Here is a 72,089-nt window from a genome sequence, read left to right as displayed (position 1 = left end):
CGCGGTGATAGATCAAAAGATCCACCACCACCAACCGCAAGCCGACCCTCTCCGGCAAAGAAGAGGGCCACCTCCTCCGTCGAACCCAAGGCTGCTGCCCCGGGCGCCCTCGTGTCGCGGAAGAAGCCCGAGATCGCCTCCTCACACCGATGAGAGGCGGGGGGAGGGCATGGCGCAGACCGAGGGCCTGGCCGCCGCCCACCACCAGCCCCTACCGGTGTGCTGCGGGTGGAAGCCTTCGGGAGGGGAGGGGGACCGCAGCAAGAGTCGCCGCCGCCCATCACCATCCGCCGCCGCCGCCGTATGCGTCGAGGAGGGGAGAGCCCATCCGCCGTCCGCCGTGTGCAGGCGCTTATTGATGACGCGTAAAGCACACGCCCGTTGGGAACCCCAAGAGGAAGGTGTGATGCGTGCAGCGGCAAGTTTTCCCTCAGTAAGAAACCAAGGTTATCGAACCAGTAGGAGTCAAGGAGCACGTGAAGGTTGTTGGTGGCGGAGTGTAGTGCGGCGCAACACCAGGGATTCCGGAGCCAACGTGGAACCTGCACAACACAATCCAAATACTTTGCCCCAACTTAACAGTGAGGTTGTCAATCTCACCGGCTTGCTGTAACAAAGGATTAAATGTATAGTGTGGAAAATGATGTTTGCGAAGAACAGTAAGAACAAGTATTGCAGTAGATTGTATTCGATGTAAAAGAATGGACCGGGGTCCACAGTTCACTAGTGGTGTCTCTCCAGTAGTGTGAAATTCAATTGGGAATTACGACAAAGTACATAGACCGCTATCCAGCATGCATCTATGCCTAAAAAGTCCACCTTCAGGTTAGCATCCGCACCCCTTCCAGTATTAAGTTGCAAACAACAGACAATTACATTAAGTATGGTGCGTAATGTAATCAACACAAATATCTTTAGACAAAGCTGTAATATCCCAGGTTTAGAGGCTATAAAATGAGAGAACACCAAAGTGTGCATTGCATTCATGCATAGAAAATCCAGGGGATTTTCGCGCTTTCAAATAAAACTTACCACAGTAACTGAAGTTTCACTTGACTTGCTGGAACTGAAGTAGATCATCAAGTCAAGCGCTATAAACTTCACTGTGATCTTTGTTAAAACCTTGTTTTGGGTTGAGATGATTTGATCTATGGATTAGATCAAATAGAATTAGATTTACAACAACACATTCTTTAAGAATCGAACACTAACTTATTAACACTTAAAAGTTAGCAACTACCTTTGTGTGTAAATTAATTCACTTCTAAACTTATTACCAAATAAGGTAAACCACAGGGTCTAAAGTGCATAAAAGCCACACATTCTTATTTAAATCATAACTTATTAAGTATATGGAATATCATAAAACTAAATCCATTTACATTACGATTTATAGTTCAAACTATTTGAATCAAACTGACTATGAGTATTTTGAAACTCATATGATCATGCCTTGGTGAAATCAAACCCATCTATCCAAAAATTGAGGAATAACCTTCAACCTTGATCTTTTGATCAATATTATAATATAAATCCAATCCAATATGATATAGTGACTCATCCACAATAATAAAACCATCCACAAGATATTTAGTAACAAATGCCACTTGGCTAACCAAAAATAAATCATATGAGAGGATAATGATCTTGCCACATAGGATGAAAATATCTACATGACTTGCATCCCAAGCTTTGCCACCTCATGCTCAAAGGATTGCTATGGATGAGGGCATGACAACCAAGCACCTTACTCATCAACCCAACACAAGAGTCACCACCTATGTGTCATGATACTAGAGCTTGCCCAAGCCTATAAATAGAGCCACACCCTTCATCCATATGCATGATCACCTTGAAGCATGATACAAGGAAACCAAACACTAGAGACCTTCCATGTGAATTAGCTAGTATCAAGATGAAGAAGCTAGGAGGTGGAGGCATACCATAAGATGCAGGTTTATCAGATTTCCTGAAGAACAAGCTACAGAAGATACCAAGGTAGAATTCCTAGGCAAACCATATATTTTGAGGATCATATCATCATATCTTGAGTAGGACCTTAGGCTATTACAAGACATTTAGAAGTGAGAGAGATTATAGATGCTAACCATAGCCATGTCTATCCTAGAAAATTTTAGAGTAGTATTACATCTTACTTGTTTAAACCTACCTTTAATCTTGTAGATGAGAGCCATGTTCCATTAGTGAAACATAACCAAAGCTTATGCTCATATTCTAATCCTATTTGTGTATCACATTGGTGATCACTACTTAAACCCTAAACTACATTTGAATTCCAACCCATGGATTAACTTGGATTATAATTAGAACCCTGCCATACCTCATGCCTATTCAATACTTCAATTAGTGAAGTATTCCCAAAACCCTAAACCTTTTCATGTAGGATCCACTCCACATAAAATAATATGTCCTAACTTGTGTATCATGGATCACAAGTATAAACCAAGTTATAGATACTTAGTGTTCAATACCATTTGGTGAGTAGGATGAAACCAAGATCCTATTCTCCCTTGCAATCCAAATACTTGGCCTAAGTGAACCAAATGAATGGTATTTATAAAGTAGCATCACCTTAACAAGTGAATTAACCATGATGAGCTTAGGATCTATTTCAAGTAAGCCAAGCCAGCAAGATTATTAAAGATATAGTTTGTTCAACCATTTTCTTAAACTCTTTAAAATAAATTCCTCACATAAAATGATGAACCCAATTCCATCCTCAATTTCACCACTACATAAAATACTAGCCATAATTAATTTATATGTGAACCTCACTATTGTTAAGTAATAACAAAACTTAATGACATGTTTACTATGCACTGGTTATAAACTTCAAATCATTCAAGATAGGTTTGGTTCCCAAATTTAAAAGAATTGAGATAAACCATTAAACCATATCTACTTTATTTATACTTCACCAAAGCATCAACATAATCAAATATTAAATATTTGTTTGAACAAAACAAATATGCAGCAAGTAGTACTATCAAGTTCTATTAAGATTCAAATAATTTAGGACCTGCAAAATAAGAGAGAGTTAAAATTTGAAATCAAATAGTAAATGCAAACCAGAAAATAAAACAAAAAAGTTTAAAAAGGAAAAAGAGAGGGAAAACTTTACCTGTCCACCGAAGCAGGCCGCATGACAGCCCAAGCGACACAGAGCAGCCCAAAGATCGAAGCCCAAAGACCACCTCAGCCCAAGCGGATACCGATTCGGTATCTTTAAAAATCGTGCGAAGAAAGAAAACCCCTTTCTTCTTCTTCCCCGGCGTCGACAATGCGGCATCGCGATGACGTCGAGCTCATCGACGATAAGCTTGCCCGGACGCGCCAGAAGGTTCCAGAATTTCGCCCTAATCGTTTCACGTCCGAGTCTATCCGCGGGGAAGAAAAGATCCTCGCCAGACCACCTTCCAGAGACCGCCACCTCTTCATCGTCGCCGTCGTCGTGTCGAGTCCTCGAGGCTTTCCTTGGCCTATAAATAGGTGGAGGGCGTCACCGTGTAATCCTTGTTCTTCGCCGCCCATCCATTCTCTCTAAATCGCTCTCTATATCTCACTGGAAACACCGCCATGGCCGGCCAGTTCTCCGGCTAGCCGTCGATAGAAGCCACCCGGAGTCCACCGTTAGGTCGAGGAGATGCGCCTTGGTGTGTAGATCTTCTGGGAGCAAGCAGGCATCAAGGGGAGTTCGGAACCAGGAGGATTTCACCGTTCCCTTTCACTCGGGTTCGCCGGGAAACAGTCAATCGCCGCCGCCTCCGTCAACAATCATCGTCGCCGACCACACCAGCAGGTTCAGGGTGAGTTTGCGCGCCGTTAGGGCATACTCTCGCTTCCTAGCATCATCTGTAACGTCCGATTCGATTCTCGCCGAGTAAACCACCGCAAAGCATCCCTTTGTCGGCGATGCTCCGATGAGTCCACTGCGGAAACCACCACCACCATTCATCTCGCCTTGCAGTACTCGTTCGAATGCACCTATTCGCGCGTCCCGGGAGGCCTTAAATCGACGTCTCCGTCGTGCCCTGTCTCGCCGGCGTTGAGCCGCCGGTGGGGTGATGTGGCCGTGGGGACCCGGGAGCATTTTGACCTGGTCGTTGCCCCGTGGCAGCTGACCTAGTCAAAGGCCCCACTAGTCGATCATAGGGTTAGATCATGTAGGGTATCTTTAGTATTTTTAGGTTTATTTCAAATTCCAGAAAATAGCTGAAACTTTACAGAAATAGATTAAATTCATTTCAACTCAGAAAAATATGAATAATATATCAAAATGCTCACAAAAATAAACTCTATTCAAATAAAATATAAAACAAAAATGTGTGTCAAAATAAAATTTCATTTATTTTTAACTCCTTTAATTATGCCATTTCAATTATTTAAAATGCAATTTGAATTCAATAATTAGTAAAGTTTCAAAAATTAAATTTAACTATTCAGTTAACTAATTAAAATGTTAAGATTAATTTTCTTTATCATATTTGCATTAACTTAATTATTAGTGGTAATTCAGAAACCCTAATTTGCAATTTACCATTTACCATTTTCTTTAAATAGCAATAAAGCAAGAAAATATTAAAAGCCAATATCATTTTGGTAGTTCAACAATCATTTACTTAAACATTCTTTAGTTAACAAGTTAATTATTTTAAACCCTAATAACAATTATTAAACCCTGATTCTTAATTAAACCAAAATAGGAATTACCCTAATGATTAATTCTTGTGGAAAATTAATAAAATGTTAAACCATTACTAATTTTGATTCAAAGTAATTAGTAACCACAACTCTATTACCAATTATAATTTTAGGAGATGGATCTTAATTTAGAAACCCTAGTTTCAATTTAGTAAGACTTTGATTCCATTATTTCATGTGATCATCTCAAAATTGTTACACTTCCAAAACCCTAAAGATTTAAGCCATGTGATCATAGCCACTTCAACTTTACTTGTAGAACTTTGATAAGAAACCAATGAATGCATAATCATGATCCATCAACATAAAACCAATACACATGAGCTTAACATTTCATGTTCCTGTTCTTAATTAAAACCTATATGATTCACTAGTATCACCTAGGTATAAACCCAAACTTGTTAATTGGATTAGTACCATTGATCACCACTCATACATACAATACCATTAGAATCAACCTCAACCATCAAACCCTAGTAGAACTATAATGATAAACCCTAGTACCAACCTTGTGTAGCAATTCACATCACATGCTCCTATTCAATTAAACCCTACTTAGTAATTGATAAGCCACTTAGCTTAGAAGCAATTAGATACTACTTAGTAAAGCAATTGTGAAACCATAGTAAACCTTAATAGCTAATTTATAGAACCATCTTAAATAACCATCCTTTGATATGATGTATATGGGAAACCATAGTTATAACCTTACCAATACTTGGTGTATAGAAACCCATTCTATTTAAGGACCCAATTAGTTTCTATTAGTATAACTAAATGAACTCAATAGTAAACCCTAGAGTTACATAGCACCTATATATAGTAGTTCATGTTCTTATTTAACCTGTTCTTCAAAAGTTATTCTTTTGAAGTACAAATGTCAATCAAACCATAGAAGCCATAATTTTTATTTGAAATACTTATTAGTTCTTAAACAACATGTTCTTCAAAAGTTATTCTTTTGAAGTATGGCATAAGTAATCATCAACCATGACCCATAGAACTTAAAATTGACAACTGTTCTTTACATATTATTCCATCACTATTCTGTATGTGTATGATTGTTATGATGTCTAATATCACTTGGTTATGATGCTAATATAACCAAACCCTAATAAAAACCTAGTTTGAGAACCATTCTAAAAGTGCAATCAACCCTAAGAAAATCTTTACAACTCATACATCCTAAATCATCAAGGTTAGGTTACGCTCAGGACGATTGCATCTCATACTATGCATTATAGCATCTTTGCCAGTTCTTTAAACATTGTCCTTACCGGACGATGATGGTATTTCAGAATTTGGAGTTATCACGTATCGAAGCTTTTGCCTGCATAATCTTGCAGTCAAGAAAGGCAAGTTCATCGCTTGCTCATGTCATTTGATTATTTGTATCAAACTATATGCAAAGTACTATACTTATCACTCATGCATTGAAAAGCAAAGTATTATTTTACAATTATGAATATGACTATGTGGTGGGCAATGGAACCATGGTATGTGTTGATATGGTGGAGGTTCCATTGCATGGGTTATATCACCCTAGGATTAATTACCAATGCCGTCCAGTGATTCTAGCGCCGTACAAACCGCGTTGACCATGAGATCTATAATGGCTCTGGGGAAGCCAGCCGTATCTTTTCCCTTCTGCACGCCAACGGATCGGAGAGCCGGTGGGGTGCTGGAGGCACTGCCGTAATAGGTTGGGATAGCCTTTTAAATCCCCATCCATTAGTGATGATAAGCTCTACGATCTATGAGGGATTGTCCGGAGTACACCATGAGTAAAGCCGTATTATCGGGAGAAGTCTACTGGAGGTGTACGGTTGGACAAAAGGGTGGGTTTGCAGTCGCGGAGAAGGCGGTGTGGGCTTGGATCTTACACCTGGCCTCACACCAAAGGAAGTGTGGACGGGAAAGCTTGCACCTGGTTGGCAACAAGGATAAGGTCTCTTATGGGAAAAGTAACGCACCTCTGCAGAGGATACTGAATTGTGACTGTCACTCCCTGTTCCGGGAAGGGAACTGCGAACGCGGCAGGAAAGGAACTCCACGAAGTTCTGGTCAACCTGTGAAGACTGACGGGCATAGTTTTCAGAATAAAATAAACCTTTTGAAGAAATGTTTACAAAAACTTGCATTGACCTATGACTTTCTGGTCTATGGCTGTAGCTAGTGCATGATACACATATTTCCTAATATGAACTTGCTGAGTACGCTCGTACTCATTCTATCTCATTTGAACCCCCTTCTTAGAGCAATGCACGAAGGAGAAACTACCGTGGAACTCGAAGACAAAGGAGTCAACTGCAACAAGATGAGGAATCCAATCAAAGAAGTCAATGGAGTTAACTTCTGCATCAGTTATAATGGAAACCTAGACTAGTAATAGAAGGGAATCTTTCCCTAATCCTAGCACCTAAGTAGCTAGATTTCTATAGCAAGCCAAGTAGCTCTTGAACTTGAGTTAGTAATAAGATAGACTACGAGTCGTTCTTCTGGAGCTTTATTTGAAGTTTTACCTCACTGTAAAGTACGAGGATGTATGGATCTTATGTAAACAGTTCGTGTGTACTTCTATAGACATACCTTGGACTCGCATATGTTTCTGTTGTACCACTCTGAGAGATGTAATATGAGTGGAACGGTGTTTCACTTGTGTTATGTCAACGACTTGTGTACTACACCATGCAGTGGTACGCTGGGTCATCACAGCTGGTATCAGAGCAAATGCTTTGACCCTAGGATTAAAACCCTTTAAAGGAGACCTATAGGTTTGGTAGTGTCTATAGGAAGTGTTTTAGCTAAGTTAACTATGCTAAACCAAATATTCTTTTGACTTGAGATGGGTATTCACATGAGAATAATCCTGACACACTTGAGTCAATCTTTCTTATCTATCTATCTTTCTTAAGTAAAGTTAGTTAGTTATCTGGCTTCATTCCAAATAATTAGAACACCATTGAAGCTTAAGATAAAGGGTGGTAGTAGACCACAGTTGGTATACAACACATGGTAGTCCAAAGAGAGGATACAACCATAAGGAAGATATTCTATTGGAAGAAGTATACCAACGCAGGTTATGGTTAAGTAAGAGTCATTAAAAATGTCAAATGGCTGATGTTAAGTAAGGGAGATAAGTTATATAAGGTAGTATATGTCTATGATGAGTCAATCATAGGAGGTAAGGAAGAGTGATAGGAGTTACATGAGTCTACTTTCAATAATAAATTAGGTACTCATATATGATTCACTTGGGAATCATGGTATGATGGAGTAGAACATCATAAGTACGATAACAAAAGGATGATAAGGAGTAGGATTTAGGGAATAGTTCGAAAGCTTAGGCCTTAAAATCCTAATAACTGTATCAAGTATGTTAGAACCATAGTCCTTAATTTAAAAAAGGCTTATTTAGAGCATATCACATAGAGAAATCCTAGAGTTATAGGTGGTATATTCTAAACAATCATGTGTTTAGAGTAGACATGTTAGAACTAATTGTATTATAGGAAGTAGTCCTCAATAGCACATATATATGGTATACTATTTTGTTAGTACTTCCAAAGAAAACTAGGTTAACTCCAACTATCCCAGGCCATTTTGTTTCAAGTTTGTCTCATTGCAAATGTGCAATTTAGATAAATGTTGAGACCACTAGTAGAAATTCACGTATTGTGCTAAGTATCACAACCTAAACCTATCTTATGTGGTGTTATATACTACACATCTGAACCTGATGTTTATGGATGTCTTACCCAACTTTTATATTCAGGCATAGAAGGATGTGTATTATAAGCACAAAGCTGGATTTTCTTGGATTTTATTGGATTTTCATTGTTTGACTAGATCCATACATGAAGTTTGACTTTGATATGCAAATGCATGTTGCAATATCAAGCTCTTACTTGATGTTATAGGTCTAGAGGGTAAAGGTATTCGCGTGAGGAAGTGACGAATCCTGAAGATTTTGAAGATAAGATGAAGGTTCACTAGAAGAAGGAAGTAAAATTGTGGGAAGCAACCACAATACTCTAAAGGAAGGACCAATTAAAACTCATTTTTATCCTTAATCAAGGAGTACTTCAACATGGAAGTATCATGAAAGTGAGAAAATAGTGAATATGGAGCAGTAGAAGTGGAATCATATTCAATATGGAAGAAGGAAGTGCAAGTGAAGTCACTTACAATACTATTTTCATAGTATCAACAAGTGGTTATCTTGCAAAACAAACCCTAGAAGAAGGAAAATAGACAAGTGAAGTCGTAGCTGGTATAATAAGACCACAGCTGATATAGGATAATCATGAAGAGAAAGTATGTGAAGTGAGGTATATCTTAACTAAAACTATAAAAGTAGCCACAGCTGGTAAGTAGATATTGACTAGAACCATAACATAGCCACAGCTGGTACCAGATAGCCCACAGCCTGAACATTTCTTTACCCTAAAAGAATGGGGGACTCCGCAGCTAGTATTTCACAGCTGATATCTCGTAGTTGGTAAATATTTAGTCGGAGGATTCATAATGGATACCCACAACTGTGTGGATACACCACAAAGAATTCTTCATGAGACTTTAGAAAGGTACGAAATATAAACCAGACTTAAACCAACTACCTACCCTTGGAGTTTAATGATTAGAAGAAAGGAAGTTTGAAGATCATTAGTAAACTCTAAGGGGGAGAGGAAGGTTGAAGGAGAAGTATTAAAATATGATTTGGAGTATGATAGACGGAGAAAAAGGTCTGAACTGAGAGGAAGTCCGATCTTATTTTTATAAGGTTGTTGAGAAGTACCCATATAATAGTACTCTCAGGAGGTTGTCAGACCAGAAACCGAGGTCCATATCTCGAAGAAGTAAGAGTTAGATTCTAACTTGAGTGGGTAATTGTAATTACTCGAAACCAAGAGAATTCAAGTAAGTCTAAGATAATGAAGTTGGATGAAGAAGATGTCGGAGGACAATCCAAGCTTAAGAAGATACTATACGAAGGAGTTTGACCATACCAAAAGTAATGATTATTAGAAAGATTCCTTTCATGGAACCTAAAGAAACCAAAAGAAAGATAACTAGCATAAACTAGAAGCCATGATTGGATGGACTAAATGAGTCTAATCCATTCGTAGGACTAGAGAACCAGGACCATGCATATTGTAAATACCTTACTAAGTACCATCACTTTCGTTATGGTAGTAAGGGACAACAATACCTTACTTTAAATAAATCTTTAGACTTAAGGTTTGGACATCGCAGCTGGTACACCATAGTGCCATATTACACAGCAACTGGATTACCACAGCTGGTAGAACCAAGCTTTGAGTACCAAAATAGGGAGATGTCACTACAACCATTAGTAAAGTCCATTGACACAATAAGATGTCCTAATCCAAGAATCTTTCGAGAGAAAGCCTATAAGCTTAGAGTGTTGGAAGAAATCATAGAATTGAAGGAAATATCAGTACCAGACATCAGAAGACTCCAAGAAGGATCTGGACAAGAGATATATTCAATTATATCTAATGAGATCACTAGGGAGTTTGAAAGGATTGTGATCCGTTCAAGTACATTCCACATTAGGAACACGAGAGCGTTCGAACTTCGGGACGAAGTTCAGTTTAAGGGGGAGAGGCTGTAATATCCCAGGTTTAGAGGCTATAAAATGAGAGAACACCAAAGTGTGCATTGCATTCATGCATAGAAAATCCAGGGGATTTTCGCGCTTTCAAATAAAACTTACCACAGTAACTGAAGTTTCACTTGACTTGCTGGAACTGAAGTAGATCATCAAGTCAAGCGCTATAAACTTCACTGTGATCTTTGTTAAAACCTTGTTTTGGGTTGAGATGATTTGATCTATGGATTAGATCAAATAGAATTAGATTTACAACAACACATTCTTTAAGAATCGAACCCTAACTTATTAACACTTAAAAGTTAGCAACTACCTTTGTGTGTAAATTAATTCACTTCTAAACTTATTACCAAATAAGGTAAACCACAGGGTCTAAAGTGCATAAAAGCCACACATTCTTATTTAAATCATAACTTATTAAGTATATGGAATATCATAAAACTAAATCCATTTACATTACGATTTATAGTTCAAACTATTTGAATCAAACTGACTATGAGTATTTTGAAACTCATATGATCATGCCTTGGTGAAATCAAACCCATCTATCCAAAAATTGAGGAATAACCTTCAACCTTGATCTTTTGATCAATATTATAATATAAATCCAATCCAATATGATATAGTGACTCATCCACAATAATAAAACCATCCACAAGATATTTAGTAACAAATGCCACTTGGCTAACCAAAAATAAATCATATGAGAGGATAATGATCTTGCCACATAGGATGAAAATATCTACATGACTTGCATCCCAAGCTTTGCCACCTCATGCTCAAAGGATTGCTATGGATGAGGGCATGACAACCAAGCACCTTACTCATCAACCCAACACAAGAGTCACCACCTATGTGTCATGATACTAGAGCTTGCCCAAGCCTATAAATAGAGCCACACCCTTCATCCATATGCATGATCACCTTGAAGCATGATACAAGGAAACCAAACACTAAAGACCTTCCATGTGAATTAGCTAGGATCAAGATGAAGAAGCTAGGAGGTGGAGGCATACCATAAGATGCAGGTTTATCAGATTTCCTGAAGAACAAGCTACAGAAGATACCAAGGTAGAATTCCTAGGCAAACCATATATTTTGAGGATCATATCATCATATCTTGAGTAGGACCTTAGGCTATTACAAGACATTTAGAAGTGAGAGAGATTATAGATGCTAACCATAGCCATGTCTATCCTAGAAAATTTTAGAGTAGTATTACATCTTACTTGTTTAAACCTACCTTTAATCTTGTAGATGAGAGCCATGTTCCATTAGTGAAACATAACCAAAGCTTATGCTCATATTCTAATCCTAGTTGTGTATCACATTGGTGATCACTACTTAAACCCTAAACTACATTTGAATTCCAACCCATGGATTAACTTGGATTATAATTAGAACCCTGCCATACCTCATGCCTATTCAATACTTCAATTAGTGAAGTATTCCCAAAACCCTAAACCTTTTCATGTAGGATCCACTCCACATAAAATAATATGTCCTAACTTGTGTATCATGGATCACAAGTATAAACCAAGTTATAGATACTTAGTGTTCAATACCATTTGGTGAGTAGGATGAAACCAAGATCCTATTCTCCCTTGCAATCCAAATACTTGGCCTAAGTGAACCAAATGAATGGTATTTATAAAGTAGCATCACCCTAACAAGTGAATTAACCATGATGAGCTTAGGATCTATTTCAAGTAAGCCAAGCCAGCAAGATTATTAAAGATATAGTTTGTTCAACCATTTTCTTAAACTCTTTAAAATAAATTCCTCACATAAAATGATGAACCCAATTCCATCCTCAATTTCACCACTACATAAAATACTAGCCATAATTAATTTATATGTGAACCTCACTATTGTTAAGTAATAACAAAACTTAATGACATGTTTACTATGCACTGGTTATAAACTTCAAATCATTCAAGATAGGTTTGGTTCCCAAATTTAAAAGAATTGAGATAAACCATTAAACCATATCTACTTTATTTATACTTCACCAAAGCATCAACATAATCAAATATTAAATATTTGTTTGAACAAAACAAATATGCAGCAAGTAGTACTATCAAGTTCTATTAAGATTCAAATAATTTAGGACCTGCAAAATAAGAGAGAGTTCAAATTTGAAATCAAATAGTAAATGCAAACCAGAAAATAAAACAAAAAAGTTTAAAAAGGAAAAAGAGAGGGAAAACTTTACCTGTCCACCGAAGCAGGCCGCAGCAGCCCAAGCCAGCACCAGAGCAGCCCAGCATCGAAGCCCAGCCCCAGCCCAGCCCAAGCCAGATACCGATTCGGTATCTTTAAAAATCGTGCGAAGAAAGAAAACCCCTTTCTTCTTCTTCCCCGGCGTCGACAGTGCGGCATCGCCAGTAGACGTCGAGCTCGTCGACGATAAGCTTGCCCGGACGCGCCAGAAGGTTCCAGAATTTCGCCCTAATCGTTTCACGTCCGAGTCTATCCGCGAGGAAGAAAAGATCCTCGCCAGACCACCTTCCAGAGACCGCCACCTCTTCATCGTCGCCGTCATCGTGTCGAGTCCTCGAGGCTTTCCTTGGCCTATAAATAGGTGGAGGGCGTCACCGTGTAATCCTTGTTCTTCGCCACCCATCCATTCTCTCTAAATCGCTCTCTATATCTCACTGGAAACACCGCCATGGCCGGCCAGTTCTCCGGCTAGCCGTCGATAGAAGCCACCCCGGAGTCCACCGTTAGGTCGAGGAGATGCGCCTTGGTGTGTAGATCTTCTGGGAGCAAGCAGGCATCAAGGGGAGTTCGGAACCAGGAGGATTTCACCGTTCCCTTTCACTCGGGTTCGCCGGGAAACAGTCAATCGCCGCCGCCTCCGTCAACAATCGTCGTCGCCGACCACACCAGCATGTTCAGGGTGAGTTTGCGCGCCGTTAGGGCATACTCTCGCTTCCTAGCATCATCTGTAACGTCTGATTCGATTCTCGCCGGAGTAAACCGCCGCAGCATCCCTTTGTCGGTGATGCTCCGATGAGTCCCTGCGGAAACCACCACCACCATTCATCTCGCCTTGCAGTACTCGTTCGAATGCACCTATTCGCGCGTCCCGGGAGGCCTTAAATCGACGTCTCCGTCGTGCCCTGTCTCGCCGGCGTTGAGCCGCCGGTGGGGTGACGTGGCCGTGGGGACCCGGGAGCATTTTGACCTGGTCGTTGCCCCGTGGCAGCTGACCTAGTCAAAGGCCCCACTAGTCAGTCATAGGGTTAGATCTGTACCGGGTATCTTTAGTATTTTTAGGTTTATTTCAAATTCCAGAAAATAGCTGAAACTTTACAGAAATAGATTAAATTCATTTCAACTCAGAAAAATATGAATAATATATCAAAATGCTCACAAAAATAAACTCTATTCAAATAAAATATAAAACAAAAATGTGTGTCAAAATAAAATTTCATTTATTTTTAACTCCTTTAATTATGCCATTTCAATTATTTAAAATGCAATTTGAATTCAATAATTAGTAAAGTTTCAAAAATTAAATTTAACTATTCAGTTAACTAATTAAAATGTTAAGATTAATTTTCTTTATCATATTTGCATTAACTTAATTATTAGTGGTAATTCAGAAACCCTAATTTGCAATTTACCATTTACCATTTTCTTTAAATAGCAATAAAGCAAGAAAATATTAAAAGCCAATATCATTTTGGTAGTTCAACAATCATTTACTTAAACATTCTTTAGTTAACAAGTTAATTATTTTAAACCCTAATAACAATTATTAAACCCTGATTCTTAATTAAACCAAAATAGGAATTACCCTAATGATTAATTCTTGTGGAAAATTAATAAAATGTTAAACCATTACTAATTTTGATTCAAAGTAATTAGTAACCACAACTCTATTACCAATTATAATTTTAGGAGATGGATCTTAATTTAGAAACCCTAGTTTCAATTTAGTAAGACTTTGATTCCATTATTTCATGTGATCATCTCAAAATTGTTACACTTCCAAAACCCTAAAGATTTAAGCCATGTGATCATAGCCACTTCAACTTTACTTGTAGAACTTTGATAAGAAACCAATGAATGCATAATCATGATTGATACGTCTCCAACGTATCTATAATTTCCGATGTTCCATGCTTGTTTTATGACAATACCAACATGTTTTGTTCACACTTTATATCATTTTTATGCGTTTTCCGGAACTAACCTATTGACGAGATGCCGAGAGGCCAGTTGCTGTTTTCTGCTGTTTTTGGTTTCAGAAATCCTAGTAACGAAATATTCTCGGAATCGGACGAAATCAACGCCCAGGTTCCTATTTTTCCCGGAACCATCCAGAACACACGAGAAGGGCCAGAGAAGGGGGAGAGGGCCACCAGACCACACCCCGGCGCGGCCAGGGGGGGGCGCCCCCCTATGGTCTGGGCAGCCCAGGCCCCCTCCGACTCCGACTCTTCGCCTATTTAAGTCGTCGTGACCTAAAACCTCGACACCAATTGACGAAACTCCAGAAAGACTCCAGGGGCGCCGCCGCCATCGCGAAACTCCAATTCGGGGGACAGAACTCTCTGTTCCGGCACCCTGCCGGACGGGGAATTGCCCCCGGAGCCATCTCCACCGCCGTCTTCACCGCCATCTTCACCGCCATCGCTGCCCCCATGATGAGGAGGGAGTAATTCACCCCTGAGGCTGAGGGCTTCGCTGTAGCTATGTGGTTCATCTCTCTCCCATGTACCTCAATACAATAATCTCATGAGCTGCTTTACATGATTGAGATTCATATGAGTTTTGTATCACAATTTATCTATGTGCTACTCTAGTGATGTTATTAAAGTAGTTCTATTCCTCCTGCACGTGTGTAAAGGTGACTAGTGTGTGCACCGTGTGGTTCTTGTCGTAGGCTATGATCATGATCTCTTGTAGATTGTGGAGTTAATTATTACTATGATGGTATTGATGTGATCTATTCCTCCTACATATGCATGAAGGCGATAGTGTGCATGCTATGTTAGTACTTGGTTTAGTCTTTTGATCTATCTTACACTATAAGGTTACTAAATATGAACAAATTGTGGAGCTTGTTAACTCCGGCATTGAGGGTTCGTGTAATCCTACGCAATGCGTTCATCATCCAACAAAAGTGTAGAGTATGCATTTATCTATTCTGTTATGTGATCAATGTTGAGAGTGTCCACTAGTGAAAGTGTAATCCCTAGGCCTTGTTCCTAAATACTGCTGCGTTACTACTGCTTGTTTACTGTTTCACCGTGTTACTACTGCTGCAATACCACCACCATCAACTACACGCCCGCAAGCTATTTTCTGGCACCGTTGCTACTGCTCATACTTATTCATACCACCTGTATTTCACTATCTCTTCGCCGAACTAGTGCACCTATTTGGTGTGTTGGGGACACAAGAGACTTCTTGCTTTGTGGTTGCAGGGTTGCATGAGAGGGATATCTTTGACCTCTTCCTCCCTGAGTTCGATAAACCTTGGGTGATCCACTTAAGGGAAAACTTGCTGCTGTTCTACAAACCTCTGCTCTTGGAGGCCCAACACTGTCTACAGGAAAGGAGGGGGAACGTAGACATCAAGCTATTTTCTGGCGCCGTTGCCGGGGAGGAAAGGTAAAAGGTACTCACACTCCGGATCTCGGCTACTAAGCTATTTCCCGCCGTTGTAAGTACTCGAAGCTATTTCCTTTAGATTCTGCAATTGCATCTTTTTGTTTTTTGTTTACACTAGTTAGGCATAATGGAAAACAACAAAAAAATTGGTGAGCTTTTTAGTCTTTTTCCTGATTTAGAATTGTTTGATGCGAGAATTAAAAAACCTATGGAACCTTATTTGCATGCTAGTAGCGATGTTATTAGTATGAATGCAATTACTGCTAATGCTATGAAGAAGTCTAAGCTTGGGGAAGCTAGTTTTTGTGGTCTTTTTAGCTTCCCATCTTTAGGGGAGAAAATTTGTTCTGATAATGCTTTATCTCCCATATGCGATAACTCTAATAATGCTCCTGATATTTTGAATCCACCTGCTGAAAGTATTCCGTATAAAATACCTATGAAAATTATTGAACGTGTTATGGACAATCACTATAAAGGGGATGGAACTGTCCATCCTAGAGATCATTCTTGTTTTTGCACGAATTATGTGGGTTATTCAAGTGTGCAGGGTATCTCTATGGATGAAGTGAGGAAGAAGCTATTCTCTGTTTATTTGTCCGGTAAAGCGGCGCATTGGTATAAATTGTTGGAGAATAGACATTCTCTTGGTTGGGAGGAAATTGCATCTCTCTTTTATTCTAAATTTTATCCTCCGCATGAAGTGCATATTGATAGGAATTATATTTATAACTTTTATCCTCGTGATGGAGAGAGTATTTCTCAAGCGTGGGGGAGATTGAAATCTCTAATGCTCAAATGTCCCATTCATGAGCTCCCCCGTAATGTTATTGTTAACAATTTTTATGCGAGACTTTCAGGACAACACAAGGACTATCTGGATGCCTGTTCGGAGGGATCTTTCACAAGCAAGGAGATTGAAGCTAGGTGGGATCTTCTTGATCGGATTGAGGACAACGCTGAAGGATGGGAGAACGACAAAGGTAAAGAGTCAGGTATAAATTATGATTATGAATGCATTGAAGCTTTTATGGATACCGATAAATTTCGAAATATGAGTGCTACTTATGGTCTTGACTCTCAAGTTGCTGCAAATCTTTATAAAGCCTTTGCTTCTCATTTCTAATTGCCTAAAAATAATTTTGATAAGTATCATGAACCTTTTAAAGAGGCTTGCATGAAGAATGAAATTGTTGTTAATTATTGCAATAAGCATGCTCAAACTCCTAAGAATGCTATTTCCTATAAGCATGTTAATTTTTGTGGAATACATAGACCTTGTGGAATTAATCAAATCAAAGATGAATCTTGTATCCATCATGCTAATGAAAAAACTAGAAAGTGGTTTAGGGCTCTAGATGATCTTGGTAAAAAAGTTTGTGCCCTCTATCCTTTTATTTGTGAAGTTTGCCATGAAGTGGGTCATTTTAATTTTCAATGCTCCTCCAGTGATATATTGAACCCAATGAGTGCTGCAAATTTGTATTGTGATGATGAAATTACTCCTAATCAGCATGATGAACTTACTTTATTTTTGGGGTGTGAAGAATTGTCGAGAAAAATCTCTTTGTTACATATGAGTGATCTTGATATTGATGATGTCCTGCATGGGTGTTTTTCTTATTGCATTGATAATAGCCATACAAATACTTACATACAAAATATCTTAGAAGATGACACCTTGCCAAAATATGATAGGACTGCTGTGTGTTTTCAACTAATTAATGAAAAGGAGGGATTCTCCCAAGTTTCTTCTATTGTTTCTGAAAGTAAATCAGGTTATGCGGACAAGCCACCCTTCAAGCCTCTTCCACCTAAAGAAGGGAACGAGGAGAAGGAAGAGAAGAAGAAGAAGGGAACGAAGAAGAAGAAGAAGAAGAAGGGGAATAAAAAGAAAGAGGTAACATCATATCCCCGCGTATATGAGATAACAATAGGTAACCGTAAGTATGTTGCTCCTAATGATTATTGTGATAATGAATCTGAATATGATGATCTTCCTATGCCCTTTACATACATTAGCAATCATGATTTGAATGAGCACACCACTTTTGATATTGCAAATCTCTGGGAAATTGATTCTGAAAATGATGATGATAATAATTGCCATAGTGTCAGTGCTATCCATGCTTCCTCCCATAATGATATAGAAAGCTCTAAGCTTGGGGAAGAGGTGTTTGCAAATCCTTTAGCTACTGGTCATTATGTTCTTGATACATCTCCTTCTAATAACAATAATGGTGTGGACACAGATAAACCGATTGTGAAGGATAACTATTCTATTTCTTATGATGACACTATGCCTCCGATCTCTAATGATTATTATAAAGAATGCTATGATATAGGTTCTAACTATCCTTATGAAACTTGTCATAGTCATGATTGGATTACCAAAAACAATCCCCTTAATAGGCAACTTGTTTACCATGTTCAAATTCTTGATAATAATCTTGCTCCAATTACTATTAATAAGAATAACTCTTCTTATGCCAAATTTAATGATACTTCTATGCATATGAACCATGATAAGAATGTTTTAAGTGATGGGTATATTGTGGATTTCATCAATGATGCTACTGAAAGTTATTATGGGAGAGGGAAATATGGCTATATGCATCTTAATAATATTAAGTTTCCCCTCTTTATGTTGAGAATCTTGAAGTTGCTCGTGTTTTATCCTCTTATGCTTGTCACTTTGTTCTTCAGGAATTCATTTGTGTACAAGATTCCTCTTCATAGGAAGCATGTTAGACTTAAATTTGTTTTGAATTTGCCTCTTGAAGCTCTCTTTTGCTTCAAATACTATTTCCCGCGAATGGATTATTAAAACTGCTGAGCCCATCTTAATGGCTATAAAGAAAGAACTTCTTGGGAGATAACCCATGTGTTATTTTGCTACAGTACTTTGTTTTATATTTGTGTCTTGGAAGTTGTTTAATACTGTAGCAACCTCTCCTTATCTTAGTTTTGTGTTTTGTTGTGCCAAGTGAAGCCTCTAATCGAAGGTTGATACTAGATTTGGATTTCTGCGCAGAAACAGATTTCTATCTGTCACGAATCTGGGATTTTCTCTCTGTAGAAAAATCAGAAAAATATGCCAATTTACGTGCGTGTTCCTCAGATATGTACGCAACTTTCATTAGTTTTGAGTTTTCTGATCTGAGTAACGGAAGTATTTATTAGAAATTCGTCTTTACGGACTGTTCTGTTTTGACAGATTCTGTCTTTTATTTCGCATTGCTTCTTTCGCTGTGTTGGGTGGATTTCTTTGTTCCATTACCTTCCAGTAGCTTTGAGCAATGTCCAGAAGTGTTAAGAATGATTATGTCACCTCTGAACATGTGAGTTTTTGATTATGTACTAACCCCTCTAATAAAGATTATGAGAAGTTTGGTGTGAAGGAAGTTTTCAAGGGTCAAGAGAGGAGGATGATATACTATGATCAAGAAGAGTGAAAGCTCTAAGCTTGGGGATGCCCCGGTGGTTCACCCTTGCATATATCAAGAAGACTCAAGCGTCTAAGCTTGGGGATGCCCAAGGCATCCCCTTCTTCATCGACAAATTATCAGGTTCCTTCTCTTGAAACTATATTTTTATTCGGTCACATCTTATGTGCTTTACTTGGAGCGTCTGTATGTTTCTTGTTTTTGTTTTTGTTTGAATAAATGCTTGTGTGGGAGAGAGACACGCTCCGCTGGTTCGTATGAACACATGTGTTCTTAGCTCATAATATTCATTACGAAGGTTGAAACTGCTTCGTTAATTGTTATATGGTTGGAATTGGAAAATGCTACATGGAGTAATTGCTATAATGTCTTGGGTAATGTGATACTTGGCAATTGTTGTGCTCTTGTTTAAGCTCTTGCATCATATACTTTGCACCTATTAGTGAAGAAATACATAGAGCTTGTTAAAATTTGGTTTGCATGAGTGGTTTCTCTAGAGTCTAGATATTTTCTAGTGAGGTGTTTGAACAACAAGGAAGACGATGTATAGTCTTATAATGCTGGTAATATGTCTTTTATGTGAGTTTTGCTGTACCGGTTTATACTTGTGTTTGCTTCAAACAACCTTGCTAGCCTAAGCCTTGTATCGAGAGGGAATACTTCTCATGCATCCAAAATCCTTGAGCCAACCACTATGCCATTTGTGTCCACCATACCTACCTACTATGTGGTATTTCCTGCCATTCCAAAGTAAATTGCTTGAGTGCTACCTTTAAACAATTCAAAATTTATCACCTCTGATTTGTGTCAATGTTTTATAGCTCATGAGGAAGTATGTGGTGTTTAGCTTTCAACCTTGTCATTTACTTTTGACGGACTCTCACATGGACTAGTGGCACATCCGCTTATCCAATAATTTTGCAAAAAGAGCTGGCAATGGGATTCCCAGTCCCAAATTAATTAACAAAAATAGACACTCCTCCATGGTATGTGATTGTTGGACGGCACCCGAAGGATTCGGTTAGCCATGGCTTGTGTAAGCAAAGGTTGGGAGGAGTGTCATCATAATAAAACTAAAATAAAAAGGCACTCCTTCATGGTATGAGATTGTTGGCAGGCACCCGAGGATTCGGTTAGCCATGGTTTGTGAAAGAAAGGTTGGAAGGAGTGCCACCCAAAAATAAAATAATTCATGGGAGCCGCTCTTGGAAGTCCGGTTGGCGAGGTAGTTAGTGTACCCATTACCATTCGTTGAAAACAACAAACACCTCTCAAAACTTTACTTTTTATGCTCTCTATATGTTTTCAAAACCAAAGCTCTAGCACAAATATAGCAATCGATGCTTTCCTCTTTGAAGGACCATTCTTTTACTTTTATTGTTGAGTCAGTTCACCTATTTCTCTCCACCTCAAGAAGCAAACATTTGTGTGAACTGTGCATTGATTCTTACATACTTGCTTATTGCATTTGTTATATTGCTCTGCATTGACAACTATCTATGAGATATACATGTTACAAGTTGAAAGCAACCGCTGAAACTTAATCTTCCATTGTGTTGCTTCAATACCTTTACTAAGAATTTATTGCTTTATGAGTAACTCTTATGCAAGACTTGTTGATGCTTGTCTCGAAAGTACTATTCATGAAAAGTCTTTGCTATATGATTCAATTGTTTACTCATTGCATTTACATTGTTTCAAATCGCTGCATTCATCTCATATGCTTTACAATGGTATGATTAAGATTATGTTGGTAGCATGTCACCTCAGAAATTATCTTTTATCGTTTACCTACTCGAGGACGAGTAGGAACTAAGCTTGGGGATGCTGATACGTCTCCAACGTATCTATAATTTCCGATGTTCCATGCTTGTTTTATGACAATACCAACATGTTTTGTTCACACTTTATATCATTTTTATGCGTTTTCCGGAACTAACCTATTGACGAGATGCCGAGAGGCCGATTCTGTTTTCTGCTGTTTTTGGTTTCAGAAATCCTAGTAACGAAATATTCTCGGAATCGGACGAAATCAACGCCTGTGTTCCTATTTTTCCCGGAACCATCCAGAACACACGAGAAGGGCCAGAGAAGGGGGAGAGGGCCACCAGACCACACCCCGGCGCGGCCAGGGGGGGGGGCGCGCCCCCCTATGGTCTGGGCAGCCCAGGCCCCCTCCGACTCCGACTCTTCGCCTATTTAAGTCGTCGTGACCTAAAACCTCGACACCAATTGACGAAACTCCAGAAAGACTCTGTGGGCGCCGCCGCCATCGCGAAACTCCAATTCGGGGACAGAACTCTCTCGTTCCGGCACCTGCCGGACGGGGAATTGCCCCCGGAGCCATCTCCACCGCCGTCTTCACCGCCATCTTCACCGCCATCGCTGCCCCCATGATGAGGAGGGAGTAATTCACCCCTGAGGCTGAGGGCTTCGCTGTAGCTATGTGGTTCATCTCTCTCCCATGTACCTCAATACAATAATCTCATGAGCTGCTTTACATGATTGAGATTCATATGAGTTTTGTATCACAATTTATCTATGTGCTACTCTAGTGATGTTATTAAAGTAGTTCTATTCCTCCTGCACGTGTGTAAAGGTGACTAGTGTGTGCACCGTGTGGTTCTTGTCGTAGGCTATGATCATGATCTCTTGTAGATTGTGGAGTTAATTATTACTATGATGGTATTGATGTGATCTATTCCTCCTACATATGCATGAAGGCGATAGTGTGCATGCTATGTTAGTACTTGGTTTAGTCTTTTGATCTATCTTACACTATAAGGTTACTAAATATGAACAAATTGTGGAGCTTGTTAACTCCGGCATTGAGGGTTCGTGTAATCCTACGCAATGCGTTCATCATCCAACAAAAGTGTAGAGTATGCATTTATCTATTCTGTTATGTGATCAATGTTGAGAGTGTCCACTAGTGAAAGTGTAATCCCTAGGCCTTGTTCCTAAATACTGCTGCGTTACTACTGCTTGTTTACTGTTTCACCGTGTTACTACTGCTGCAATACCACCACCATCAACTACACGCCCGCAAGCTATTTTCTGGCACCGTTGCTACTGCTCATACTTATTCATACCACCTGTATTTCACTATCTCTTCGCCGAACTAGTGCACCTATTTGGTGTGTTGGGGACACAAGAGACTTCTTGCTTTGTGGTTGCAGGGTTGCATGAGAGGGATATCTTTGACCTCTTCCTCCCTGAGTTCGATAAACCTTGGATGATCCACTTAAGGGAAAACTTGCTGCTGTTCTACAAACCTCTGCTCTTGGAGGCCCAACACTGTCTACAGGAAAGGAGGGGGAACGTAGACATCAATGATCCATCAACATAAAACCAATACACATGAGCTTAACATTTCATGTTCCTGTTCTTAATTAAAACCTAATATGATTCACTAGTATCACCTAGGTATAAACCCTAACTTGTTAATTGGATTAGTACCATTGATCACCACTCCTACATACAATACCATTAGAATCAACCTCAACCATCAAACCCTAGTAGAACTATAATGATAAACCCTAGTACCAACCTTGTGTAGCAATTCACATCACATGCTCCTATTCAATTAAACCCTACTTAGTAATTGATAAGCCACTTAGCTTAGAAGCAATTAGATACTACTTAGTAAAGCAATTGTGAAACCATAGTAAACCTTAATAGCTAATTTATAGAACCATATTAAATAACCATCCTTTGATATGATGTATATGGGAAACCATAGTTATAACCTTACCAATACTTGGTGTATAGAAACCCATTCTATTTAAGGACCCAATTAGTTTCTATTAGTATAACTAAATGAACTCAATAGTAAACCCTAGAGTTACATAGCACCTATATATAGTAGTTCATGTTCTTATTTAACCTGTTCTTCAAAAGTTATTCTTTTGAAGTACAAATGTCAATCAAACCATAGAAGCCATAATTCTTATTTGAAATACTTATTAGTTCTTAAACAACATGTTCTTCAAAAGTTATTCTTTTGAAGTATAGCATAAGTAATCATCAACCATGACCCGTAGAACTTAAAATTGACAACTGTTCTTTACATATTATTCCATCACTATTCTGTATGTGTATGATTGTTATGGTGTCTAATATCACTTGGTTATGATGCTAATATAACCAAACCCTAATAAAAACCTAGTTTGAGAACCATTCTAAAAGTGCAATCAACCCTAAGGAAATCTTTACAACTCATACATCCTAAATCATCGAGGTTAGGTTACGCTCGGGACGATTGCATCTCATACTATGCATTATAGCATCTTTGCCAGTTCTTTAAACATTGTCCTTACCGGACGATGATGGTATTTCAGAATTTGGAGTTATCACGTATCGAAGCTTTTTCCTGCATAATCTTGCAGTCAAGAAAGGCAAGTTCATCGCTTGCTCATGTCATTTGATTATTTGTATCAAACTATATGCAAAGTACTATACTTATCACTCATGCATTGAAAAGCAAAGTATTATTTTACAATTATGAATATGACTATGTGGTGGGCAATGGAACCATGGTATGTGTTGATATGGTGGAGGTTCCATTGCATGGGTTATATCACCCTAGGATTAATTACCAATGCCGTCCAGTGATTCTAGCGCCGTACAAACCGCGTTGACCATGAGATCTATAATGGCTCTGGGGAAGCCAGCCGTATCTTTTCCCTTCTGCACGCCAACGGATCGGAGAGCCGGTGGGGTGCTGGAGGCACTGCCGCAATAGGTTGGGATAGCCTTTTAAATCCCCATCCATTAGTGATGATAAGCTCTACGATCTATGAGGGATTGTCCGGAGTACACCATGAGTAAAGCCGTATTATCGGGGGAAGTCTACTGGAGGTGTACGGTTGGACAAAAGGGTGGGTTTGCAGTCGCGAAGAAGGCGGTGTGGGCTTGGATCTTACACCTGGCCTCACACCAAAGGAAGTGTGGACGGGAAAGCTTGCACCTGGTTGGCAACAAGGATAAGGTCTCTTATGGGAAAAGTAACGCACCTCTGCAGAGGATACTGAATTGTGACTGTCACTCCCTGTTCCGGGAAGGGAACTGCGAACGCGGCAGGAAAGGAACTCCACGAAGTTCTGGTCAACCTGTGAAGACTGACGGGCATAGTTTTCAGAATAAAATAAACCTTTTGAAGAAATGTTTACAAAAACTTGCATTGACCTATGACTTTCTGGTCTATGGCTGTAGCTAGTGCATGATACACATATTTCCTAATATGAACTTGCTGAGTACGCTCGTACTCATTCTATCTCGTTTGAACCCCCTTCTTAGAGCAATGCACGAAGGAGAAACTACCGTGGAACTCGAAGACAAAGGAGTCAACTGCAACAAGATGAGGAATCCAATCAAAGAAGTCAATGGAGTTAACTTCTGCATCAGTTATAATGGAAACCTAGACTAGTAATAGAAGGGAATCTTTCCCTAATCCTAGCACCTAAGTAGCTAGATTTCTATAGCAAGCCAAGTAGCTCTTGAACTTGAGTTAGTAATAAGATAGACTACGAGTCGTTCTTCTGGAGCTTTATTTGAAGTTTTACCTCACTGTAAAGTAGGAGGCTGTATGGATCTTATGTAAACAGTTCATGTGTACTTCTATAGACATACCTTGGACTCGCATATGTTTCTGTTGTACCACTCTGAGAGATGTAATATGAGTGGAACGGTGTTTCACTTGTGTTATGTCAACGACTTGTGTACTACACCATGCAGTGGTACGCTGGGTCATCACATTGATGTTTTATCCCTAGTGGCAACAGCACATCCACAACCTTAGAACTTTCTGTCATTGTCCCAGATTAAATGGAGGCATGAACCCACTATCGAGCATAAATACTCCCTCTTGGAGTTACAAGTATCAACTTGGCCAGAGCCTCTACTAGCAACGGAGAGCATGCAAGATCATAAACAACACATATATGATAGATTGATAATCAACATAACATAGTATTCCATATTCATCGGGTCCCAACAAACACAACATGTAGCATTACAAATAGATAATCTTGATCATGTTAGGCAGCTCACAAGATCGAACAATGATAGCACATGAGGAGAAGACAACCATCTAGCTACTGCTATGGACCCATAGTCCAGGGGTGAACTACTCACACATCAATCCGGAGGCGATCATGGTGATGAAGAGTCCTCCGGGAGATGATTCCCCTCTCCGGCAGGGTGCCGGAGGCGATCTCCTAAATCCCCCGAGATGGGATTGGCGGCGGCGGCTCTGGAAGGTTTTCCGTATCGTGGCTCTCGGTACTGGGGTATTCGCGACGAAGGCTTTAAGTAGGCGGAAGGGTAGGTTTAGGGGTGGCACGAGGGCCCCACACACCAGGGCGGCGTGGCCCCACCCTTGGCCGCGCGGCCCTAGTGTGGCGGCGCCTCGTCGCCCCACTTCGTAATCCTTTCGGTCTTCCGGAAGCTTCGTGGAAAAATAAGACCCTGGGCGTTGATTTCGTCCAATTCCGAGAATATTTCCTTTGTAGGATTTCTGAAACCAAAAACATCAGAAAACAACAACTAGCTCTTCGGCATCTTTTCAATAGGTTAGTGCCGGAAAATGCATAAATATGACATAAAGTGTGTATAAAACATGTGAGTATCATCATAAAAGTAGCATTGAACATAAGAAATTATAGATACGTTTGAGACGTATCAAGCATCCCCAAGCTTAGTTCCTACTCGTCCTCGAGTAGGTAAACGATAACAAAGATAATTTCTGAAGTGACATGCTATCATAATCTTGATCAATACTATTGTAAAGCATATGTAATGAATGAAGTGATTCGAAGCAATGGTAAAGATAATGATTAAACAACTGAATCATATAGCAAAGACTTTTCATGAATAGTACTTTCAAGACAAGCATCAATAAGACTTGCATAAAAGTTAACTCATAAAGCAATAGATTCTTAGTAGAAAGTTTTGAAGCAACACAAAGGAAGATATAAGTTTCAGCAGTTGCTTTCAACTTCAACATGTTTATCTCATGGATAATTGTCAACATAAAGTAATATGATGAATGCAAATAAGCAAATATGTAAGAATCAATGCACAGTTAACACAAGTGTTTGCTTCTAAGATGGAAGGAAGTAGGTAAACTGACTCAACATAAAAGTAAAATAATGGCCCTTCGCAGAGGGAAGCATGGATTGCTATATTTGTGCTAGAGCTTTTATTTTGAAAACAAGAATTTTTTTTGTCAACGGTAGTAATAAAGCATATGTGTTATGTATAAGACATCTTATAAGTTGCAAGCCTCATGCATACTATACCAATAGTGCCCGCACCTTGTCCTAATTAGCTTGGATTACATGGATTATCATTGCATAGCATATGGTTTACCAAGTGTCACAAAGGGGTACCTCTATGTCGCCTGTACAAAGGTCTAAGGAGAAAGCTCGCATTGGATTTCTCGCTTTTGATTATTCTCAACTTAGACATCCATACCGGGACAACATAGACAACAGATAATGGACTCCTCTTTAATGCATAAGCATTCAACAACAGATAATATTCTCATATGAGATTGAGGATTATTGTCCAAACTGAAACTTCCACCATGGATCATGGCTTTAGTTAGCGGCCCAATGTTCTTCTCTAACAATATGCATACTCAAACCATTTAATCATGATAAATCTCCCTTACTTCAGACAAGACGAACATGCATGGCAACTCACATGATATTCAACAAAGGTGAAATAGTTGATGGCGTCCCCAGGAACATGGTTACCGCTCAACAAGCAACTTATTAAGAAATAAGACACATAAGTACATATTCAATACCACAATAGTTTTTAGGCTATTTTTCCCATGAGCTATATATTGCAAAGACAAAGAATGGAATTTTAAAGGTAGCACTCAAGCAATTTACTTTGGAATGGCAGAGAAATACCATGTAGTAGGTAGGTATGGTGGACACAAATGGCATAGTTTTTGGCTCAAGGATTTTGGATGCACGAGAAGTATTCCCTCTCAATACAAGGCTTAGGCTAGCAAGGTATTTTTGAAGCAAACACAAGTATGAACCGGTACAGCAAAACTTACATAAGAACATATTGCAAGCATTATAAGACTCTACACTGTCTTCCTTGTTGTTCAAACCCTCACCAGAAAATATCTAGACTTTAGAGAGACCAATCATGCAAACCAGATTTCAACAAGCTCTACAGTATTTCTTCACTAATAGGTGCAAAGTACATGATGCAAGAGCTTAAACATGATCTATTTGAGCACAACAATTGCCAAGTATCAAATTATTCAAGACATTATACCAATTACCACTTGTAGCATTTTCTGTTTCCAACCATATAACAATTAACGAAGCAGTTTCAACCTTCGACATGAACATTAAGAATAAAGCTAAGAACACATGTGTTCATATGCAACAGCGGAGCGTGTCTCTCTCCCACATAAAGAATTCTAGGATCCAATTTTATTCAAACAAAACAAAAACAAGAACATAAAGACGCTCCAAGTAAAGCACATAAGATGTGACGGAATAAAAATATATTTTCACTAGAGGTGACCGGATAAATTGTCGATGAAGAAGGGGATGCCTTGGGCATCCCCAAGCTTAGATGCTTGAGTCTTCTTGAAATATGCATGGATGAACCACGGGGGCATCCCCAAGCTTAGAGCTTTCACTCTCCTTGATCATATTATCATCCTCCTCTCTTGATCCTTGAAAACTTCCTCCACACCAAACTCAAAACAAACTCATTAGAGGGTTAGTGCATAATCAAAAATTCACATATTCAGAGGTGACATAATCATTCTTAACACTTCTGGACATTGCACAAAGCTACTGAAAGTTAATGGAACAAATAAATCCATCAAACATAGCAAAACAGGCAATGCGAAATAAAAGGCAGAATCTGTCAAAACAGAATAGTCTGTAAAGACTAATTTTCTGGGGCACTTAACTTGCTCAGATGAAAATGCTCAAATTGAATGAAAGTTGCGCACATATCTGAGGATCACGCACGTAAATTGGCAGATTTTTCTGAGTTACCTACTGAGAATACTACTCAAATTCGTGACAGCAAGAAATCTGTTTCTGCGCAGTAATCCAAATCTAGTATGAACCTTACTATCAAAGACTTTACTTGGCACAACAATGCGATAAAATAAAGATAAGGAGAGGTTGCTACAGTAGTAACAACTTCCAAGACTCAAATATAAAACAAAAATACTGTACTAAAATAATGGGTTGTCTCCCATAAGCGCTTTTTTTTAACGCCTTTCAGCTAGGCGCAGAAAGTGTGAATCAAGTATTATAAAATGACGAAGCATCAACATCATAATTTGTTCTAATAATAGAATCAAAAGGTAACTTCATTCTATTTCTAGGGAAGTGTTCCATACCTTTCTTGAGAGGAAATTGATATTTAATGTTACCTTCCTTCATATCAATAATAGCACCAACGGTTCGAAGAAAAGGTCTTCCCAAAATAATGGGACAAGATGCATTGCATTCAATATCCAAGATAACAAAATCAACGGGGACAAGGTTATTGTTAACCATAATGCGAACATTATCAATCCTCCCCAAAGGTTTCTTTGTAGAATTATCAGCAAGATTAAGATCCAAATAACAATTTTTCAAGGGTGGCAAGTCAAGCATATTATAGATTTTCTTAGGCATAACTGAAATACTTGCACCAAGATCACATAAAGCATTACAATCAAAATCATTGACCTTCATCTTAATGATGGGCTCCCAACCATCTTCTAGTTTCCTAGGAATAGAAGTTTCACGATTTAATTTATCTTCTCTAGCTTTTATGAGAGCATTTGTAATATGTTTTGTAAAGGCCAAATTTATAGCACTAGCATTAGGACTTCTAGCAAGTTTTTGTAAGAACTTAATAACTTCAGAGATGTGACAATCATCAAAATCTAAACCATTATGATCTAAAGCAATGGGATCATTGTCCCCAATATTTTGAAAAATTTCAGCAGTTTTATCACAAGCAGTTTCAGCAGTTTTAACAGTATCAGGCAGTTTTTCACGCTTTGCATTAGGAGTAGAAACATTGCCAACACCAATTATTTTACCATTGATAGTAGGAGGTGTAGCAACATGTGAAGCATTAGCATTACTAGTGGTGGTAATATTCCAAACTTTAGCTACATTATCATCTTTAGAATTTTCTTTTTTTTCCCACCTAGCACGCAATTCGGCCATCAATCTAATATTCTCATTAATTCGAACTTGGATGGCGTTTGCTGTAGTAACAATTTTATTATCAATATCCTCAGGTTTAGCGGCCATTTTATTAATTAAAAAAGATTGTGACGCAGACATGTATGAGATTCGGTTTTCAGCATTTGAAAGCTTAGTTTGCAAACTCGAAATCTCCATATTCAAATTTTCAAGTTGATTTCCAATATTTTTCAACAAGGCAGATTGTTCATTCATAGTTTTAGTAAACAATTGATTTTGCTCATATTGTGATTACATAAAGCTCTTAGTAGATCTTTCAATTTCTAACATCTTTTCCTCATTAGGCGAAACATATCTACCATAAGAATTACCATAATCATTACCACTAGCAGGATATGGCCTATAGTTGTTGTTACCCAAATTATTCCTATTAGCATTGTTGTTGAAATTATTATTTTTAATGAAGTTTACATCAACATGTTCTTCTTGAGCAACCAATGAAGCTAAAGGAACATTATTAGGATCAACATTAGATCTACCATTCACAAGCATAGACATAATAGCATCAATCTTATCACTCAAGGAGGAGATTTCTTCAACAGAATTTACCTTCTTACCTTGTGGAGCTCTTTCCGTGTGCCATTTAGAGTAATTAATCATCATATCATCAAGAAGCTTTGTTGCCACGCCTAGAGTGATGGACATAAAAGTACCTCCAGCAGCTGAATCCAATAGGTTCCGCGAAGAAAAATTCAATCCTGCATAAAAGGTTTGGATGATCATCCAAGTAGTCAGTCCATGGGTAGGGCAATTTTTAACCAAAGATTTCATTCTTTCCCATGCTTGAGCAACATGCTCATTATCCAATTGCTCAAAATTCATTATGCTACTTCTCAAAGATATAATTTTAGCAGGAGGATAATATCTACCAATGAAAGCATCCTTACATTTAGTCCATGAATCAATACTATTCTTAGGCAAAGATAGCAACCAATCTTTAGCTCTTCCTCTTAAGGAGAAAGGAAACAATTTTAATTTTATAATGTCACCATCTACATCCTTATACTTGTGCATCTCACATAGTTCAACAAAATTATTAAGGTGGGTAGCAGCATCATCAGAACTAACACCAGAAAATTGCTCTCTCATAACAAGATTTAGTAAAGCAGGTTTAATTTCAAAGAATTCTGCTGTAGTAGCAGGTGGAGCAATAGGTGTGCATAAGAAATCATTATTATTTGTGCTAGTGAAGTCACACAACTTAGTATTCTCAGGAGTACCCATTTTAGCAATAGTAAATAAAGCAAACTAGATAAAGTAAATGCAAGTAACTAATTTTTTTTGTGTTTTTAATATAGAGAATGCAAACAAGACAGTAAATAAAGTAAATGCAAGTAACTAATTTTTTTGTATTTTTATATAAGAAAGCAAACAAAGCAGTAAATAAAATAAAGTAAAGCAAGACAAAAATAAAGTAAAGAGATTGGAAGTGGGAGACTCCCCTTGCAGTGTGTCTTGATCTCCCTGGCAACGGTGCCAGAAAACTGTCTTGATGACGCGTAAAGCACACGCCCGTTGGGAACCCCAAGAGGAAGGTGTGATGCGTGCAGCAGCAAGTTTTCCCTCAGTAAGAAACCAAGGTTATCGAACCAGTAGGAGTCAAGGAGCACGTGAAGGTTGTTGGTGGCGGAGTGTAGTGCGGCGCAACACCAGGGATTCCGGCGCCAACGTGGAACCTGCACAACACAATCCAAATACTTTGCCCCAACTTAACAGTGAGGTTGTCAATCTCACCGGCTTGCTGTAACAAAGGATTAAATGTATAGTGTGGAAAATGATGTTTGCGAAGAACAGTAAGAACAAATATTGCAGTAGATTGTATTCGATGTAAAAGAATGGATCGGGGTCCACAGTTCACTAGTGGTGTCTCTCCAATAAGATAAAGCATGTTGGGTGAACAAATTACAGTTGGGCAATTGACAAATAAAGAGGGCATAACAATGCACATACATATCATGATGAGTAGTGTGAAATTCAATTGGGCATTACGACAAAGTACATAGACCGCTATCCAGCATGCATCTATGCCTAAAAAGTCCACCTTCAGGTTAGCATCCACACCCCTTCCAGTATTAAGTTGCAAACAACAGACAATTGCATTAAGTATGGTGCGTAATGTAATCAACACAAATATCCTTAGACAAAGCATTGATGTTTTATCCCTAGTGGCAACAGCACATCCACAACCTTAGAACTTTCTGTCACTGTACCGGATTAAATGGAGGCATGAACCCACTATCGAGCATAAATACTCCCTCTTGGAGTTACAAGTATCAACTTGGCCAGAGCCTCTACTAGCAACGGAGAGCATGCAAGATCATAAACAACACATATATGATAGATTGATAATCAACATAACATAGTATTCCATATTCATCGGGTCCCAACAAACACAACATGTAGCATTACAAATAGATGATCTTGATCATGTTAGGCAGCTCACAAGATCGAACAATGATAGCACATGAGGAGAAGACAACCATCTAGCTACTGCTATGGACCCATAGTCCAGGGGTGAACTACTCACACATCAATCCGGAGGCGATCATGGTGATGAAGAGTCCTCCGGGAGATGATTCCCCTCTCCGGCAGGGTGCCGGAGGCGATCTCCTGAATCCCCCGAGATGGGATTGGCGGCGGCGGCGTCTCTGGAAGGTTTTCCGTATCGTGGCTCTCGGTACTGGGGTATTCGCGACGAAGGCTTTAAGTAGGCGGAAGGGTAGGTTTAGGGGCGGCACGAGGGCCCCACACACCAGGGCGGCGCGGCCCCACCCTTGGCTGCGCGGCCCTAGTGTGGCGGCGCCTCGTCGCCCCACTTCGTAATCCTTTCGGTCTTCTGGAAGCTTCGTGGAAAAATAAGACCCTGGGCGCTGATTTCGTCCAATTCCGAGAATATTTCCTTTGTAGGATTTCTGAAACCAAAAACAGCAGAAAACAGCAACTGGCTCTTCGGCATCTTGTCAATAGGTTAGTGCCAAAAAATGCATAAATATGACATAAAGTGTGTATAAAACATGTGAGTATCATCATAAAAGTAGCATGGAACATAAAAAATTATAGATACGTTTGAGACGTATCACTTATTGGCATGGCTCCTCCGGCGCCAGCAAATCCAAAGGAGAGAGCTCCCGCCGGCGCGTCTTTCTCTTGGATCAGGCTTAACTTTGGACAATGTCCGGACGGGGCCAACGAGGACACTATCATGACGTACACCCGCGTGTACTTATGGTACATGATTTCGAGGACTCTCTTTCCTGACAGTGGGGGGAAGCTGGCCCATTGGTGTTGGCTGAAGGCGCTTACGGTGTTGGAGCACCGGTGGAGTTGGGGAACAGCGGCACTTGCCTACCTCTACCGGCAGGTGATGATTTGTTCTATGTATTATTTTCCTATAGTAGTGTGCTAGACAAAGTACTAACCAAATGTCTTATGTACGCAGTTGGATGAAGCTTGTCGCAGGACTGGGAGCGGCGGTATTGGTGGATGCTTCCTCCTACTTTCCGTATGGAGCTGGGACCGCCTATCAGTTGGGCGGCCTAGGACACTCACCGAGAGGCCATGGCCTCATCACCATGAGAACCTTGATCGGGAGCCGACTTGGGCATATCTTTGGGACAATGTCTCGGAGATGACGAGCGATCCAAAGATCATGTACAGGCACTACACTGAGGAGTTGGACACTCTTACCGCTGAGCAGGTAACTGATCACTCTTTTGCAATCCGAATTCATAAATTCTACTGGCATGTTGTAAATTCTGAAATATTTGTATGATACAAGTGGATTGGGAGCCATATGGTACCTACTACCGTATTGGCGCGGCGATGCCTGACCTCAACCAGAAGTGCACGGAGGAGGCACGATTCTGGCGTATGCGCTGCCCACTCATATGCATGTGGCTTGTTGAATACCACCAGCCGCACAGAGTGATGAGACAGTTTGGGCTGTATCAGGAATGCCCACCTCAGTGGCAAGACACGGACAAGGTGCTTCATAGGTAAACTTCTGGAATCATGCGATGGAAGATTCTTGATAGAAGAGGTAGAATCTAATATCTTGATTCTTGCAGGCTTGATAGGCAGCGGCACAGGAAGATCACAAATTGGCCAGTCCATCATAGCGGCCACGTCGCAGCGTTCCAACACTGTTTGGAAGCGACACGGACTGCTGGCCCTGTGGAGATTGTGCCTCACGACTTGGCCGCTTTCAACAACTACCTCCAGTGGTTCCATGAAAACACGCGTATCGAGTTAGTGAAGCACGCGTATGATGAAAACATCTTGGACAACCCCATCGAGTTCGATGAGGTTGCGCAAAGCCAGCACGACACCTTTGCTCGCAGAGGGAGATCGACTTCTATTGCTTCCGAGCTGAACTTCGTGGTAATGGATTCTCTCACTAACTAGTACATCATCTAGATTGCCATGTGCTCGCTTAAATTGTGTATACTATGTTTGTCACAGCGGTCGGAGATCCAAAGAACAGCTGACGAGTGCGAGGTTATGTGGGAGCAGAGCCTTAGAGATGAAAAGTCTGTCGGACCGTTGCGGCATTTCATTAAGGTATGATCACCAACTTTGAATGTACGCTATTATGTTCTGGTGGCTTTGTAACCATGAGTTCCATGACGCAGAACACTGCACAAAAGATACGGCGGTTAGCCAACTTGCTAGGTTGCCGCGAAGGCGAAATTCCTACATCCTCTTCTGAAGAGCCGGAGGTATGGACTATTTTGTTGCTGTCAAACATGTTCTTACTAATTTCAACTTTTGTAATCTCATGTGTTCATGTTTGTGAAGATTCCTGACGACAGCGAAATTTTGAGTCAAAGCATTAGTCGCGGCAAGAAGCAAGCCCCACGGTCAGCTTACCAGTGGAAGCCAAGGGGCAAGGCTCCAAACCGGTACACTCCGAAAGATTATGTCAACCGAGGAAAGAAGGTTGTCATTGAGGAGGATGAGGGGCCGCCGCGGAGATCATCTTTGTCGAGGATGAGGAACGACGAGCCGTTATCTTCAGAGGAGGAGGAGCAGGAGGAGCAGCAGCAACAAGAGCCACGGCAGCGGACGAAAATGATGGCCGTCCGGAAGCAACCCGTGAGGACGGCACGTCGAGGACGATACTAGGATGTGCTACGTGTTGTTGTGAACTCTATCTTCATAAGTATCGAGTTGTGAACCCTATGTCATTTCGAACCATGTCTGTAATGCTACTTGTTGTTTGAATCTACGTGCTACGATGTGAGCTATGAAGTGTTATATGTGTATGTTCTGAAATTGCTACTTGTTGTGTCCAATGTTGTACTCAAAACTGTTGGAGTATGGTAGGATTTTTCATGGTTTTAACACAAGCCAATGTGTGGCGCCCTTCCCACTGGCGCCACACTGCACTGTATAGCGCCCGTGGCGTCGGCGCCACACATGCCAACATATATCAACTTTTGGGTCGAAAACATCCAGGGGCTCCGGACGATTAGTCCTTAGCCGTTTTGGCGAGCCTCTTTGTGTGGCGCCCGTGGCATCGGCGCCACACTGTGAGGTGTGGCGCCCGTGGCATCGGCGCCACACAAACAGGGTCGCAAAACGGCTAAGTCCCAGACGATTTGTCTTACAATATGTTTTGGCCAATTACAAATGCATGTGTGGCGCCTCCTGCCATGTCGGATCGGCGCACCAGCTCAGCGTCGAGGGCGCCACGTTGGCTGGGTGTGTGGCGCCGGCAGGACGGGCGCCACACTGGCATAAGGGTTAGATGGGCGCCACACAAAAGGGTTAGATGGGTGAAATAGTTTGCCCGCAGGGTCAATCTATGCTATAGCTGCAACAAAGAGTTATTTTTGTGTAAATGGGCCAGAACAAAGTAGGAGCGAGAAACCAGGATCAAGTAGAGAAGAGAATATAGGAAACTAAAGCATACATATATTTGCCAGCTGTTCATCGACTGAGATTTTATAAATCTCAGTTGACTGAGATCCAGGTCCTCGTTGACTGAGATCCAATTATGATTATTGGATCCAGCATACATATATTTGCCACCACTTACGGACAGAGATTTGGTACATGGATACCAGTGGCCTTGTTTTTTAAATAAATTAAAAATCATAATTTTGAGTTTCAAAAAATTCTGAAAAAAATCTGCATATATCTAATAATGTATCCCACAAACGTGTAAAATGTCAATTTCAAATACTTTATATTTTAAGCTACACAAAAAAGACAAAAGTGCAGATCTGAGTAGTCATTTTCAAATCTCCAAAAACATGTCAGATTTTGTTATTTTTTCTAGCACAAAGTAAAAAAGAATTTTGGGTTGAGATTTTCTATGATTGTGAGATGTATCACTAAAAATCTACAGAATTATTTTTCAGATTTTTTGATAACTAATAACCAAAAGCACTTTTAGGCCACTTACCCTCCTCTCCCCCTGATCAAGAATGTTCCTTGTTGGAAGCTGGAACAACTACACATCTTTCTTTCTTTCTTTTTTGAGCAAGAACTGTAGGGCAAAAGCACCACAACATTTTATTTATTTAAATGAGGACATAAAATTTACATATTAACAAGGAAAAAAAGAAAAAAAGGGTGTCAATCCATCTTGACCAAAGCTCAGAATGTTTACTCTTCACCCTATGCCCATGCAAGGTTACTTCATGAATAAAGGCTCTTCTCCATGATCTAAAAGAAGGCATTATATTTTGGAAAATGGTCGCGTTCCTCTGTATCCATATATGCCAGGCCGCAAGAACCACTATCTCAGTGAAAAACGGGTGCTCAAACCTTTTCTTGGTCAAGTAAAATACCTCCTCAAACGTGTCAGCTAGCTGCCACTCGATCTGCAAATAGTTCCATATCCGAGCACTAAAATTGCAGTAGAAGAATAGATGCATCCAGTCTTCAGTTTGGTGACAAGGGCACAATACACACGTATAAACATTGGTAACGTTCCAATTTCGCCTTCTCAGCATATCCCTTGTATTAAGTCTATCATTGACCATCAACTAGGCGAAAACTTTTATTCTAAGCATCACACTGCTTGCCCATATCGACTTGTTGATGTTACTGGACACCACTTTCCTGAAGCAATGCTGATAGTATAAACTAGATGAGTATTTCCTCCAGCCCAAATAGTATGCCATTCATCTTTGCCACCAATGTCAAGCTGGACGGATGAAAGAATACTTTCCAATTGCAGAAATTCTTGGTGAGCTTGTTGAGACAATGGCAACAGAAAAAGCTGGGATCTGTCCTCGTGCAGTACCACCTGTTGGACCGAAAGATTTGGATCCAAGGCAGTAGCACCTGTTGGACCGAAAGATTTGAACTACACATCTTCCGTACGTCCAGACTACTTGTAGACAGTAGCAGTACATTGTTATCCACGTGTACTAGACAAGTTACCACCTTATTCTGAACAACATAGAAACAGCTTGATTGCAACAGCAGTAGTAGCCCGGAATCAAGTACTACCTGACAATTATGTAAAGTATAACTACAGCTCCTTTGTGATCTTATTCTGTAGCAGTGACAAATGGCCCGAGCTAAACTAAAGGCTATCCAGATGGAAAAATTGATTCCTCGAGAAATTCTTTCACTGGCCAATAATTTGGTGTCAACAAGTCATGTACCAAACATGTTGGCAGTTTGCTGATACTAGATTACTAGGGGAACAAAAAAAAATTAATAGGTGAAGGCATCGCCTTAGTTAAGATCATATTATGTGTGATACAACCAACTCTTAACAAGCTCGAATCAGTTAAGGTCAATAAACATGTATTCCAAGATGCCCATTGCTGACATGCTAATTCTGCATTGGATCTTGCAGATATGGACTATCATTCTGCCTAAACTAAGCCAGAGATCATATGCTTTTTCAACAAAATGATTGGTGCACGGTGCATATATTATTTTCAGGCCTGAGGTGAACAGGGAGATTGGGATATTTACCTCCATAATATTTGATGCAATATGTTTCATGCCATATACAAACTGAAGAAAAAGGACCGCATGCAAGAAACCCAGTTGAGCAAATCAACTAAACAAAACGAAATGTATTGTTAGCTCGGCGTCAAATGTGCAGACAATTCTGATGCACTGAAAAGTAATCCTGCACTACCTCTGACAGCTTCAAACCTTTGGTATACATAGAGTGACAACATGTTCTTCCTAGTTTATGGCCACCAATTTCCTACAACATTGTTCCCTGAAGATGCGCTGGAGGTTCTGCAGTAGTTGGACAACAGAATAACCGAATCACTACCCATTTTACCCATATGAACACTTCACATTATCTACACATTATTTGCCAGGGTTCCAATGAAAAGAATGTAAAACTCCTAGTACTGGCAGTCATCCATTCCTCAATACAGTCTGCCACGGCACTGTGCAGAACCACAATGGCAATATTTAACTTTGACAACGCCATTCACATCATGGACATGACCTATCTCGTAGTTATAGTCATAGGTCAGCTCCTGCAGCGGTGAAATATTCTCATCGGCAAAGAACATGATATGGGGCACTCTTTTGTCATCATGGTCCCAGAGAACATTCTGTGCGTAGAGGTTAGGGGAACAGCTATGGTTGATGAACCTTCCAATATTTCCATACTCAGCTGCATCTATTGTGAAGCCCTCATCATCTTCCATGGTCAGAGAGCGAGTGCCAGAAGGATTCAAACCTGGAATAGCTGATGGCATATCTTTCCAGATATCATAGTTCTGTCCTATATCAAACAAGTATTCGTCATTACTTATCTGGTTAGCTTCCTGGCCATGTAACAGCTCACCCACATACTCGCATATAAAGCTTCCAGCAGGGATAGACCTTAGGGATCTTACACCCCATCCTGTCTTGGCTGTCCTGAATACTTCCAGTGGTATTTTCATACCAAGCTGACTGACCCTGTTGTGGCATGAAGGAGGACACTTACAGGATGGACCACACTCAAATATGAGAGGCTTTGCATGGACAACTGCGCCGTTGAAGTTGAATGGGATTTCTCCTCCATTCTTCACAATACAAGTGCAGTTAGCAGAATCCGAGCAGCCATCGGTGCAGTCACAACCCTGACTTCTGTTTGCAGTCAAGGATGGACCTCTATTTCTAGTGATATATTTAAAAGGTGCTGGACGTGCATTGTCAATATTATTGATCACACATATGGGAGTCTTCTCCTTTCCTTGCGATATATCAGCTATGCAGATGCCTGGACGCACTATAGACTTTCTCAGCCCTTTAGCCACATGCAGAGGTAATTCTGGTTGCCCAGGAATCCTTTGTAACCTGTACTTGAAGACCCTCGAACCTGGCGGACCTTCTAGCCAGGAATCCACCACGTTATAGAGACCGTCATAAGTAAATGTTGAGACTTCTTTGGCCTTTGAATGGCTGCCTTCCTCTCTATTTGGACCTTTAAAACCGTGAATTACACGGACAGGCGTCTTTGTTTTGATACAATTCTTTAGGGCCAAGTTCCCACGCACAAGCTTTTGATCCTCATTCTCCTTCTTCCCAGCAGGTTTTCCTCCGGAGCCAGTGTATATTACTTCACCTGAGCTCGACAATTCATCAGGGTAACCTCCAGAAGCAACAATGCTTATGGCAATAAGCGTATCATTGTGATCCTTCATGGTGTCAATGCCTCCTTGGTATGGGCGGTGGAGACCAACAAGGGCCAACTCTACTCTGTACAGAAATTCATCGCCAATTTCAACACCAGGGACTTCACCCATAATAGCCCCATGTTTGGTATAGCTGGGCAATGTTCTTATTATTTTATCAGCTGCAAGATCAATTCTAGAGCTCTTAACAGAATGTTGTTCCGCATCTTGAACAAGAGTCCTGCATATGAACTGAAACTTCCGGCAAAGCATCTTGACTTTGCTCCGAGCATCAGCAGACTGGCCACCATGTTGCACGTGACGCCGTATTGATGGAACACATGAGGGGCCACTGAGGTACATCTTAAGCTTCCCTTCGTTACCACCAATTGCCTTCCAAATTCCATCATCACCATCCAAGGCGGAAGCCTCTTTGTCCTTCAATTTCACCTTGCTAGGCAATGCCGATGTAGGGGCGACATTCACGGGAAAATATTTATTTTGAGCTGGACCTATTACCTTCAACTTCTTCCTGGGGGCAAAGGATTCCTTCACAGTGGTAACAGACTCTGTCTCCTTGCCCGTAGAATAGGGTCTATCCAGATTAACCAGACTGGGCCTATGATTTGCTTCAACAGGTAACGGAACTGTTTTTCTAGCCGTGAATGTCACCTTACTTCTCATGATACCTTGGCCTTGTACCCCTTTCATGCTACAACTTCCAGACACTTCCTTGTCCTGAAGACATTCTTTTGGAGGACCCTCAGCAGAAGGTTTACTGGCAACCTTGGGTGAGCTGGCTTGAGACTTGTTCATCACCTGGACATCTTCAGCAACTGCCCATGATACAGCCTTCCCCTTGCTCTGCGGCATGTTTCCATGGATCTTCTCATTAGAAAACTGCCCCATAGAAGGTTTGGCGGCAACAACCGGAGGAACAGCACACTCGTGTCTACCAGCTTTAACTTGATAATACTCTTTGGGAGGAGCTTGAGCAGAAGGTTTAGTGGCAACCTTGGGTGAGCTGGCTTCACACTTGTTCATCACATTGGCATCTTCAGCGACTGCCCAGGATACAGTCTTGGCGCTGCGCTGCAGCATATTCTCATGGAGCTTCTCAGTGGAAGAATGGCGTATCGAAGGTTTCACAGCTACGACTGGCGGAGCAGCAGGTCCACGTGTACCAGCTCTAAGCTCATGCAGGTCCTTGTTGAGAGTAACATGGGACTCTTGGAGCAGGGCATGGTCGGTTTCTGTAGGAATCTCAGCATACATTTCTGTAGGAATCTCAGCATAATCTTCTGTAGGAATCTCGCCATCCTCCTGTTCTTGTACCTCTACTGTTCCACCCAAAGCATTCTTGCTCACAGCTTCCACCGTGCCCACGGCACACGCATCCGAACGACCACCGCTTGTAGCAACTGCACCCAACCCAGCATCAGCAGGCGGGGGTTCCAGCTGCAAAGCAACCTCACCGCCTCCTCTGGTAGCAAGTGGAATCGCCCCCACGTTCCTTCCGCAGCCAGGAGGGAAGCGGCGAATGGCAGATACCGTCCTCCGCTTCGGCGGCGGCCGCATGACGACCGGCGTCAACTCCTTCACCCCCAATTCAGCACTTCCAGCTGTTCTCCCCACGTCCTTCACCACAAAACCAGCAACTCCTTGTGCCTCACCTGAAGACGTCACCGCCGCAGCCTCTGGACCATGTTGATACCCATTTGAGACCGGAGCAGCACCATGTGCAGCCATCGGCGCACCTCCCAGACCAGCATTGGTAGGCGCAGCTTCCAGCCGCAAGCCACCGTTGCCAGCTGTTGCTATTCCCCTGTCTCTGACCGCCAAACTAGCAACCCCTTGTACCCCATCTGAGGAAAACACTGGGGCACCGACACCGTCTGCAGCCGTCACCTTGTCCGGGACACGAAAAGCGGCATTGGCATCTGCAGGCGCTGGTTCCAGCCGCAAGCGACCCTCCTCGCCGCCACCGGTGCCCTCAGGCCGAGAAACAGACGCCTGCTCCGGTATAGTAGTACTGAAGTCACCACCGGCAAGTGGGGCCCCAAGCCGCGCCCCGTCGTCGACCAGAGACGGCGCGTCCCTCCCGCAGCCAGGTGGGAACTGCCGCTTGGCGGAGACGGCCCTCCGCTTGGGCGGCGGGTACGGGGCGAAAGCCAACTCCCTTTTCCTGTCCAGTTCACCGACTCCCGCGCCGTCCCCGGCCAAACGTGCCGAGACCGGCACCGCATTCCCGCCCGCCGCCGCCGCTTGTTCCTGGGCTTGGGTTGGACCACGGGGCGGTTCGGCTTCGCCGCGCGCCCGCACGGCGGTCCCGCCCGCGGCGCGTGGAGGAGGCGGCGGGAGAGGGCGAGGAAGCGCGGCCGTGCGCCCGCAGGGCTGTGGGAAGGCGCGGACGCCCGTGGGCCTCGGCGGGCGCGCGGCGTGGAAGTGGAACATCGCCTCGCCGAGAGAGTCAGAGAGGTCAGTCAGTTCCGCCTGTCGATCGATCGACGCACCGGCACCTGCAGTCGGTGTCCCTAGGCTGTTTCGAACAACAACGGAAAAAAACCCGAATCAACTAGCCGCCAGCTGCGACGGCGCAAAATCGAAGCGGGTGAGGAGGAGGAGGGAGGTTAGGGGCGGCTGGGGACGCGCTCACCTTTGGGGCGGGCGGTGGCCGACGGCGGGGACGACGATGAGAGAGGACGCCGGCGAGATTAGGGGCGCGCTGGTTGGGGTTTTATTAGGCGAGGGGAATGCGGGAATTAATGGTGTGTGATTTGGTGGGGTCTAGGCTCGAGTTTTGAGGAGTCTCTTCAATTCAATTCTGCTGTGGGGAAATGCGTGGGCCTAATGTTGTGGCAGGTAGACAGGTGTCGGGCAGGGGCGGGTGGGAGTGTGGACTTGAGTCGGGTCGGGTGTGAGGCGGACAGAAGTGGACCGGGTCGCGTCCGTCACGCAAATCCGGCGTGCAACGGCTAGCTTCCCTTGTTGTACGGGGCAGCATGTGTGTCATGACCCAACCATTTCATCACCGACGCAGCAACCAACTCACCGCCCGGCTGGAGTCAAAGTTTTTTTTCTTTTTGCAAGTTGTGCATTCGTCGAATCAATCTGCCGACTCCATCCGCCGGTACCGGGACGCTACGAGCGCACACGCCTTTAAGAAGGAAGCGACATCGTGGTGCAGTCTGGGGTTTCCCTCGGTATCGGAGGAGGAGAAGAACAATCAAGGCCATCCTGAGGTTCGGTTGAACATATCATATGGAAGCAACAGATGGCCACACCACCGTCAAGAGGCGAGCCGCAACAAGGTCGCCCAAGCAGAGGGAGGCGCATACCACCGCCGAACAGGACTAAATAGTGGGGATCCAGCCTTCCACCAGCATCGCAATGGTGCCAAGCAGTCGGCGTCATCAGGCACCACCGCCACAAATTCCATCCCCAGATGGGCTGCGAGCAAGGGTGGAGCTCGCGGTCATGGCAGCAGGGACGAAGCCTCCACCGTGGAGAGGACGACATCCTCAGTGGCCGCACAGACATGCTCGCCAGCGGGAAGCCGTACCACCTTGTTGTCACAACCATGTTGAACCCCACGCGCCATCGCTAGAGATCTCGTCGCCAACATGCAAAGGAGAGTGCCCCGCCACCACCATCACCACTCGGGGTTTGCCGGGGTGAACCTGGCAGCGGCGTGGATAGGGAGCGGTAGAGGGAAGGGGATGACTCGCACTGCCTGGATGGCCGCAGCACAAACCTCTTAGGCTTGGGCGACGCGGGGAGAAAGGCAAGTGATCAAGGGTCAACATTTGATTCCACTCTCTTGTTTTTCTTTTTCTGAACTGAAGTAGTATACAGAAAGCAAGGCTTCACGGCGGAAACTCAAAACGGAAGCCGAAACTAGACAGCTAGCTCTTTATTTTCAAACGTTTAAAATAATTATTTATTTTTTAAGAAAAACTATGATAAAATTTTGTATGTAGCCAATAATGTATACTACCTAAATGCAAAATCTCAGTACTAACTATTTTATATTTTAGGCTCTGATTTAGTACAATTTGAGACATTCAAAGTATAATATATTACTTACTATGTTCCCTTTTAATTTTGACTCTGATTTAGTACAATTTTATATTAAATTATAGTTAATTAAAAGCAAACGGATGGAGTATATTCTACTACCTTCGTATCAATTTTTGTGTACATACTGATATATTTACACACATTTAGTTATGCATCCATCCATAATTAAATAAAATAAATAGCGACATTTATATTTTTTAAAAGGAAGAGAGTACAAGCCCATAAAAAAAATCTTAAGCAGTTTCGTAGTCATCATATAAGAATGGTTGCGTGCTGTTTCCCAAATTCGTACTCTCGGCTCTCCATCGACGACGACAAAGCTAGTCGGTTATTATTCCCTGACATACTCGTGTTGGTACTCTTGCTGATGTTGTATGACTGCTTTAATGGTTGCGTGCGTGCACGCAGCCTTGCATTGCGGCTCAAAAAATTATGGGAGAACTTTCGTCGGTATCTACAGGTCTATGGTTCGTTATCTATATTTGGCTGTCTTCAGAGGAGTATAAGATTGTGTTTCGGAAGAAGAAAGAAATTGAAGACTTCGAAGATTTATTACTATCTTTTAAACTTTATTTTATAATCGTTGGAGTCAGTTCATGTATCTCTAGCATGTACTATTTATTGCTATGAATATATGTGGTATTGATTGTCAAAAAAAAAGTTACGTAGAAGATTCCTCCTCCTGACACCTTCACCGCTTCACGTGGTAGGCTTCACCATCTACGGAGAAGGGACCACAACTTACGTGCAAACGGTAGACGGCCACGAGACGATCAGCGCAGCGTCCCAGTACCATATTCGTGTCGAGCCTCTGCGCAAGGACGAGCACGCGCAGCGACCAAAACCACTACTACTGTACCAGAGATTGGCAAAATAAATGGCAAGTCATCTCCGGCCTTCCCCTTACGTCCTTCCGGCAGAGCCCTCTTTTGTAGTTTCGTAGCACCGTGGGGCTGCCGGCGCGGTTTTAGCTATGGGGGACAACGGCACCCAGCCGAGGCGGTGGTACAAGGTGGTGTAGTTGCTAGCCAAATAACCACGAGGTACATCCGTTTGAGTTGACTTGTAGATGTGAAAATAGTCGTCGGACCCATGATTGTTCGTTTGCGGCGTGATTTAAAACATTGCAAAATAAAGAAAACTAACTAGTGGGTTGTGATGGTACTCGCCTTCTTCATGGTGAAGAAAGAATATCTTGTCACCCAAACTAGAGTTTTCGGCGTTCACAGTTTCTTCACTGCGATGGAAGAACATCCATAAACCTAGACTAGTGGTTTCAACTGGCACTTGTCATCTTCAATGTAAAGAAAAACCACCGTGGAGTAGGATGACGCCAAAGCCATCCTACGCGGCGCCATACTGGCCAAGGGAAGCCCGGCCCGGCCCGAATTTTCTAGGCTTGGGTCAGCCCGAGCATGTCTGTGGTCCGGGCCTAGGCTGAAGATTTAGGCCCGATGGTCAGGCCGGGCCGGGCCTAGGCCTGAAAAATGTGTGAAATAGGGAAGCGGCCTGGCCCGAGGCCCAACAGGCTTTTGTAGTGATGGGCCAGGCTTGGGCCTGAAAGTTAGGCTCGATGGTCATGCAGGGCCGAGCCTGGGCCTGGGTTTTTTGCGTCGGGCTTTGTTAGGCCCGGCCCAAAGAATGCCCAGGTATACGCGGCGCCCACGACGCGTGGGCAGCGGGAAGGTGAGGCGCGGCCATGCCCCGGTGGTGACGAGGTCAAGCACCGCAACGAGCTTGTGCCCTTGTGAGGCTAGTCACCTTCATACCTAGCGAGCTCCATCTTTCTGTGCTGGCAGAAGGAGTTAAAGGTGGCATTGTTGTCGGGATCCACCCGCTGCTCAGACGTGAACTTGATGTAGCAGTGCTAGTGGATGACCACCACCCGTGCCGCGCCAAGCCACTCTGGTGGGATAGGCACACAACCGGCGCTCAGCGTCCATTCGTTGGGGGAGTCCAACGGTGCCATGTAGCCCGCCTCATAGAGGGTGCGTGCCTCCCACTCGTGGAGGTAACGACGTGTGGTGACCCTGCATACCACTGCATGTTGTAGTATGCCAGTCGTTGATATAACATTCACGAAGTACCATTCCGCAAATATTACATCCCTCAGAGTAGTACAACAGAACATAGCAAGGTCCATACCTCTTTCACATATTATTACAATTAATATACACATGTCGTCTCGGAGCTCCTCTTGGGTCCTAAGAGGAATACTCCTGGGTTCGAGGCGAACCCAACTTAACTTACAATATAAGTGTCTCATTAAGCTAAACATTTATTTCCTCGAGCAGCTAAATACTAAGAGTTCGGGCTGCTCGGTTACTACTACTATCAGATATCTCTAAGCTTGTTCTCCTCCGGAAGCCTCCCCGGATCCGTAGACGATGATGTAGTCTACGCCTTCAACTCCTCCTGAGAGGTCAGGTTCATCATAGCCGATAATCTCGGCTCCTTCATGTTGTCGTAGTCCTCCTCCAGACGGTTCAGACAATCTAAGCATGGGATTTAAGAGTGGTATGAGTACGAGCGTACTCAACAAATTCATTATAGATAAGAGGTGTTTAATGCACTAGCTACGATATTAGACCAGAAAGTCTAATACCAATGCAAGTTTTGACAAACATTTCTTTAAGAGATTGCTTTTATTTCAAAGAGCTATGTCCGTCAGCCTTCACCGGTTTACTAGAACTTCATGGAGCTCCTTTCCGGTCGCGTTCGCAGTTCCTCAATCCCGGAACAGGGAGTGACAGGTCACAGTTCTTACACTCTGCAGAGGTGTGTTGCTTTACCCATAAGAGATCTTAACCTTGATGCCAACCGGGCAGCTTTCCCGTCCACACTTCCTTCGGTGTGAGGCCCGGTATAAGGTCTAGCCAATCATGTTCCTCCGCTACCTCGAACACCCACCCTTTGTTGCATACTCCGACCCTGGGTCCACGCCGGCCCCATTATTCCCATATATTTCAGGGTGGACTCTGACCACGACGTCAATGCAGGGCTCTACCATACATTCCTACACCGGCAGATGCAACCCATCATAGACCTCATTACCGTTGGGACTTCTACGGGTTCCCACCCCTGCATCAAGTCTCGCAAGATCATGAGCACCCGGTAATGAGCATCCGTTGATGAACGAGAGGTGGAAACACTTTTGACTACTCCGTCCCACTCCGGATCTTATGGTTAACACGGGTATTACGGCACAAGAATCACTGGCGACATTTGTTGATTAATCCTAGATGGATATAAACCCGTGCAATGGAACCTCCACCATATCAACACAATCCATGGTTCCATTGCCCACCACATAGTCATATTCATAGTTATGAAAGTAGTGGTTTTGATTTTTGTGCAATAGTGATAACCATAATACTTTGCAAGTAATTTGATAAAAATACTCAAATGACATGAGCAAGTGATGAACTTGCCTGAACACTGCAAAGTTTTGCAGTTTGAAGGTGTGGACTGACCCTTGTCCTCTGTTTCTGAAAAATAGCATCATTGTCCGATAAGGGCAATGGTTAAAGAGGCAATTATGCATGATTCCATTTTTAGGGTTTGTTCCCCCCTTCCGATGTCGTTATTATTTCATGTAAGAGGTTAATACTAAGAATAATTTGAGGATACTTGATATAAAGTAAAATACAACCTTGAAATGTTGTCAAGGTGTTTTTAAAGTCCAAATGCATTAATGGACTAATTTTCATTATTGAAACTAATATGTGTGATTTAAATCATTATTTAAATCATCAAATTAAGACTTATTCTTCTTTGCCTTCAAAAATTCTCTTTGGTATTTTATTTAGATAGAGAATTTTATGCTGATTAATTTTCATATTTTTACTTATTTTTTTAGAGCTGTATTTTATTTTATAAAATTCTTGGAAATTCTCATTTGAATGGGTATTTTGGAAATGTCCAAAATATCCCTCGGGCCCACCTGTCAGGCGGCCGAGCTGGTTAGGTTGGACCAGCCCAGTGGGCTCGGTCCAACCGACCCAGTCGCTTTGTCGTCCTTCACCCCGTAACCCTAATTCCCCTTTCGGCTCCCGCGACATCGAAATCGCCTCCGCCGTCGCCGCCCTGCTCCGGCCGTCTCCGGCCATCATCGGCGACGATCAGGTGTGGATCTGGACCGTCTCTCGACGGCGGACATGGTGGTCCGCGTCGATTTGACGCTCGCGTCCACCTCAACTCCTCCCCAACGCATCCGCGCCTCGGCCGCACGGATCCGTGAAGATCCGCCGTTCGCCGGCGTCCCTGGCGCCGTGGTGATGCCGTGGAGATGCTGGCGTTGCGGTGATGTGGCGACCAGGCTTGGCTTGGCCTGGCGCCGCCGTCGCCGGGCGTGTGCCGCCGTGCCGCCACGGTCGTGCTCATCTGCTTCGCCTGTAAGTTTCTCCTCCGCTCTCCCCTTCTGTTACCTGCTCTATCTTCTTCTCTTCTATGTGCTCTGGCCATGGTTTTCCTCCTTGTGGAGGTCGGCCATGCTGCGGTTGCTACTCTACTGCGCTTAGCTCACTGCTGCTATGTATGCTGCTTACTGTGTCGCTATTGCCATGCTTACACATGCTGTTCATGCTTGTGCACAGTTCTGTGCATGTTCCAGAGCCACATGCTGGTTGTATCTTGCATATTTGGCTTGGAACCTTCCCTGTGCCTCTGTTCTATTTACTATTCTTGCCAGAAATTCATGTGTATTCAATTTGGCTGCTCTGGCATGATTACCATGTGTAATCCTTGCAATTTGCAAGTTCCAGAGTACTGATATACTGTCCCTTGTACTTAATTTTCATGAGTAAGCTTGGTTAAGCATTACTGCTGGTTATCTGCATGATTCAGTGATTAGCACTAAGTGCTTAACTTGTTTAATAGCTCTGGTTATTATCATGGCTTGATTGGGTGTGTGTGCCATTCTTGTCTAGATTGATACAGTGGTACATCATGTATTTGATGTGCTTCTGGATACAATTATAAATCATTCATTTGATTATCTGTGAAGCAATTATTTATGAGATGTGGCTATATAGGTGATCTGGTTAAATGTGTGGTTGCTAGGCTTGGCTCTAGCATGCTCTAGCAAGCTTCTGATGATCATATGATCATCAGTTGCTTGTAAATCTGCTGTGTTATGACTGTGCCTCTCTTCTGCTCATCTTTGTGTCTGTGTGACACCAAAATCTGTACTGATGCATGCTTTTGCTTGCTCAAGCAGTTGCTGATGCTTGCAATGATCCATTGGATCATCTGCAAGACTCTGGTGCTTTGATTCCTTATATGATTCACTTATCTGTATTACCTGGATTTACTAAAATAGATAAGTGATGTGAACTGCTGGCAGTAATGATCATTTCATTGAGTTTGGCAGGGCTAGATGGATGTCACCACTTGGTTGGGTACCCTAGCCCTCCCTTTTGAACCCTCCTGGGTAATGATAACTGTGCATGGCTTATTAGATTGGGCTGGTTCAGTGGTTGAGGTGACCTTGACAGCAATTCATTGCTGTTAAGGTAGCTCCCACCCTTGTTGGCTTGCTATGGCTTAGTGAATGCATCACTGGGTAATTCCTTGTTGGATTTCCAGTGATCTTTGATGTTGACAAACAAAAATAGACATATATTGTCGATCTGTCTGATGGTGTGCTAGGTTTTAGGTGCTAAGTGGCTTTGGTTGAATAGATAGGATCATTTCCTTGCTGGATTGCCTTGGTTATGCCACTGTTTTGGTCTAGCTTGATGTTCCCTTGGTGATTTCCTATTGTCTTCACCCATTTTTGCTTGCACCAACTGACTTGGTAGCCAGATGATGATACAACCTGGGTATTCTACCCATTTTGGCTTCTGTGACATATGCAAATGCTTATTTATGAGCAAACCAGGGTTTTGCTCAGGTTGGTCTGTTTATACCTCACTCCAGCTCCTAGAAATAGTGTGTTGGTGTAGAGGTTTTTCTTCTGTGCTGCTTTCTTGGCTTGCCCTGCTCCTCCTTGTGGCTTGTGCTTGATCTACTCCATGGTTTACTTCTCAACAGGAAACAGTTCTTTGCTTGAGCTGTTCCTGGATGAAGTTCTGGCTATGTGTTCTTCCTGTTCTAAGTGTTCTTGTTTGCTGATGACTTACCAAGATGCCTGCCGATGAATGAGCTAGGGTTTGGCTCAAAAAGTTTATATATGATGCCCTCTTGCTCTCTCTGGTCGACAGCTCTTGCTTGTCACTTTGGTGACTCAGTGTGTGTGTGTGCTGCATGCACACAGCCCTGTGAGCAGGCTGTGTGTGTGTTTAGGCATGTGCTGTGCACCTGGACCTGGAACTTGGCTGTGGCATGGATCAGCTCGGCAGCTTGATCATATCCCCTTCATTTCCTTTATTTGTTAACCTGCCAAGTGGCTTTGCCACTTGGCTTAATACTGGTTTTGCTTTGATTTGTGCAGGAATTCCACAATTGATCACAGATGGACATGGAGTTCATCAAATCCAAGATCAAGTGAAGATGATCTTGTATTATTTAGACTAGGATCATTGCTTGTACTTTTCTTTTTATTTTCTTTTATTTTTTTCAATTTCACCAATTCTTGTAATGTGTTGTAATTCATTTATGTTCTCTGATGAATATTGTAATGACGATGTAAATTGTGTGATGATCAATAAAGCTCAAGGTTTTTCTCTAATGAGCTTTATTTTACTTTAATTGCTCATATTGTTCATTACTTATTATTTACTTAATGAATTTCCTCACAATTCAATATTTAGGGTAATTATTTAATGTTTGAATTTGAAATTCAAATTCAACCTTGGTTTAACCATGTCACTTATCAAGAATTCACTCATACACTCTCCCCTCTCTTCTTAAAACCCTAAACTAATGAAGTGAGATGCAAGTTTGTCGCACTCTCGAAACCCTAACCCTGTAAGGTGTCGAGAGAGAAACTTGTCCCCCTTCGATGCAGTTTTTGTTTAAAAGCGCGAAATTTCCCCAGAATTTACTATGCAATGCACATCCCTTTCTAAAATCTACCCCTCGATCGTCTCTAAACTTGGGACATTACAGCCTTTCCCCCTTAAAGAAAACTTTGTCCCGAAGTTGTGGTTGTAATACCTGAACAGCTCGGGGTATGTTTTCCTCAGGTCTTCCTCTTTTTCCCAGGTGGCTTCCCTCTCGGGATGATGCTTCCATTGTATCTTGCAATACTTGATCGCCTTATTTCTGAGTTGTTTCCAGCTCTCCTCGAGAATCTTGGCTGGCTTCTCGATGTACGTCAAGTCTGGTTGTAACTCGAGCTCATCATGTGCTATTGGTTCATCTGGGGTCTTCAAACATTTCCGAAGTTGTGATACATGGAATACATTATGAACTTGAGCTAACCTTCCCGGTAGATCCAATTCAAAGGCTAAACCTCGGTTCTGACTCAGTATCTTGAAAGGTCCTATATATCTAGGACTGAGCTTTCCTTTTACTCCAAACCTCTGGAGTCCTTTCATCGGGCTTACCTTAAGATAAACCATGTCTCCAACTTGTGGTTCCCATGTCCTTCTCTTCTGATCGGCATAACTCTTTTGCCGACTTTGGGCTATCTTAAGCCTGTCTCTGATAATGTCAATGATTTGTTGTTTTTCCTTGACATAATCAGGGTTGAACTCTTTGCTTGCTCCAGCTTCATACCAACATATTGGTGATCTACACTTCCTTCCATACAGAGCTTCAAATGGTGCCATTTTGATACTGCTTTGATAACTATTGTTGTATGAGAACTCTGCTAAAGGTAGATGTTCTTCCCATGATCCTCCGAAGTCTAGGGCACAAGCCCTAAGCATATCTTCTAAAATCTGGTTGGTTCTCTCGGTTTGTCCACCGGTCTGGGGATGATAAGCGGTACTATAATCCAATTTGGATCCTAAAGCTTCGTGAAGTTGCTTCCAGAATGCTGATGTGAACACGGATCCTCGATCCGATACTATCTTCTTTGGCACTCCATGCTTACTCACGATCTCTTTAACGTAAAGATCGATAAGTTTCTCTCCTTTATCTTGCTGGTTTACCGCTAAGAAGTGTGCACTTTTCGTCAACCGGTCCACGATTACCCATATCATGTCCTTCTTTTTATTGGTCATGGGTAGTCCGGTGATGAAATCCATCCCTATTTCCTCCCATTTCCACTCTGGAATAGGTAAAGGTTGTAACTTCCCTGCCGGACTCTGGTGTTCAGCCTTCACTCGCTGGCATGTATGGCATTCTGCCACATATTGTGCTATCTCCCTTTTCATGTTATTCCACCAGAATAGTTCCTTTAGGTCCATGTACATCTTTGTACTTCCCGGATGTATGGAATATGGGGTTTGATGAGCTTCCCGGAGTATTACTTCCTTAATTTCAGCAATATCCGGAACGCAAATTCTTTTCTGAAACCATAATGATCCAGATTCTCCGCGGTGAAATTCTGATGGTCTTCCCTCATCTATTCTTCTCATCTCTTCTACAATGAATGGATCGTCCAACTGACCCATCATTATCTCATTCTTCAAGTTAACATTAAGTTCATCGGCTACTTGCAATGCCGATAATCCTTCATGGGCTTCCTTCTCCCAAAGTTGTATTTGGGCTTGACTTATTTCCTTCCTCAACTCCGGTGATATTTCTTGTTCCACTCCTCCGGTGCTTTTCCTACTCAGGGCATCTGCTACAACATTAGCCTTCCCTGGTGTGTAATTGATTGTCAGATCATAATCCTTGATCAATTCTAGCCATCTTTTCTGTCTCATGTTGAGTTCCTTCTGAGTGAAGAAATATTTGAGGCTTTTATGATCTGTATAGAGCTCACACTTAGCTCCATAGAGAAAATGTCTCCAAGTTTTGAGTGCAAATACGACCGCTGCTAATTCCAAGTCATGTGTTGGATAGTTCACTTCATGAGGTCTGAGTTGCCTCGATCCATAAGATATCACTTTCCGATCTTGCATGAGTACGCAACCCAATCCATGCTTGGATGCGTCACAGTACACGGTGTAATCCTTGCCAACTTTCGGAACTGCTAACACCGGTGCCGTGGTGAGTTTCTCCTTCAGAGTTTGAAAACTCTTCTCGCACTCCTCTGACCACACGAATGGTGTGTTCTTCCTTAGCAACTTTGTCATTGGTCCTGCTATCTTAGAGAATCCTTCAATGAATCTCCGATAATATCCTGCCATTCCTAGGAATCCCCGGATTTCCTTGACAGTCTTGGGTGCTTCCCATTCTAGAACTGCTGCTACCTTACTCGGGTTGACAGCGATTCCATCTTTGCTAATGACATGACCAAGAAATTCCACTTGATCTAGCCAAAATTCACACTTGCTAAGTTTGGCGTAAAGTTGATGTTCTCTTAGTGTTTGCAACACTAACCTCAAATGTTCAGCATGTTCAGCCTTGTTCTTGGAATATATCAAGATATCATCGATAAATACGATGACAAACTTGTCTAGATATGGCATGAAAATCTTATTCATGAGATTCATGAATATTGTTGGGGCATTGGTCAATCCAAAAGGTACTACAAGGTATTCATGGTGTCCATACCTTGAGACAAAGGCAGTTTTCGGAACGTCCTCCTTCTTGATCTTTATCTGGTGATAACCCGATCTTAGATCAATCTTGGAAAAGACTCCCGCGCCTCTCACTTGATCAAATAGATCTTGTATTCTTGGAAGTGGATACTTGTTCTTGATTGTGACGTTGTTCAGATTCCTGTAGTCTCCGCACATCCTTCTTCCTCCATCTCTTTTATCCACGAAGATCACAGGTGATCCCCATGGTGAAACACTCTCTTGAATGAATCCCTTTTGTTCCAAGTCATCCAGTTGCTCCTTAAGTTCTTTCAATTCCTTAGGCCCCATCTTATATGGTGCTTTGGCAATCGGAGCTGTTCCTGGAATTAGGTCGATAGTGAATTCTATCTCCCTATCTGGTGGCATACCAGGTAATTCATGAGAAACACATCCTGGAATTCATTTACTACAGGTATATCTTCTAACTTCACTTCCTTCATGCTATTCAGCTGTAGCTCCACTTCAATCTGTGTATGTTTGTCGCCTTGGTAGATCATTCTACTTCCATCGGGACTTTTCAATGACACCGTCTTATTTACACAGTCGATCAATGCTCCATTAGCTTCTAACCAGTTCATACCAAGAATGACATCAATGTCCTTCATTGGTAAAATGAACAGGTCCGCGTCAAACGCGCACTTATTGATCATAATGACTTGTTTTTGTTTGGCATGGGTTACTACTATCGTTCCCCATGAAAGTATGGTTATGGGTGTATCTAACTTAGTGCAACTAATCCCATGTTTGATGATGAATTGTTGAGAAATGAATGATGTAGTTGCACCAGTATCAAAAAGTACTTTGCCAGGATGAGTGAGTATCTGGAGCGTACCTATCACCGCCTGGTCAGAGTTGACCACCTCCTCCAGACTGGTACAGTTCAGCTTGCCGAAGGGCTTCTTATTCTTCCAGTTGCCTCCGGTGTTTCCTCCTCGACCTCCACCTCCTCCAGACTGTCCTCCTTTATTCCTATTCTTAGGGCAATCCCTAAGCATGTGTCCTTCCTCACGGCACCCGAAGCATATGATTCTGGGTTTCTTACAGTCCTTGGAGAAATGCCCCGTACCTCCACAGCTTCTGCAAACTATTTGATTTGCAGTTTGGAATGCTTGGTTCTTCCTACTACCGTAGTAGTTGCTGTTGTTGTTGTTGTTGTTGTTGTATCTAGGCTTGAAACTCAAGCTGGTATTAGGCTTGTTACTAACAAACCTCTTAGGCTCAAACTTGGCCTTTTTCCTCTTCTCTTCTTGCAGTTGTTTGAAATCATCTTCAAGAGTGATGGCTGCATCCACCAACTCTTGGAATTCCGTTGCTCTCATCATCCGTAACTGTACCTTGAACTGGGGACTTAACCCCCTCAGAAATCTCTTTTTCTTCTTGTCCTCGGTGTTGACTTCCTCAACAGCGTACCGGGACAGTTTAGAGAACTCCCTGACATAGGTCAGGATTGCCTTGTCCTTCTGCTCGAGACTCTCAAATTCTCGACGCTTCAGCTCCACAATACTTTCAGGGACATTGGATTCCCTGAACTTCCTCGTGAATTCCTCCCAGGTAAATACCTTTCCAGCCGGGTAAACGGCTACAATATTGTCCCACCATGATGCTGCAGGTCCACATAGCAGATGGGTAGCATAACGAACCTTCTCTTGGTCGTTACATCCAACGGTGTTGAGCTTGCGCTCTGTATCCATCAGCCAATCTTCCGCGTCCATTGGCTCGGGCGCGTATGCGAAAGATATCGGCTTGGTGTTTTGGAAGTCTGCTAATGTGACTCCTGGGTTCTCAGGTCTCTCCACCCTGTTCTGCTGCAGCAACTCTTGAAAGAATTTATTCTGCTGCTCCAGCGTTACACGCTGCCTCTCTTCCACCAGCTGCATGTACTGGATAAAGTTTTGCTGAGTCATGGGTGGTGGTGGTGGTGGAAAGCGATCTCGGCTGCCCCCTCAGCCTCATCCTATTCTTTTGCTTCGCGCTCCATGCGCTGCGCTTCAGTCTCGTTTCCTAACGTTCCCGACATAATCCCCCTAGTTCTGCAACACAAGATGATACTCATAATTACTCCATGCGCAAGTTTTCTGAGCTCAACTTTGTGCACAGAACTAGTCACGCAATGGAAATCAAGAAGCAAATCCAAATCATACCAAACATATACCCTGTATATACATACATAAGTGGTCTTATTACAATACTCAAGTCGATGTGAGTATGCAAACTCACTTATTAAAGTATATGTACAAATTTATACAAATATTACAAACTATAATACACGTGGTACTTGTGTATTATAGCCACGCCTCCCTTGGTGGACTCTAGTCGATCTTCACTCCCGGTACATCCCAGGCTTCCATCCGGTCGAACGTGTCGTCCTCCTGATAGACCCTGGAACATAAGGTCTCCCCGTTGGCTGGTAATCCGAATCAGATGATGATCCTAAGGAGAAATCAGTATTCACAAACTGATCGTTGAGTGCATCATAGTCCACCCATCGGGTGTACTCTCCTGTAGCCCCACCATAAGGGTTACCAAATCTCATACCCGACTCAACTTGAGTCGGATATCCTCCATCCACTCCTTCATTACTAGGATAACTCTGGTTCTGGGTTGTTGCATCATCATTCATCTCTCCATCATAATACACAGAAGTACTATGAGTTCCAGTATCCGATCCCCAACGCCAACCCCTGGAATTCTCGATAGGAGTCTCGGAACGCTGGTTGTTTCCGGATTCCTCTCCTCCTTCGTATCCCCCATAGGAACTACCCAGGTAGTTCCCAGGTGTAGCAGGTGTAGGTTCACGTGCAAGTGGATCAATGCTGATGTAGTCACCAGCTGAATAAACTGGTGTGTGCACTACATTCTCCATAGGTTCTTTCCCCCTACTCTCCTCCTTGGGTTCAGTAAATTCCTCAAGCATCGTATCAATTGCTCCTATCAGATGATGGTTCAACTGAAAGAGTAATGATATGAAGTTACGGCTATTATCCATATATTTTGCCGCTGCTATGGGTTTGCGTTTAGCATATTTGTAATGGTTAAGCATGGGATCTTCTTCCTCCTGATTATGAGGAATATGGGAGAACTCGGAATCCATAAGCTCTTTTGTCTTATGTTCCCGTATGTCGGTTATGGCTCTCATAACCGCTATATGGTAGGCTGTGTTGGTTGTCCTAGCTTCTCCAGCTGGCATGACTACGCTCATTCCCAAAGATTCGGGAAGTCGCAGTCCTACCCTGCACTTGGCCAATACCGGTCCATCATAGAACATGTACTTCTTTACTGGAATCTGGGGATCGCACCCAAATTCCAATAACATGGCTCGTAGGATATCTGCAAGTCCTCCTTGGTATTCGTTCAGTGTGGAATCCATAACTTTCACGTTTCTTCCCGGTCGTGAACTTGCCATGTTGGCTGTAGAAATAGAACGATTATAAGATTAGTAATAATGCATCATAATAGAGATAATAAAGAATTATCGCACTAAAAGATATGATTGTTGTATTCTCAATTGAATATACACCATATTTTTAGAGAATTCTTTACTAATCCTATTTGACTCCTAACGTTTGGTCCCATTTACTAGGTTCCAACCTAAGGTCAAAGCTTTTGCTCGATACCAAGCGTGGTGACCACACGCATACCACTGCATGTTGTAGTATGCCAGTCGTTGATATAACATTCACGAAGTACCATTCCGCAAATATTACATCCCTCAGAGTAGTACAACAGAACATAGCAAGGTCCATACCTCTTTCACATATTATTACAATTAATATACACATGTCGTCTCGGAGCTCCTCTTGGGTCCTAAGAGGAATACTCCTGGGTTCGAGGCGAACCCAACTTAACTTACAATATAAGTGTCTCATTAAGCTAAACATTTATTTCCTCGAGCAGCTAAATACTAAGAGTTCGGGCTGCTCGGTTACTACTACTATCAGATATCTCTAAGCTTGTTCTCCTCCGGAAGCCTCCCCGGATCCGTAGACGATGATGTAGTCTACGCCTTCAACTCCTCCTGAGAGGTCAGGTTCATCATACCCGATAATCTCGGCTCCTTCATTGTTGTCGTAGTCCTCCTCCAGACGGTTCAGACAATCTAAGCATGGGATTTAAGAGTGGTATGAGTACGAGCGTACTCAACAAGTTCATTATAGATAAGAGGTGTTTAATGCACTAGCTACGATATTAGACCAGAAAGTCTAATACCAATGCAAGTTTTGACAAACATTTCTTTAAGAGATTGCTTTTATTTCAAAGAGCTATGTCCGTCAGCCTTCACCGGTTTACTAGAACTTCATGGAGCTCCTTTCCGGCCGCGTTCGCAGTTCCTCAATCCCGGAACAGGGAGTGACAGGTCACAGTTCTTACACTCTGCAGAGGTGTGTTGCTTTACCCATAAGAGATCTTAACCTTGATGCCAACCGGGCAGCTTTCCCGTCCACACTTCCTTCGGTGTGAGGCCCGGTATAAGGTCTAGCCAATCATGTTCCTCCGCTACCTCGAACACCCACCCTTTGTTGCATACTCCGACCCTGGGTCCACGCCGGCCCCATTATTCCCATATATTTCAGGGTGGACTCCGACCACGACGTCAATGCAGGGCTCTACCATACATTCCTACGCCGTGGATGCAACCCATCATAGACCTCATTACCGTTGGGACTTCTACGGGTTCCCACCCCTGCATCAAGTCTCGCAAGATCATGAGCACCCGGTAATGAGCATCCGTTGATGAACGAGAGGTGGAAACACTTTTGACTACTCCGTCCCACTCCGGATCTTATGGTTAACACGGGTATTACGGCACAAGAATCACTGGCGACATTTGTTGATTAATCCTAGATGGATATAAACCCGTGCAATGGAACCTCCACCATATCAACACAATCCATGGTTCCATTGCCCACCACATAGTCATATTCATAGTTATGAAAGTAGTGGTTTTGATTTTTGTGCAATAGTGATAACCATAATACTTTGCAAGTAATTTGATAAAAATACTCAAATGACATGAGCAAGTGATGAACTTGCCTGAACACTGCAAAGTTTTGCAGTTTGAAGGTGTGGACTGACCCTTGTCCTCTATTTCTGAAAAATAGCATCATTGTCCGATAAGGGCAATGGTTAAAGAGGCAATTATGCATGATTCCATTTTTAGGGTTTGTTCCCCCCTTCCGATGTCGTTATTATTTCATGTAAGAGGTTAATACTAAGAATAATTTGAGGATACTTGATATAAAGTAAAATACAACCTTGAAATGTTGTCAAGGTGTTTTTAAAGTCCAAATGCATTAATGGACTAATTTTCATTATTGAAACTAATATGTGTGATTTAAATCATCAAATTAAGACTTATTCTTCTTTGCCTTCAAAAATTCTCTTTGGTATTTTATTTAGATAGAGAATTTTATGCTGATTAATTTTCATATTTTTACTTATTTTTTTAGAGCTGTATTTTATTTTATAAAATTCTTGGAAATTCTCATTTGAATGGGTATTTTGGAAATGTCCAAAATACCCCTCGGGCCCACCTGTCAGGCGGCCGAGCTGGTTAGGTTGGACCAGCCCAGTGGGCTCGGTCCAACCGACCCAGTCGCTTTGTCGTCCTTCACCCCGTAACCCTAATTCCCCTTTCGGCTCCCGCGACATCGAAATCGCCTCCGCCGTCGCCGCCCTGCTCCGGCCGTCTCCGGCCATCATCGGCGACGATCAGGTGTGGATCTGGACCGTCTCTCGACGGCGGACATGGTGGTCCACGTCGATTTGACGCTCGCGTCCACCTCAACTCCTCCCCAACGCATCCGCGCCTCGGCCGCACGGATCCGTGAAGATCCGCCGTTCGCCGGCGTCCCTGGCGCCGTGGTGATGCCGTGGAGATGCTGGCGTTGCGGTGATGTGGCGACCAGGCTTGGCTTGGCCTGGCGCCGCCGTCACCGGGCGTGTGCCGCCGTGCCGCCACGGTCGTGCTCATCTGCTTCGCCTGTAAGTTTCTCCTCCGCTCTCCCCTTCTGTTACCTGCTCTATCTTCTTCTCTTCTATGTGCTCTGGCCATGGTTTTCCTCCTTGTGGAGGTCGGCCATGCTGCTGTTGCTACTCTACTGCGCTTAGCTCACTGCTGCTATGTATGCTGCTTACTGTGTCGATATTGCCATGCTTACACATGCTGTTCATGCTTGTGCACAGTTCTGTGCATGTTCCAGAGCCACATGCTGGTTGTATCTTGCATATTTGGCTTGGAACCTTCCCTGTGCCTCTGTTCTATTTACTATTCTTGCCAGAAATTCATGTGTATTCAATTTGGCTGCTCTGGCATGATTACCATGTGTAATCCTTGCAATTTGCAAGTTCCAGAGTACTGATATACTGTCCCTTGTACTTAATTTTCATGAGTAAGCTTGGTTAAGCATTACTGCTGGTTATCTGCATGATTCAGTGATTAGCACTAAGTGCTTAACTTGTTTAATGGCTCTGGTTATTATCATGGCTTGATTGGGTGTGTGTGCCATTCTTGTCTAGATTGATCCAGTGGTACATCATGTATTTGATGTGCTTCTGGATACAATTATAAATCATTCATTTGATTATCTGTGAAGCAATTATTTATGAGATGTGGCTATATAGTTGATCTGGTTAAATGTGTGGTTGCTAGGCTTGGCTCTAGCATGTCTTAGCATGCTCTAGCAAGCTTCTGATGATCATATGATCATCAGTTGCTGGTAAAGCTGCTGTGTTATGACTGTGCCTCTTTTCTGCTCATCTTTGTGTCTGTGTGACACCAAAATCTGTACTGATGCATGCTTTTGCTTGCTCAAGCAGTTGCTGATGCTTGCAATGATCCATTGGATCATCTGCAAGACTCTGGTGCTTTGATTCCTTATATGATTCACTTATCTGTATTACCTGGATTTACTAAAATAGATAAGTGATGTGAACTGCTGGCAGTAATGATCATTTCATTGAGTTTGGCAGGGCTAGATGGATGTCACCACTTGGTTGGGTACCCTAGCCCTCCCTTTTGAACCCTCCTGGGTAATGATAACTGTGCATGGCTTATTAGATTGGGCTGGTTCAGTGGTTGAGGTGACCTTGACAGCAATTCATTGCTGTTAAGGTAGCTCCCACCCTTGTTGGCTTGCTATGGCTTAGTGAATGCATCACTGGGTAATTCCTTGTTGGATTTCCAGTGATCTTTGATGTTGACAAACAAAAATAGACATATATTGTCGATCTGTCTGATGGTGTGCTAGGTTTTAGGTGCTAAGTGGCTTTGGTTGAATAGATAGGATCATTTCCTTGCTGGATTGCCTTGGTTATGCCACTGTTTTGGTCTAGCCAGTGTTCCCTTGGTGATTTCCTATTGTCTTCACCCATTTTTGCTTGCACCAACTGACTTGGTAGCCAGATGATGATACAACCTGGGTATTCTACCCATTTTGGCTTCTGTGACATATGCAAATGCTTATTTATGAGCAAACCAGGGTTTTGCTCAGGTTGGTCTGTTTATACCTCACTCCAGCTCCTAGAAATAGTGTGTTGGTGTAGAGGTTTTTCTTCTGTGCTGCTTTCTTGGCTTGCCCTGCTCCTCCTTGTGGCTTGTGCTTGATCTACTCCATGGTTTACTTCTCAACAGGAAACAGTTCTTTGCTTGAGCTGTTCCTGGATGAAGTTCTGGCTATGTGTTCTTCCTGTTCTAAGTGTTCTTGTTTGCTGATGACTTACCAAGATGCCTGCCGATGAATGAGCTAGGGTTTGGCTCAAAAAGTTTATATATGATGCCCTCTTGCTCTCTCTGGTCGACAGCTCTTGCTTGTCACTTTGGTGACTCAGTGTGTGTGTGTGCTGCATGCACACAGCCCTGTGAGCAGGCTGTGTGTGTGTTTAGGCATGTGCTGTGCACCTGGACCTGGAACTTAGCTGTGGCATGGATCAGCTCGGCAGCTTGATCATATCCCCTTCATTTCCTTTATTTGTTAACCTGCCAAGTGGCTTTGCCACTTGGCTTAATACTGGTTTTGCTTTGATTTGTGCAGGAATTCCACAATTGATCACAGATGGACATGGAGTTCATCAAATCCAAGATCAAGTGAAGATGATCTTGTATTATTTAGACTAGGATCATTGCTTGTACTTTTCTTTTTATTTTCTTTTATTTTTTTCAATTTCACCAATTCTTGTAATGTGTTGTAATTCATTTATGTTCTCTGATGAATATTGTAATGACGATGTAAATTGTGTGATGATCAATAAAGCTCAAGGTTTTTCTCTAATGAGCTTTATTTTACTTTAATTGCTCATATTGTTCATTACTTATTATTTACTTAATGAATTTCCTCACAATTCAATATTTAGGGTAATTATTTAATGTTTGAATTTGAAATTCAAATTGAACCTTGGTTTAACCATGTCACTTATCAAGAATTCACTCATACACTCTCCCCTCTCTTCTTAAAACCCTAAACTAATGAAGTGAGATGCAAGTTTGTCGCACTCTCGAAACCCTAACCCTGTAAGGTGTCGAGAGAGAAACTTGTCCCCCTTCGATGCAGTTTTTGTTTAAAAGCGCGAAATTTCCCCAGAATTTACTATGCAATGCACATCCCTTTCTAAAATCTACCCCTCGATCGTCTCTAAACCTGGGACATTACACGACGGCCGAAGCCGTTGGCCACCGCCGGATCGCCTTCGTAGCGCTCGGCCATGGCTTTTATTGGTGGCTTGGTGGGAGACAACGAGGGACGATTCATTGACGAGGGAGCGGCGAGTCGAGCGAATGGTGAGCGGTGAGGCGAGCGACTAGCCTAGATAAGTGTGGTAAGGCGTGCAGTGGCGGGCAATAACGCCATCTCGTGCCCTCGATTGGACGTGTCGCCTGCTCGCCTGTCGTTGGTTGGCCATCGTTTACAACACCACTAACTCAGCACGGGAGACGAGACGTAGGAGACAACACGAGCTCTCACAGGTGGGGCCTAGAGGGCGTCGCATGAAAAGATGGATTGTGGTAGTTAAAACTGTGCTATGGAAGAAAGACTCATGATTTAACCTGGTTACGCTTCCACAAGCGAGTCAATAGGATAAAACCACCACTTTGGTGGTGAAATTTACCATGTATCACCACTTTACGTTTGCGGGACAAAAAACCACCGGATTTTGCTCAGTTTTTTGCGGAATACGCTAAACGCGAACTAAACGCGAATTGACAATGAATTTGACAAGCAGTGGCAACAGAGTGTAGTAACTTGCTGATGTGGATTGGGTTCCAAGTGGCTCAATTAAAAAATCTTAAAATATTAAAAAAAAGTGGGGATTTTGTCCCCTTCCATTCCCAATCGGTGCTACCCCACCCGTACCACCGCCGGTGGAAAAGGAAAGGCCTTCCCTCCCAGCCACCAGATCCTTCTCCGGCACCGCCAAGCACCGCCGCCGGCGCGCTCCTAGCCGACCCTGCTCTAGTCTCGCGCCGCCGGACCCTGCTCCACTCGCGCGCTACCGCACCCCCACCCCACACCTCTGGCACCACCGGACGCCCCACCGCACGACCCCACCGCCAGCCTGCTGCTCTTTGGTGCCATTCTGCCTATCGCCGCTGCTCGTCGTCTCTCTTGGTCAACGCAGACGTCGGTCCAACCCCTGCTCCCCCTACCGGCCCTCCACCCCGCTGCCTCCCCATGGCCCTCCACCCCGTTGCCTCCACATGGCCCTCCTCCCCGCTGCCTCTCCATGGCCGCTAGGCACTCCACCCCGCGGTCGCGACATGGTCGTCGGCCCTCTTCCCCACGGTCGTCTCACCCTTCTGTCCCCACCGGAGGGTGCTACTTGTGCGGAGCTCCCCCACCGGAGGCCTGGTCGCTATTGTGACCAGCTGCACGCCCGGCTGGCCGCATCTGTCCTCACTGAAGGGTGCTGCTTGTGCGGAGCTCGAGGCGGTGTGCCATGGCGGTGATTGGGGAAGCTACGGGCAGGGAGGTCGCTTGGGGAGGCCACGGGAAGGGAGGTCGCGCTCCATCCAAGGGCCATAAGGGTGGCGCCGCTAGGTCGCCGGAGCCAGTCGATGGGGTCGCCTGAGCCACGCCGGAGTTCGGCGGCGGTGGGTTGGTCCGGTGGAGGAGGTCATGCCTTGGCGCGACGGCGGAGAGGGTCTGGCGACGGGAACGGCCATGGCGCGGCGGCGGCCAGCGGGGAGGAGGGCGGCAAGGCGCTGCGTCGGCCATGGCGCATGGCGGCGGCAGCCAAGCACGGCAGCACGCGCTAGGGTTGGAGATATTTTATAATTTTATACTCCCTCCGATCCGAAAAAAGTGTCGGATGGCATAGTCTAATTACATTTTACAATAAACTCCTTCTAAATTGTTCAAAAGAAGCCCAGCACCATCTCTCCTCTCATGGCGTGCAGCCACCGCGCGTCCGTGACTACTGGGCAACCGGCGCTGCCTCTCATCGTTGCGGGAGAAGAATCCGGCGCATCCGGCCTCGCGACCAGCCTTGCCTCCAGCAGATCAAGCCTGTCCGACACCGGATTCGGCGGCTCATCGCCGGCGTGCATTAAAAGTCAAGCTTTTTGGTGGAGGAGGGCTCGGGGCGGAGAGGGAATCTTGACGGCGGCGCGGAGAGGGGATCTCGGCGGCGTGGACCGTGGAGAGGGGATCTCGGTGCGCGGCGTGGAGAGGGGATCTCGGCGTCAAGACGAGGAGCAGAGCGACTTTCGTGCGGGTGTGAGTGGGGTGCCGGTTTCGTGTGCGCGCAGTACCATGCGAGTGGGGGAGTGCGGGATGAGAAAGAAAAAAGCTCGAGGATTTTCTTGCAAAATTCCTTTTTCGACTCTTTTTTCGGATCGGAGGGAGTACTAGATATTTGTTTTTTTAATTCGATTCATATGGGTGGGTCCCTGCCCGTATGCTCAGATTTATGCCATGCTTACAGGTGGGTCCGACTCGTCAGAAACTCTATCAATTCGCGATTAATTTGCGTTTAGTGTTTTCGCCGAAAACTGAGCAAAATCTGGTGGTTTTTTTGTCCCGCAAACGTAAAGTGGTGGTAGATGGTAAATTTCACAATTAAACTGGTGGTTTTAGAGCATCTCCAGTCGCGTCCCCCAAAGGGATTTGGGGCGCGCCGGACAGAAAATGCGTTCCAGCCGCGTCCCCCAAAGCCCATTTTTGTCCGGCGCGGCCCGATACGGTGTCCGGCGCCCCGAGCTCGTCCCCGTCCCACAGGGGACGCACCGGGGACGCCGGACACAACGAAAAGCGAGGCGGGCTCCCACATGTCGGCGACTATTTGCATAAACCGTTGGTTCGCGCCTCTTTTCTCGTCGCTCCTTCCTTCCCGCGCCTCCCACCCCACCCCTGCCGCTGGATTTCCCGGCCGTTTGGGCGTCTGATCTCTGCTGAGAGTCGGCACCGTTGTCGCGGCTGGGGCTCCCGCCGGTCGTGCCGCCGCCGCGTCGCCAGCGCGTCCCAGAACGCGCCGTCAAATCCGCCCCACCTCCACGCACAGAAGGTGCTCGACGACTTGCCAGGTAGGCGCGATTGGCCGCTGTTTATTGCGTCGTCTGCCTCGGCGCAAATTTAACCATTGATTTTGCTTTAGCCATGGACAGCGACGATGAGATGGTTGCCCTGCTGCTGGAGGACGAGCAAGCCTTCGACGACGACCTGCGGAAGCATTTGCTGATCATCGCGTCCCTCCAGGACATGCTTGACGCTGAGGCGGAGAAGAGGAAGAGGCCGCGCCGCGGAGGATCAAGGCCGGGAAGAAGGAAGTCGAAGCGCCGGCAGAGGCTGGAGGGGCATGCCATGCTGCACAACGACTACTTCGCCGACGAGGCAACACATGCCGACAATTTTCGGCGCCGGTACAGGATGAGCAAGGGGCTGTTCATGAATATCCTCCACGGCGTTCGAGAGTTCGACCCCTACTTCAAGCTCAAGCTCGACGCTGTAGGCGTTCTCGGGTTCTCGTCCATTCAGAAGTGCACCGCCGCCATGAGGATGCTTGCATACGGAGCACCTGCCGATACACATGACGACTACCTTCGCATGAGTGAGTCCACTGCCATTGAGTGCATGTACAAGTTTTGCCGAGCTGTGGTGGGAAAGTTTGGCAAATACTACTTGAGAGGGCCAATTGAGGAAGAGACTGCAAGGATCATGGCACAAAATGCTGCCAGAGGATTTCCTGGAATGCTTGGAAGCATCGATTGCATGCACTGGGCATGGAAGAACTGCCCGTTTGCTTGGCAAGGTATATACAAAGGGCGTCATGGATATTGCAGTGTGGTGCTTGAAGCTGTGGCAGATTATGACCTGTGGATTTGGCATTCTTTCTTTGGCATGGCGGGATCACACAATGACATCAACGTGTTGCAGCGGTCTCCGGTGTTCAGCAGACTAGTGGAAGGGCATGCTCCACCATGCAACTATGAGATCAATGGTCACCAATATACCAAAGGCTATTATCTAGCCGATGGTATATATCCAAAGTGGGCCACTTTTGTCAAAACAATCTCGGATCCATCTGGTCTGAAGAATTCCCACTTTGCTACACGACAGGAGGCTTGCAGGAAGGATGTCGAGCGGGCATTTGGTGTGCTTCAAGCACAATTTGCCATTGTCCGGTACCCTGCTCTAAGCTGGTCTCACGACCAAATGTGGGAGGTGATGCAGGCTTGTGTGATCATGCACAACATGATCATCGAGGATGACCGCAAGAATCATGCGAGGACACATGTTGGTCCCTATGAGTGTCAGGGCCTTCTCGCGGAGGTTGATCATGAGTTGCATGCAGATTTTGCTGATTTTCTCGCTATGAACGCAGAGATCCATGACAGCAATGTTCATGATCAACTTCAAGCTGATCTCGTTGAGCATTTGTGGAGGATCAAAGGAAATACTGTGGCACCTTGATGTAGCATCTAGCCCTATTTATTATATTTGTTTACTTGTTTTATTGTTTGTTGTAATTTAATTTGAAAACAATCCTCGCAAACATTTTTATTCATATGCTACATTTGATAAATGGTTATGTGTTAAAAAAATTATTTTAAATGTTTGGGGGCGGCGTTTGGGGGACGCGGCTGGGGAGCGACGTCCCCCAAACGCGGCACGAACAAAACACGTCCCCCAAACGCTAAATCCGGCGCGGTTTGGGGGACGGTTTGGGGGACACGACTGGAGATGCTCTTATGCTATTAACTCTCCACAAGCTGTTCGCGGAGAGGTTTCTTTTTGACAGAAAACAACCGCTTTATTGACAACTAACATCAATATAAAGAGTTTCTCGGATACATTTAGAATTAAAATCCTCACTGTACGTACGATATGATTTAGCTAACAAATACGCTGGTCCTTTAGGCCTTAGCACAGGACGATTTCTCGTATGTCTACTATACCTTAGCACACGACGACTTCTCGTATGTCTAGTATAACAAGTTTTGCATGACAAGTTTTGCCTAGCTCCGGTGATAGAGGGGCAAGGACGTCAGCGTACCTTCAGCTCGCGCCAGTGTGTTTGTAGTTATCGCTAGATGATCTAATGATCTATTTGTAATTTTTATTATTTTTGACCCTCTTTGTACTATTGTTGATGATTTTTAGTAGATCGGTGCAATATTGCAAGGAAAAGCAAAAAAGAAAACAAATGCGCTGCTTCATTCAAATGACGTTTCATGTGGACGAAAACGCATCGACTTGTTCTCGCCAGCAAGGATACCAAACCGTTGAGCGATCCACAGTGGAGGAGTTGAGCCGCTGAACCAAAGATAGTCAAGCTGAGGCGGAGATCACCCTCTCCCGAGCAAACGAGACCGCTCGATGTAGAGCAAATAACGATACGTACTAGTAGTTCATTTCATAAGATTAGTTGACAGGAAATGGGTGCATCCAGCACGTATCTGCCTCCGTTTACCCATCTGGAGGAACTTTGGCGTGCGCAAGCAGCCAAACGGAAACGGCACAAACGTGGATCTTGCGTGCATTGCCGGCCTACGACCAGATGCAGAGCGGAAGGGGTCGAGCCATTGATGCACGTAAACGAAGATCCTTTGCTGTAACTGGCTCGACCCTTTGCTAGTTACAGCAACTAGCCGGCATCGTGCTTTAACTTTGCCGGTCTTTAAAAGGAAGTGGACCTGTGGGTGGACCGTCCAGCAAGTTTGGCAGCAACTTCTCTGATGAACAAAAAAAGGCCAGCTCTGTTAGAATTTATTTGTTACAGTATTTTAGACATTCATATTCTTATCTATTACTTCCTCTGGTCATGATTAATCAATGCGATCCAAGCATATGCAAATACTACTCCCTCCGAACCACCCATGTCGATTAATTCCGTCCAGAGGGAGTACCTCTGAAACATAAGCCTTTTTTGGAAAAGTAAAAGTCTTACTATTTAGAACGGAGGTAGTATAAAACTGGTTGAACTTTAAAATCGCTGACTTTTGACTAAAGTTATATTTTTGTTCATATCTTTGTATATAAAACTGGTAAAACTAGTCAAGCTTGCGATGAGCAACTTAAAACCGGTCAAACTTGTCAAGCTTCCGGTGAGCAACCGGTGCGCTATACTTGTTGGACTAGTTAATGAATGGGCATGCATGGTGCTACACTTGTTGGACATGCATCATCGTAAACTTGTCGGAATAGCCAAATGAAGGACATGCATGTTATCTTCCAGCATAAAAAAACATGAAATTTTGGCAACTCTTAGTATGCAGTCCGAAATCAAATATCTAAGTACAGTGGAACTTGAGAGAAGTAGATACCTTGTCATTCCGACATGGAAGATTTCTTATTCCTGTAGACCTTGTTTACGTTGTAGGATTTGAAAACACAATAACTTTTTATATGGTCTAGTTTGCACACAATTCAAATCGACACTACAGACAGGTTCTACAAAAAAAATAAAAAAAATCCTGCAGTACAACCAAAGAACTTCTAATACAGTCTCACTTTTCAGTTTATGTAGGATTAAATGTAACATGATACCTCTATATTACATCTTCCTATTCCTTTGTTTTCAGAAGCCACGGAACCTTTTCATGTGCAAGTATTATTCATTCATGTGTCCCAGACGGGACTTTAATGGACCACCAGCTGCAGTATATATAGATCAGTATACATGCCCAAGTGACACTGCATGGTGCATACCGTGATATGACATCTGACGGCAGATAGGAGTGGAGCCACCGTTCTCCTAAACATCCTGGTATCACTTATTATTCTAGAAAACAACACTCAATCAGCATCTATTTACATAGCACCTACAAAGACTAGTACAACAATCTGCCGTGCATCATATAAGATTAATACATCACCAGGCTCCAAAACTGCCATCTTCGAGCACTATCACTTGCTAGTGCAAGGCAGATGGACGGCTGAGCTTTTTCATTGCCGGTGACCCTCTGGGAGTGCAACCACCCTGTAAAATGGAACAGCTCTCTCTGGTAGATTCCCGTCCTCTTCATCATCATCAAATAAGAGATGGTAACTGTCAAAATCAAGGTAGCGGTCACAACAACTGTTTTTTTAAATGTGAATGTTACTAATTTCATGTTAGTTGAAAGGTTTGATTGTAATCTTCTATGTGCGTATGTATGTTTCATCTTGCTTTTTTACCATGTTTGCTCAAAGTTATGTTCCATGTTTAGAGGAAGCAAACAAGAAAGTACTGCTGTATTTGTAAGTAAGAACTGTACATGCAAACGGCTACTGAAAATAGATGACGAAAAGTGGTTCACTACTGGAGACACACCAAAGTAAACTCTCATTACAAACTCATACTGATAACATCTCAAACTGATCCAAATTTCACCGAATGAGGACATACAATTTGCTAGTCCTACTGCATATTTTGAAGACGCTGCAGACAATATAGCACAAACATATTGGAGTGTGTCAATTTGACCCCTGGGCTCACTGGAGCCCTTTATTTTGAACATTTAAAAATACATTATAAAGTTTTAAAAAAAACTGAAAAAATATGTATATATAGGCAATGATGTACACTTTAAGTGTGCGAAGTCCCAATCCGTGATATGTTGTATTCTACTCTACACAAAAAAAAAAAAAAATCGATCTACGTGTGTGAACAGTGCACCTTCAAATCTTGTCAGATTTTGTCTTCTTTGTGTAGCCAATAATATAACTCATTTCATATTGAAATATTACACGCTTGAAGTATACATCATTACCTATATGTACATGTTTGTTTCAGAAATTTTTGAACTTCAAAATGCCATTTTGAATTTTTAAAACAAAGGGCTCCACTGAGCTTAGGCTCCAAATGCATTTTTCGGAACATATTGCCCATTTTTTTATTACAAGACATGTAATGTTTTCTAGAAAGCAAAAGACAAATAAGCCGAGATACATCCTATGAAATAAAAATGAAAGGAGATTGATGTCTCTATATTGCCTGCGAAACAACTATTTCTGAGTAGGCCAAGTTGTATACAACTTCTAAAATGTGCAACTACTCAATATCCATCGGATAAAGATTAACACTAAAGAAATGTAAGTCTACGTAGAAATAGACACTTCCAAAATGAAAATAATGTTGGTTGAACATATATGACCACATCATACAAGATTGTAAAAGGCATAGATTACGTACTCATCAGACTTCCTCTGCATTTATTTGCAGTGCAGTTTCACCACATGATAACAGAAAGAGAAGAGTATTAGTGGCTTAGCAAAAAAGGAAAGGTATAACAAAGTCATGTTTAGGCATGTAAACATATTAATTGAGTAACAATCATGTTTATGCCACCAGATTGTATAACCATACAACGCTGAAGCATGTATATGAACAGGGCACATAATATATAAGAAGATATAAGGCTTATACTATCTGAACAACAGTGTTCATATTAACTATACTGAACCAAGATAATGTCAGCTTGTCACAGGAACCTTATTGGGGTTATAACCATGGAATTCTGCCAAGTTCTTCAAATTTGTCAAATATGTTGGGAGTGGTCTACATGCTGTAATGTACATGATCAGTTAAATAAGCACTGAAATGGATTATGTGAGGGCTAATTATGTGTATAAATAACATACAGTACACTATACTGCCAAACTTCGCATATGCACCAATCGATGATTATTAGCAGTTCCAAGCTTTGGTGGAACATGATCCTAGTACAAGAAAATATTCCGATGTACTCATATTTCTCCCCAACTTCTAGCCTATAAACTTCAATTTTCCACCAGCATTGATGACTAAGTTAAAATGGCTTTAACAATCAAGGAGCACAATTGTTTCACACATTCTAAAGTTCTAAGTGTCGAAAATGCTCCATCCAATGGTACCATTGAAGTCATAACCTGATGAAACTGACCATATACTAGGGAATACATCCACACATGGATGTCAAACCTCGAGCGCGCAAAAGAAGAAGTCACAGTATTATGAAGAATTAATGATCTAAGGATTGATGTGCATGTTAAGATGTTACCTTACGATGAGAAGCTACAGTAGCTCTATATAATGCAGTTGTGCCAGGATAAACAGCTAAGACTTGCCGACCCTGTCCAAAATCCTGAGCACTAGAAGGATCTCCTTTCTTTGGAAACGGAATAATATATGACATAGGCAACTTGTACTTCCTGTACACATGGTTGTGGTGGAACAGCATCATTTTATGGGCAGCAAACGTTAAGGATAAGAAAATTAGCCCAGAGTGGGAATAACATTTAGCTGTGGTCCCACTGAAGTTCGTACACACCGAAACAACATCATTGCACAGAAACAGCACAATGTGACAACGGGTGTGAAATCAAGAAACTAAATGATCAAAAGGGCCTATAACAAATAAAGGGAAAGCAAATATGTGTATGCCGGGTGGGTGCTTGAGTAAATGTAACATTTTGGCATGATTATTTTGTCGATCCTCATGTCAAAACATAGTACAGGTACACATCTAAAAATCTAAGAATTTTTGAAGATGCACAAGTAGGTTAGGTAAACTCTAAGCTCAAGAAACCATCTACCATTGCATATACAAAATCCACATTCTACTAACAAGTAATTCAATAGAATTAAATAAGAATTTACGGAGGCGTATTATAGCAATTGGTATGTGACTACTGACTAGTCCGTTGCCACAAAATCCAAAGGATCTAGGTGTATCCATCTAAAAATAATTAATTCATCGTACTATTTGCAACTTCTTCAGAGGTAGCTCTGAAAACTGTCAAATACGCAAGCCAGCATCGCTGAATTCAAAGTCTCCTTAACTCCATCTTTTTTTTTTTGTTTTTATGTGTTTTGTCCACTTCCAAAGATGGTAAACCCCTTTTAGTTTTCTACAAACTAGTAGAAAAAATAATAACGGAAGAAAATTACATTGGAAAGAAAGCAACATTTTTGTGGCAAAAAAGAAAAAGCAACCACAGAACCTTTTTTTCACATAACCACACTAACTGGGTGTTTTGCAACTCTGATAACCAAATCTGGCAAAAGGGTGACACATCCCTGTTTGGGTGTTGTCTTGCCTAATATCCAAAAAGTTGTGGTTATGTGGAAAGGGATACGCAAATTGGGGTTTTGCATCAATACTGCCTCAAAAAGTTGGGTTCTGTTAAATATGTTCTCCTTTAGATGACAGAAAATAGAGAACAAATGGAAAAAAAAAAAGACCACCGTAAAAATAGTGCATGTGAAAGGAGCAGCGATAAACATTTGTATGCAACATCCACATCTGTGTGCAATAAAAATCAAAGTTTGATGGTTTTTGTAGATGCTTAGCAGCCAATGAGAAAGTATACAAGCTAGCAGAAAAAGGGCAATGCAGAAGCTAGCTATCCAGAACATGCGCCCTCAAAAATTGCAAAATAGAATGCCCAAAAATTAAGATATACTTCCGCTGTTCACTAATATAAGATGTTTTGGCAAGCTAATTTTAGCTTGCCAAAATGCCTTATAATAGTGAACGGAGGGAGTACATGTGTAGCTGACTACTTAAAAGGGCCAATGAGAAAGTATACAAGCTAACAGAAAAAGGGCAATGCAGCTATCCAGAACATGTGCCCTCAAAAATTGCAAAATAGAATGCCCAAAAATTAAGATATACTTCCTCTGTTCACTAATATAAGACATTTTGGCAAGCTAATTTAGCTTGCCAAAACGTCTTAAAATAGTGAACGGAG

At 42.8% G+C, this 72,089-nt stretch overlaps 2 protein-coding genes across 2 annotated transcripts in view; both read right to left on the bottom strand.

Annotated features, from left to right (window-relative positions):
- Window positions 1-37,717: 37,717 nt before the first annotated feature.
- LOC127303807 (uncharacterized) lies at window positions 37,718-42,065 on the bottom strand. The gene is made up of 2 exons (XM_051334508.2): window positions 41,940-42,065; window positions 37,718-41,822 (listed from the first exon to the last, which is right to left on the bottom strand). Exon 2 carries the CDS (start codon window positions 41,735-41,737, stop codon window positions 38,042-38,044), a length of 3,696 nt encoding a protein of 1,231 aa, XP_051190468.1. The 5' UTR covers window positions 41,738-41,822; window positions 41,940-42,065; the 3' UTR covers window positions 37,718-38,041.
- Window positions 42,066-67,970: 25,905 nt separating this feature from the next.
- The window catches only part of LOC127300849 (SAGA-associated factor 29 homolog A), an 11,073-nt gene continuing 6,954 nt past the window's right edge, over window positions 67,971-72,089 (bottom strand). The window contains exons 7-9 of the mRNA XM_051331040.2: window positions 70,397-70,547; window positions 69,550-69,563; window positions 67,971-68,424 (exon numbers count right to left, since the gene is read on the bottom strand). Of these exons, the coding sequence (XP_051187000.1) occupies window positions 68,322-68,424; window positions 69,550-69,563; window positions 70,397-70,547 (268 nt within the window). The 3' untranslated portion in view covers window positions 67,971-68,321. The remainder of the gene's footprint in view (window positions 68,425-69,549; window positions 69,564-70,396; window positions 70,548-72,089) is intronic.

This window comes from Lolium perenne, chromosome 7 (genome assembly GCF_019359855.2).
Source record: "Lolium perenne isolate Kyuss_39 chromosome 7, Kyuss_2.0, whole genome shotgun sequence".
NCBI classification, from domain to species: Eukaryota; Viridiplantae; Streptophyta; class Magnoliopsida; order Poales; family Poaceae; genus Lolium; species Lolium perenne.
This window is presented reverse-complemented; position numbering and strand designations above follow the sequence as displayed.

Excerpts from the sequence above, each read along its gene's own strand:
- LOC127303807 (XM_051334508.2), bottom strand. The coding sequence starts at position 41,737 with ATGTTCCACTTCCACGCCGCGCGCCCGCCGAGGCCCACGGGCGTCCGC.